This window comes from Haliotis rubra, unplaced genomic scaffold, assembly GCF_003918875.1.
Source record: "Haliotis rubra isolate DU_JTF1 unplaced genomic scaffold, ASM391887v1 Scf527, whole genome shotgun sequence".
NCBI classification, from domain to species: Eukaryota; Metazoa; Mollusca; class Gastropoda; order Lepetellida; family Haliotidae; genus Haliotis; species Haliotis rubra.
In genome coordinates, this window is record NW_025767221.1 from 168,986 (window position 1) to 233,111 (window position 64,126).

Below are 64,126 nucleotides of genomic sequence, written 5' to 3' on the forward strand. Positions count from 1 at the left end.
GGATCAGCCATTAATCACAAACAACAATGGCCCCGGTCTGTCAAGTCTCTCATTGTCCTTGCTGGAAAATATTCTACTATTGTTAAAAGTCACAATCATATGGCAGAACGTTCTTGACAAATTGATAAATATTGCATGAGCTCTCGGGTCCTTTTTTTTATTACAGATCCGGGAGATTGACTGGTGAAAAACAATCATCCATGTTTGTCTTCTGTTGGGGATGCAGAGAATACATTTTTGTATTCTCTCTTTTGTCAAAAGAAGTAGCGATCGGGCTGATTTCTGAACCTTGGTTGCGGAGGGTGGTTGTTTTTTTTGTTTTGACTTTAACTTCAACTTTTTTATTCTCATAAAACCACCATCGGTGGTACAAGAGCAAAGAATATACACTATTTACAAATGTACATAAATATAACTGTACGATGTACTCAGCGATATACAAGCTACATAACGGATGTCATTAATAAACTATATCAAAGCAACGTTAGCAGAGCCACTCGGTTAGGGACACCAGAAAGGTGCTACATATTGTTCACATGTAGAGAATCGAACCAGGACATACGACGTCAAGAGCAAACGGTTTAACCACTGAGATATAATCTGCCCATCAATGCTATTTAATGTTACATCTAGTATGAGCTCGTAACAGTGGGTGAGTATGGTTTTACGCTGCTTCTTACAGTATTCCAGCAATATCACGGCGGGGGACACCAAAATTAGTCTTCACATATTGTACCCATGTGGGGAGTCCAACCTGGGTCTTCAGCGTGACGAACGGACGCTTAACCATTAGCCGACCCAACCGCCAAGCTTGTAGCACAGAAACATGTCTGAAAAACAGTTATAGAAGTGTTGGATATCGTGGTGAACTGATTAAATACTGTTTCAAACAGTTTTATTTCAGTATTTCATTCTGATTTTTGTGACCGAACGAACGCGTGAATGAATAAATGAATGAATACGTTATATATATATGTTTCAGAAAATGTGTCAAATCTGGAAATGTGTAAAATCCTGGAATATTTAGGAATTGTGTACATTTACTGAGTGAATCAGGAAATGTATACATTTCCTAAATATTCCAGGAAATTTACACATTTCCTGATTTGACACATTTACTGTAACATATATATGTGTCACGGGGTACATCACGGACCTAAATCATACCGATTATCTAAAGGGTTTACGGAGAAGAAGTCGACCTTTTGAAATTTCGCTATGGACCAGAAGTCGTCCCGCGGTAAAACATTGATATTCATCCACTGGTAGGTGTTGTTTTGAGATTTTCGATCAACGTGAGCATCGCGTAAGGGTGTGAACATAGTTTACTCACTTAGATCACTCAAAATGTCATCATATGAAGGTGAATTTTACAATGGTGAACATATTTCATTCAATTTGGATATACAGTCAAATCCCGATGAGTCGAATCGCTGGGGACCAAGTAAAAGATTCGGCTTATCGATGTATTCGAGACATAGGGATGTCTATGAGGGTAGAAAAAAAAGATGATTCAATATTCAACAATTCCTTTATTCCGCACATCATATCTAAATATAGCACAACAATACATTAGGTGACATAGATAATGGATAATGGAAACAAACATTATACATATGAGAACACATTTCAATACTAGCACAATAAAATAGAAAATACATTTACCTCTTAAAATCCATGAACAAACTCTATCGGCAATCGATAGATATACTAGTACATGCCGCCATCTTGAATCTTATTAATATACAAAAAGATGAACTCACTTCTGAAAAAAGTCTGACATTAACGTTTGTTTCTGTGAATTTCCTTTACATTTATCCACAAATTCACGGACGCTTGCCAAGTGGGAAAAATGTTCGTTGTTATAAGGAAACTACTCGCGGTAGATTGCATTCAATTTAAAAATTGCAAATGCACAATTAAATCAGCGATTTCTTCCTACTTCTCGTGATGGAAGATACCTGTGTGTTGGTGGATTAATGTGCCTAGTGAATAAGGGGAAGCGAGACTGGATATCCTGGAAGTGCACAGAAAAAAACTGTAACTCCACTGCGTCAACTGTAAATGACATTGTGACGATGGTGACAGGTGACCATACTCATCCCCGTGTCCACGTAGATATAGAGGGGCGGTGGGGTAGCCTAATGGTTAAAGCGTTGGCTCGTCACGCCGATGACCGGGTTCGAATCCCCACATGGGCACAATGTGTGAAGCCCATTTCTGGTGTCCCCCGCCGTGATGTTGCTGGAATATTGCTATAAGCGGCGTAAAAAACCAAACTCAGTCAGTCAGACTCAGTAGATATAGAGGTAAACATCTTGTTAATGCCAGATCAGCACCAGAGAGTTTGCAGATTTTGCATCTCACCTACTTCATGTTGGATGATTTTGCATACGAAACAAAACCAACGAAATATAGTACTTATATAATATAATCCGGATTATCGCCTTGTGAAAACACTGGATTATTTCTTTGTCTTTTTTTTAATCCCCTGTTAATTGGTATAAGGTCAAATGGACAGGACGTCGACCTTTTTTTCTTAAATGAACGTGACATTTCACTCAGGGGTCGACGTCTTGTACAGACACACTCTAGGTTGTCGCCATATATAACGAAATCGGGAAAAAACAGTTTCCACTTAATCCGTTGTCTCCCTGTGAACAGCCTCACTACCTAATGTCTTCGAACAATGCCGAGCTACTTAAGATTACCACTTTGTGTGTTCACCGTGCTGAGAAAAATTCCACTCACAGGACGTAAGTTCATACAACGGGCCTCCGGCCATCTTGGTTAATTGTGTTACGAATTCAAGAGGAGGGAAATCAATAAGACAGGTTCAGAGAAAGAGACTTTCAAAATAATGATAATCATTTTCAGGTAAGATTTTTGTACTTTTTTTTGCAGGACTATACGGGGCACACTTGGCTAGATATTACTATCATAAAAGCATCACTGCTTCTGAAAACTCAGATTATTATATTTGCCTGTCTTCCGTTTGTTTCTGTTGTTGGTCATAAGAACGATGGCGCTTTAAAGAGTATCGACCTCACCTTTACAAGGGAGGCATTTGATAAATTCATAACGTTAAAGCCAGGGAATAATTAGCTTGAATATCTGTTAAGCAGAGTTTACAGCATGTGAAAGGAGAAACGGTAATAGATCACAAAATATTATCAATATGTAATCTTTTTCTTCTCATGTGATGTGTTACATGACACCCTGTGCAGTTTTCACAGCAGTTATGCACGTTGTTGTTCATATAGAATACCAGCCCTTGCAGTTATTACACTGGCAAATATTGGACAAATCACATGCGATTCCTCTGTGTTGCTTTACATAGCTTTACTCGACGTGATGATTGTTCATATTTGGAATGTTCTACGTTCTTTCGCGAATGGATGTTTCATGTTCATTTGAATATTCCATGTTTTGCGATACGATAATGAATCATCGATGTTGTGTCTCATTTCAAATAATCCATGTTGTTCTACATGGAGAATGATCAACGTTGTTTCACATTTCGAATGTTCCTCGTCATTTCACAAAGATAATGTCCCATGTTGTTTGTCATGGTATATATCCCACGTTGTTCTACATGGAGAATGATCAACGTTGTTTCACATTTCGAATACTCCTCATCATTTCACAAAGATAATGTCCCATGTTGTTTGTCATGATAAATATACTACGTTGTTCTACATGGAGAATGATCAACGTTGTTTCACATTTCGAATGTTCCGTGTCATTTCACAAAGATAATGATCCATGTCATTTTACGTAGTGAACATCTTAATATGTTGTTTCACATAGGAAATGTTCCATGTTGTTCACATTGCGTATGCTTCTCGTTGTTTCACATACTGAAGGATCCGTGTTGTTTGTCATAGCATATAAATACCAGATAATCTCCAGGCGCTTTCGTATCCTACATCCATAGATTTTGATTCAAGTTAAAACGGCCAGTTTTGATAGTGTGAGTGAGTGAGTTTAGTTTTACGCCGCTTTTAGTAATATTCCAGCAATATCACGACGGGAGACACCACAAAGGGTGTACCCATGTGATGAATCGAACCCGGGTCTTCGGTGTGACGAGCAAACGCTTTAACCACTAGACTACCCCACCGCCCCAGTTTGATAGACGACTTAGAGGAGCACGTGTGACTTATCGATCGTGACAGGAATTCCTTGAGAAGTTGCACCATTTTTGTGACCAGTAGTTCGAATCTCAGATTAGCCGGATTGTCACCATTGGTTTATCACAACAATAACCTTATGGTTAGACAAGAGAAATGAAATACATAATACATGCATCACTCTCTCCCGTATTACAAATGACACACCGTGACGTCAGACAGATGGTAAACTGATATTCTATATTCAATCATCGGCAGAGTACAAAAAAGTGTTTCTACATAACGCCTTTTCATGATCAAAGCAGAATGTATTGTCACGAAATGATGCAAATATTGGCCTGTTCGACAGCTAATCGCATTGGGGGTTTGGGTTAGTACATGAATTACGTATGTACAATGTAAATATTGTGTTAACAAGACTTTAGTTCGCAGATCATAATCTGGTATTTCCATGTTTTATGCAAAGCGCGATTATATTTCACCTGGATACAAATGTTTGCCTTTGTGCTTTGAGGGAGAGAGTGAGTATGGTGAGTACACCGCTTTTAGCAATATTCCAGCAACATCACGTCTGCGTGACGAGCGAACGCTTTAATCACTAGGCAACCCCACCGTCCCCCTTGTGCTTTGAAACAAACAACAAACTACTACCACTACTACTGCCGCTGCTGCTGCTGGTGGTGCTACTGTTGCTGATGCTGCTGTTGCTACTACTACTAGTGCTAGAACTCACTATGCATTATGACAGCAGCTATAACCACACTACAGTATTATTACCCTTATCAGTGCCCACAGTGAAGATCCGAGTTACAATTGATCTTCAGCGACCCATGCTTGTCGTAAGAGGCGACTAACGGGATCGGGTGGTCAGACTCGCTGACTTGCAATTGGTTGACTCATGTTATCGTATCCCATATGTGGAGATCGATGGTCATCGTGTCAATCACTGGATTGCTAGATCCAGACTCTATTATTTACAGACTGCCGCCATATAGCTGGAATATTGCTGTGTGCGGCATAAAACAAAACTCACTCACTCATTCATTACCAGTACCACAGTTTTTGTCTCCCTCAACCTCAAAACGCTTATCTCCATCCCCGCGGCCAATGTAGCTCCCTCCCTACAACTAGCGGCGAAGCATCCTGTGCAGATGGTCGTGTTAGTCCTTATTACTCATATCCACTCAGATATATGTACATTTCACTTGACCTGAATCACCTAATGGAGACTCGTGTACATTTCACTTGACACATTGAAATGTCAGGCAGTTGGCGACAACTGATAATGTTGTGTAACTAATATTGCGCAAGATTCCATACTCAAGACACATGCTCAAAGCGCTACATCATTAACCTGGACAATGGACCAGTATGTAGTCGATAGTCTTTCTCAGCTCCCTGGGAAATATACATCCCATTAAAGGTTAACAGTGACAAACGCTTCTTATCCTGTCGTCTATAGAGAACCGTGTGACTAATGATGATGATGATGATGATGACGACGGTGACCAGTAACCTATATGCTTTATCACTTGCGCAAAGTATATGTACACAGACGGTCATTAAGCTATCAGGTGAATGAAGTGTGAAGAGCGAGTGAGTGAGCTTGTTTTTACCCCGCTTTTAGCAATATTCCAGAAACATCACGGCGGCGGACACACCAGAAATGGTCTTCACACATTGTACCCATGTGGGACATCGAACCCGGGTCTTCGGTGTGACGAGCCAACGCTTTAATCACTGGGCTACTCCACCGTCCCTAAGTGTGAAGATGTCTGATGAAGCTCAGTTGAGGTCTGAGTCTCTAATTACAGCATCAATGTGACAGCACCACGTCAGATAGTTTGCAATTTTTGGTACTGTTGCAGAATTCATATGGCGTACCAATACCGAATGCTTCGAGAAATCACATCGACAAAAGTTTCCTTATGGGCTCATGATTACGATTCTGAACTCATGGTAATCTAATAAGGTGAGGTCAAGTATTATGTATAGGGTTCACTGTTACTGTATTTAAATAGGTGCGTGGAGGCGGGGTAGCCGAGTGGTTAAAGCGTTCGCTCGCCACGTCAAAGACTCGGTTCGATTCTCCCATGGGTACAACGTGCGGCGCCCATGTTTGGAGTGATAAGGGTGTCACATTGCTGGCCCAGTGCTAAACGTGGCGTTAAACCCTAATTAGATAGCGACTTTCACGAACGTTCTGAGGCCTTGAAATGAATGAGTTGGATTTTAGCAATATTCCAGCAACATCACGGCGGGGGACACCAGGAATGGCCTCACATTGTGTACCCATGAGGGAATCGAACCGGACCTTCGGTCTGACGAGCGGGCGCTTTACCTGCTGGGCTACAACACCGGCCCCTCCGAGGCCTTTGATGTCACAATTTAACACTGATGCTCCCCTCAGACATCATATATTTACTGCCTCCAAGTCGAACAGCCCCGTTAAGCCAACCATCAGGCAACAACAACATCGATTTCACGTATAACGCGTATGGACCCACCAGCTTTAGGCTCACTGATCACCTTCCCGGTCCGCTGGGCTACTAAGGCAGTCGTTGATGTTCGGGGGCTCCTTTCACGAAGCAACCTTTACTAAGGTTAACCTTACCTCCCATTCTTTAAGATTGCATTAAGGTTACCTTAGTGACTTACGATCACCGTGCTTCGTGAAAGGAGGCCCAGGATGCCGGTGTACAACACAGCCCTAGCGCTAAGAGTACCTTGAATCGATGTTAAGGTATGGGAGGTACGGTCACCTTAGCGCTAAGAGTACATGTACCTTAAATCGATGTTAAGGTATGGGAGGTACGGTCACCTTAGCGCTGAGAGTACATGTACCTTAAATCGATGTTAAGGTATGGGAGTTACGGTCACCTTAGCTCTGAGATCGCCTTGTACAACGGCACCCAGATGTCAACATGTATTAAAGTCATGGTTTACTCAAAACGAACTCGTGATAACATAAATACTGATTAGATCATCTGATGGGCGAACGTAATAACTTAATAAAATCATAGAACCCATATTAAAATGTAGGCAAAACATATATGAAAGTCCACATTGGTTGAAATATGTTTGTTTTAAAATGCCAATCGAATAAAATAAATCATATGGAAAAGTTAATTACATTATCAATAATGGTGTGCATTAAAAATCCCATACGACACAAACACCTGCGACAATTTGAAGACTGTGTATAACCTGGCTCCATTGACCTTGTTCCAATACAGCACCTCACATCGCCATAAATAACCAGGCCTATCCCTTATATTACTCTTGGTGATTATGATTTATAGCTACTTGTATGTTCCTTCAGTTTAACAGACCAGTAAAACCAAAAACATATCTGCCCGTTTTGAAAATCAATATCAAACGAGGCTCCCGGTCGCGTCTCTACCCATGGGTAGTACAACAGAGATAGTTTGTACGCTGATCTAGCATTGGGATCAATGACATTAGAGAAACTTCGTTGAATTACTGACTCGTGAAAATACAACAAATTGGCATTGATTAATCTAGTGCTTTTTTATGTATCGGTGATATTTTACAACAGACTAATTTAAGATTTGTTGTAGTTAATCAACATTACTTGTAAAAAGAATATCAAACGGAATTATTAATAGGTTAAACTGGTATCACTCCATTCAGTTCATCACAACTCCGTGTAAACGTTCCTAATTATTATGAATTGTTATTATTGGTAATATTTATTTAACCTAACTTCTATAAATACTTAGGCTGTCATACAGTCAGTGCAGAATGTGAGTATTGTTTCACTAGTAATGATCGCATTGACGATATATCTGCTTTTTATCTGATAAATATTCATAGATGTAGCGAAAGGCATTGAACTATAATAGGGCAGCATTCTTATTTTTGTGTTTCTCATCGCCCGACCCTTCTAATTTTATTGCCCCCCCCCCCAAAAAAAAGGCCAAAAAAAAAAAAACAAAAAACCAAACTTTTTTTTTCATTTCAACAACGCCGACTCGAACCTAAAACGTACCGCCTCGTCATACAAATTTTTTATTAATCTAAAATGTTTTAATCAGTCGCTGACACAAGTCCAAAGAACGCGAGAAATTATAATAAGAATTACAATCAATGGGAATCAAGAACATTACATGTATTCGGATAATTTTCTCTTTATTAAGATTTTATTTTTTATATTTTTCCCCGACCGACCGACGATGTTCCGAACTTGGTGCCTACGTGAAACACATAAAAAGTGATGCCTATATTTGAACTCTGAACGTAGCACCAACACGCTAAACGCATTAACGAATGAGTTGTTCGTGTCATTTAATGTTAAATTGTTTATTGTGAATGGTGGAATATTATTTCAAAAGTTCATGCGAAATGCAAAGCCTTTCTCACTTTATGAAATTCATAAATAAACAAAGGAAGGATGGAAGTGAAAAGATGCTGTAAAAAGGATGAACAGCCAATCCTTAAACCGATTTATCTACACATCCGTCATCAGCTGTGACGCCACAGTATGGAACATCCCTTGATATATGTCACTTGTACATACACAGCTTGATGCCGTGAAGCGTCAGGCAGCCCGGTTAATGTACTGGGCAATGTTGTCCTACCGTGCTGTGATTGGTCGCCTGGTCCGTATCTGGACCAATGAAATCGAAGAATATAACGCATCTTCAGTATATAATCCGCTATCAGTCCCAGGGTAATTTATTCCATGGAGACAATATTCAAGGTTCATCTTTCTCAACAACAATCAGCCCGGACGCGAAGTGCAGGTATTGATGCGTGTTGTCCATTGTGTGTGGAGTTACCGTTTAGAATGTTTTTAGCTCTTTTCGATTTTGTCTTTTGTTTCATGTTAATTCTGAAGGGATTATCTCGATGGAAGCAGGTACTCTTACGTAGTGATGATTTTATGATATGAATGAGAGTGCAGAAAAGGTTTTTTCATTTTCACCTATTTTTTCAGGACACGTAGCATGTCCAGTGGTCGATTGTATGACCAACGTATATTTTCTGCATTGGTTGTAACGTTGGTTGGTTGTTTAACGCCGCACTCAGCAATATTCCAGCTATATGGCGGCGGTCTGTAAATAGTCGAGTCAAACAATCCAGTGATCAACAGCATGCGCATCGATCTACGCAATTCAACCAAGTCAGCGAGCCTGACCACCCGATCCCTTTAGTCGCCTCTTACGACAAGCATGGGTTGCTGAAGACCAATTCTAACCCGGATCTTCACGTGTCCTGTCTGTAACGAACCAAAAATATGTTTTCCTTCTAGAGACAACCACCTCCATCCGAAAAGACAAACACTAAAAACGTCAAAATTGGGAACTGAATTGGACATCATTTTTGTCACATTGTGACATATCCTCGTTTATGTACCATAGAAGCTTTTCAAAGCTGTGCTGAGGGGGAACAGCAGTAGGGGTTTGTAAATGATTGATATTCCGACCTCGAGAATCCGGAACCTCTGCTTTCTGGACACTTGAATTTCAGAACGTCAAAATAATCCCAGGGAGGAGTTGACTCAATAACAAAGATCATTGTTAGTAAAGAAAAGAATTAATCTCAACGATGTCAGGCGGTGGTACAGAAAACTAAACGAAATTTCAGTGTTATTGTGTTTGTCATGGATATAATGTGAGGTAACATGAATTTCCGCAACATATCAGCACATCACGTGACACCAGAAATGTACTTCCCGCACTATACGTATGTGTGGAAACGAACTCGGGTCTTCGGCGTGTCGAGCAAACCCCTTAACCACTAGGCTATACCATTTCCGACATAGCAGGGCCGGTGGGGTAGCCTAGTAGTAGAAGCGTTTGCTCGTCACGCCGAAGGCCCGGGTTCGATTCCCCAGATGGGTAAAATGTGTGAAACCCATTTCTGGTGTCCACCGCCGTAATATTGCTGAAATATTGCTAAAAGCGGCGTAAAACCATACTCACTCACTCACTCACTTCCACATAGCATGTGTGCGACAGGAGTATACTGTAAATTATTAAATGAATTTACAAACAATGACAACGCGTTGTGTTTCAACCCCTTATTGCAACGTGGCAGCCTACATTAATAATCAGGTGACGTTGTCAATATGTTTTCGATCGTCGTCATGAAACCAATTAACAACAAAATGCCATCACAATACCGCACTTCCATCGATATTCTAGAATCTCATTCATGTGTGCAATTGATCAGAACAAACAATGTTTAATAAATGGCTGACATGAACTTATTTCAGGTACCAAGTGTTAAAGGAGGCAAAGGATTGTCCCCGGCGAACTTGACGACGGAAAGTGGAATGGAGGCATTTTCTCTAAGCGTTACATCAACACACTTAACTTGGAACAGCTCCACTTCAGTGGAAGGACACGTGCGGGGGCTTCATTGACAGACCATTAAATAACAGTCAGCAATGTGCGTCATACTCTGATTATACAGCCTCAAGCTGGCACCAAGCTCAAGTGGATTCGTGGACAGTGTTTCGGCTTGTAATATGTAAAGTACGTTGGAGTTAAATCTAAACATTTCATGCTGTACATGCTTAAGAACTCTCTTTATTTTACTTCATGCCGACATAATCTTCCATGGTGTCAACTGTCAGTCAACAGCCTTACGATGTCGTGTGCGTGTTGATTTCAAAACAATACCGCTGAAGAGGCGAAATTGGGATGGTTTATTAATTTATTTGGAATGTATTGGCGTATATAACCTGCAGGGCCTGCTTTTCATCAGTAGAGATTGAGAAGCCTCAAGGAGTTTTGGCATACTGAAAAACGAGAACATAAGGCTTAAACATTGTGCTGGAAGAGTAATTATAGGGAATTCTGGTAGTACAACTATCTTGCGGATTCTGTTCGACTTATTAAGTGTATGAGAGCTCTGTGGGAGTTATTACTCGGGGTCTTCATCTTTCCTAATCAAACAACCGAAATGAACTTACCGGAGCCCGAAAGCGAATATTCTTCTACCCCAGAACCGGAATCTGAAACAACATCGGAACCGGAGTCAGTGTCAGAATATTTAAATTCTTCACCTGAACCCGAGTCTGAATATCTCAGCACGGAAGCTGAATACAGTTCCACATCTGAACCTTTGTCAGAATATCACAGCCCGGAACCAGAATACAGCTCCACATCTGAACCTTTGTCAGAATATCACAGCCCGGAACCAGAATACAGCTCCACATCAGAACCTTTGTCAGAATATCACAACCCGGAACCAGAATACAGCTCCACATCTGAACCTTTGTCAGAATATCTCACCCCGGAACCAGGATACAATGCCACATCTGAACCTTTTTCAGAATATGCCTCGTCTGAACCCTTCTCAGAGGTCTTTCGTCCTGAACCAGAATTTAACTCAACGTCGGAACCGTTTTCAGAATTCTATGCACCTGAATCAGAATATACCAGTCCCGAACCATATACAGAACCAGTGGCCGAACCAGAAGGATGGCCGGAACCGGGCCCAAACTGGCAGCAGTCATACCTGGAATGGCGCGAGGCATGGCCCCTGCATGTGTATATATTCGGACTGATTTACATATTTCTGATGTTTTCGGGATTCTCCTAATCTCGGCCATGTTCGCGGGCAACAAAGGTCAGCGCAGAAGCAAGACCACCATTGCCCTGAATGCAATGATCAGCTTCTTTGGTGGAACTCGTGCGCTGAATCTGTTCTTGGACCCTTATTCTTCTACAAACTCCGTCCCTTTTCTCTTCTCACACATGCTGTGGTCACTAGGATTTCCCGGACTGACGGCGTCATTTAGTATAGTACTCCTCATCCTGTTGGACACCACAAAGATGGACATCGCTCCCCCGAAATTCCAGAAGCTCGGCAATATCATCCTCATCACGACCATCCATTTCATCATCGTCTCTGTCGTTGACGTCCTTGTCATGTTTTTCGGGGCTCAGGTGAAGGCTCTGCTCGTGTTCTGTCAGATCCTGTTCGTCATCTATGGCTTGGTGCTGGCTATAGGATTCTCCTATGCAGGCTACATGATCAAGAGGAACCTCAGCGCATCTGACGGAGTTAAAGGTAAGTGGTTGGTAGTCTGGGGCTGCATTGGGGGACGCGTGGCCCAGTAGTTTGACGCACGCAGCTCGTTCTGTAGTGTTTCGTTTGAAACCAGAAAGCGATTATCGTGGGTTCGAATCCCGGTTCATCCCCGTTACGGCTTTCAGGTTTGTCCCGACCATTCACATGTTCGTCTCTCACACGAAAATGGTAAACGTTTCAGACATGCAGCGTCACCAGTTTCGCCATTAACCCACTTACTCACTCACTGATAGGCCAGAAAACATGAGCCTATTCATAGGCATACACAAAGGTCACGGTAGATCAGGAAAATGAAGGCCAAGCAGATGTGTGATGTTACGTGACGATGTTGTGTTGTGTGGGCGTACATGTGGCATTGTAGGTCTCATATGTAAAGTAAATACAGTTTAACACCGTTGTGTCGAAATTGGATCAGTGTGTATTCCATATTTAGTCATCTCGAGGTATTTATGTAGGTTCCTTTAAATTCGACACAACGACGCTTATACATCCGCATCAATCGCCGAAGAGAAGAGAATAACTGATATAGAAACACCATCATGAAATGAATCAATCCGGATGAGCACTTGTGTTACTGAAATTGAAAGATGAGTCTCATATATTAGGATATAAACTACAACCCAAAGGAAAGTAGAGAAAGGACATTATCCACTCATAATTAGTTTCTGGTTATTTTGTGGGAGCCAGCCGTGGACATGCAAGGGATACATGTTTCAAGTTAACAAGATAAGCTAATTGCAAGTGTTTACGTTCTTGTATATGAACTAGTGTTGGTAATTGGTTAAAATCTTATAATTGATGACTGGTCCATTTCAATCATCGAAAATAATTGGTTAGCGTCATTTATCAAATGTTCCTGTTATTTTTGTTAATGCACACAAAAATAAAGAAAAAAAGTCCATTTGCAAATTTTGCATATTTAAATGATGATTAGTATGTTAGGAACACATATTTCCTGGATTCTTTAAGATCAATTCAATCATGACTTGGAACGAGCTTGTACATGTAGTGCTTATGAAATGTAAATTTAATGACACAGACAAAACCAGCCTTGTGAAAAATATTGTTAATGCAAACAAGTGTTCCAAGATTGGTCGTGTTCGATTATGAGAAAACATGTTCGATTGCTTGGTCGTTTAGTCACTGCGACCAATCTTCGATTATTTCAATTAATCGGACCACCACTAATACACTGTATGTATCCCCGCGTACAAATAGTCAACCCTTGTCACCCTTGTTCTTTTTTCGCTTGACAAACTACTGGTTGATATTAAGAGCAACAAACAAAGCCATCCATGAAATGGAATAACCAAGTCAACGAGCGTTATCACTCGATTGTTTTTAATTTTTTTCTATCTGTTATCCATTCAATTATTTTTCACGGCTCTTTTGCCTTTGGACTTAATGACATTTGTTTGAACAATTAATCCTTAATGCATATTATCGGTTGTTGATGTTTTATATTTAATAGACATTGGGCAAGATTAAATCAGCATTGCGATTTTATCGTGAAACATATTCAAAATAGAGAGAGAAAGAAAATGTTTATTAAAGTGTCAAGTGCTTTTGCAATAAAATACAGTACATTACATTACAAACACAAAAAGCACCCGGCCATTTGGCCTATGATACACTAAAATCACAAGCATTATCACAGTAATACAATAAAATAAGAGAATACAAATAAAACACACCATTACATACATTCCAGATTAATAACATGATTATTTAATCACACAAAAGTTATAAAAACACTTCACCATATTGACGGAAACGTGCACACTCACACGCAAACAAGCAATTATGCACTCACTCAACCCCTCACGCAATCCTGCATTCACACACATCGTACAATCACGCACTCACATACACAATCACAGGCTTACGCTATGACATTCTTGCACAAACATGTACACGTGCATACGCAATAACGTACTCACGCGCACATACATACATACACACACTCACACACAAACACACACACACATGTCAGCATGAAGAAATCATAAACAGAAATGTGTTTCATACAGTTGATCTATGGGGAACCGAACCCGTGTCACACATCTGAGAAAGATGTGTTTGTGTGTGTGTTCGTGCGTGCGTGCGCGCGCGCGCGCGCGCACACACACTTCATTTTCACCCGTTTTCACAAGAGTTTCGACAGTTATTTATTTTATAGTTATTAACTTTCAGGACGGGTGGGGGATGTGGTGGTAGGGGTGCCGTGGTAGGGGCACCTCCTGCACCCCCCACCCCCCTCTCTGGATCGGTCTATGACTTCGCACAATCAAAGTGTAAATGGTGATGCGTTATGTATATCAACAAATACGTGTATCCGTGTATTATGTACATCAATGCCATTGACAGATAACTACATGTAATTACTTATGCAATTACCACGTGACTAATCCATCATGGCTGACACATTCCCACTGGTTTACCAATAAACGAGATCATAGTCACGTCAGCCATACAACCACCCTGACTGCAAGTGGGATGTTTATACAGTTTAACACGCTGTAAACACAATATATGCCCCTAATCTGACCAGTTGGAAGCGCCCGCGGCAACATAAGACGCAACCGTCTTCAAATGTTACGACAATCAACAGCATTATTTCCCTACACTCGAACTGGGTAATAAAGATTATTGTTCCTTCCCACCAGGTGGCGCGTTGTGACATTCTTACTCACTAGGTGGCGTGTTGCTACATCCTTGACCACTAGGGTGCATGCGATATTTTCTATGAAAACTGCGGAAACGAATTAGTGTTATAGTCTAAAAACATTTTAAACATTACATCTATTTTAAACATCTACGCAGATGATACTAACTTCGGCGTTGAGAATACTTTTATCTACGTAGATGATACTTAAATGTTATGACGTTGTAAGCTACTTAGGAAAAGGTATCATCTAGTATTAAATTATCGACTTTGCAACCTTATTTTCCCAATAATTGACAAATTATTGCTGGTCTGTTTTGTGTAACCTATGACTCAATTTATTTTTCATTGTTTAAGGCCGCACACAACAATGTCAGCTGTATGACGGTCTGGTTTAATTGATAATGAGACAATTGCGTGACTTTCAATCTTGATATGCTTTAATAAGGTACAATTAGAGCATAGTAGTAGCAACATAGTAACTCACTCATTCGTTCATTTAGATCTGTCGAAGTTTTGATGAATGAGTTTATTATAAATTTTATTTCACGCTGCTACTTTCAAATGATTAAAGTCGTAAAAATAGAAATATACTATAAAATGATATATTTGAATAAACTATTTTCAACGCTTGTTTACACTATATTAAACTAGGGTCGTAACTTCACAGCACAATATAACGGTCTCACTTACCCAACGATTATAACATCATCCACGCAGATGGAAATATCTGCAACGGAGATTAATGTATCATCTACGTAGCTGATAACAAACTAGCCCTAATAACCCTCCGTAGAAAACACGGTGAGGCTTCCAGCGGTCCGCATATCACATAATGGGGACAATGCCCCCTGTATGACGTTTTAAGTAGCAGTATGTTAACGTTGTCAGGAAAGGTATGTAGATCGCATCAGAGACCATATATATGTATTATATGGTCTCTGATGACATGGATGTCTCTGCGCGATATAAGACGCATTGTGTGGACATAAGTATAGCATATGCCACGTTGTGCTATTAGGTTATATCCCAAAACTTCCACATAATCAGTATGCTAAAGTGCGTGCAGTCAACAAGAAATGTTGTTGATATACGCTGTGAAGGTTTTGGGAGGATACCAGCTGATGAATGAGGATACAGCCTTTTCAAAGAGGGTGTGTTTCGTAATCTGGAAATATGCTTTTAGTAAACGTGTAATTGAGTTTAAAATATATTAGCAAATGGGTCATAGTGTTGTCATTGTTTATTGCTTCAGTATTCCGGCTAACTTATCATATTCCCGAATGTATTAATTTTGCAAACAAACAGATGCGCAACCACGATGTGAGATGAGGTTTGATATTGATGGCCTCCTTGACATCCCAATCAAATGAAATCACAAATCTCATTACCACTCGAGCTGTTTAGCTGTACATGTACTTTCACACACAAGATGAGGGCATTTATAAACTCCGTCAAAAAAGAAACGCAACCCCTGTATTTGAGAGATTTTGATCTGAAGTTTTAGGACGACACGGCATTTTTATTATTGAAGACAGAAGTCTGAAATTTGGCAGAATAATAACCCAGATGGGCATGTTTAAAATTGTCATTTCAAAAGTCATCTCACAGACACCAGTTTGTCACCAGGGGGGGCGTCTTTCTCAGTATCTCGTATGAGCACCACGCGCTGCAATCACTGCACGGCATCTCCTTGGACAAGAACGGATAAGACGCCGGATTCTTTCCTGGGGAATGGCTCTCCACTCCTCCTGCAGTGCAACGGCGAGCTGTTGCAGCGTCTGTGGCGGCGGCTGACGTTGACGTACGCGTCAATCCAGAGTATCCCACAGGTGTTCAATAGGGTTGAGGTCTGGTGATTTAGAGGGTTATGGCAAGACATTGACGTTGGAATTCTGCAGAAAGTTCATTGTTGCACGTGCAGTATGAGGCCGGGCGTTGTCCCGTTGAAAAATCTGTGTCTGTTGGTCAATAATCGGGAGAAGGGTGAAGCTCTAACACGTGGTTGATGTAACGTTGGGCTGTCAGGTTCCCTGGAACGATCACCAAGTCTGATTTCTGGTTGTATGAGATGGTTCCCCAAACCATGACGCTTTCTCCGCCAAATCTGTCCACCTGTCGGACGCAGATGGGCGCAAAACGTTTATGACGTCTCCTATACAGACGCTGTCTTCCGTCGTGACGTTGCAAAGAAAACGTGATTCATCAGAAAACCAGATTCGCCTCCAGTTTTGTAAAGTCCGTATCCTTACGTTGTTGCACCACCTGAGTCGTCGGCGTCGATGTAGGGGGCGTAGTACAGGTCCAACAACTGGTCTACAGGCACGTCAACCCGCTTCTTTCAGACGGTTCCTAATCGTTTGAGCTGACACTCTCCTCAAACCTGGTATTTGTGTGGCAGTCACGGTTGGTAGGGCATGCCGATTACGCAGGTGATGGACCCGGATGTACCGATCTTGAAGGGGGGTCGTGATTCTTGGCCTTCCACTTTTCGGGCGATCGTTGGTCAAATTGAAGTTGTTGTAGCGGCTCCAAAGTCGGGATATCGTTGTTTTGTGAACATTTAGGTGCCGTGCAACAGTTCCAAAACTTTCTCCGGCGAACACGACCAATGGCGATATTTCGGTCGGCAGCACTCAATCGTGGCATTTTTAACACAGCTTTTCGGCGACAAATGAATGAATATAATACGGAAGCACATGGGCTTTTATACACCCCTACATTAACTGCCATTTTCATGATTTGCATGTGTTTTTTTTGTGCGAAGTCACCATGAGGGTCATTTCATGCGTTGTGACGGAATAAGCAATAAAATACACTTATGCGTACAAATGCAGTTGTTTGGATGGTAATCTTCATTAATTACGTGTATCATTTCAATACATTCGAATAAAATTTAGTTTGGAAGCAATCACTTCATTCAAACGAATTTTTCATATCTGAGGACAGGGGTTGCGTTTCTTTTTTGACAGAGTTTATATTTAATAGACCCCAGATGTTCAAGTTCCTGTTTGATGGTGTAGTTACAATTATTTTCAGCTCTAGTTAGCATGGTTAACAAGGCAAACAAACCTTTTCGCTGACATTAGTATCACTGCTTTCAACACAAAGAAACGTTTCTACTTCGGTTCAGACATTTTATCTACATAAGCTAATCCTGAATCGGCTGATGTTTGTCAAAATTTCGAGAGAATGTTTTTGGTAAACATAGATTTATTAATTTAATTTCTCTCGAATATCTGTATCAAATGTTTATAGATCTTGTCCAAGTCGAAGATGGCACCGCAAAATGCTGCGCAGGGTTGAGTCCCTTGAGCACGAAAGCACCCTGTGATCGTGGGTTCCGGTTCGCCCTGATTATGTGTTTAGGTCTTACATTACCATGACCGTGTCTGTTTGGTTCACCAAAGATGTTAAAGTCTCAGGCTTGCATAGCTTTGGCTTTCTTCCCACATTCTGCTGCCACGCTGTGACATACGTGGAATCATTGTTCAGGATGGCGTTCAACCCGATAACTCATAGATACGTTTACTTACATTCCAGACGAGCAAACTCTGCGTCTTCTGCGACTGACCAAGACGATCTACATCTCCGCCTTCGTCTCTTTTTCCATCTGCGTCACCAACCTCTACTCCGCCGTCTCTGACTTTGGCGTGTTCAGCACCAAGGGCTTCGTGGAGTCATGGCCGTGGTGGATATTGCAAACAGTGCTGAGGTTGGAGGAAATAGCCGCGTCCTTGGTAGTACTGACCATCTTCATCAAGACGTCCCCAACGAAGACACTTGTCGGCTACTTCACCCATCTGTGTCCCAGGAGGTCAAACAGCATCAACACTTCTCTCAAAGAAAAGGACATTTCTGAACAGCAGTACACAGAGACGACACAAGTACCGAAAAAGGTGGCATGGATACCGACAACAGACACTGATCGGCATCGGGAAGAGTACTGTTGAGTCCATACTGGCACACCATGTTGGTGAGTTGGACAGCCAGTGGTATCAGAGAGGCAAATAGGTTCCTACTCTGTCTAAAGACGGCAACAGCATCATATTCCCTAATGGGTCCCTGAGTGAGGATGTTTAGAGGTCAGATTGATATCAAAGAAGGTTCTCTTATTTTACCTACTTCAGTTTTAATCTCTTTGTGATATTATCATTTTAGAAAGCTCACATTTGGCCACCTGAAGAACTCAGTTATCCTTCATGTAGATTGAGCGGTCAAATTCCCCTGCAGTATGAGTGAGTGAGTTTAGCTCTACGCCGCACTCAGCAATATTCCAGCTACATGGCGGCGGTCTGTAAATAATCGAGGCTGGACCAGACAGTCCAGTGATCAACAGCATGAGCATAGATCTGCGCTATTGGGAACCGATGACATGTGTCATCCAAGTCAGCGAGCCTGACCACCCGATCCCGCTAGTCGCCTCTTACGACAAGCATGGGTTACTGAAGATCAATATTCTAACCCGGATCTTCACGGGTCCCTGCAGTATAAGAAAAAGGACCACTGATGGAGTTAGAGAATGTGTATTGATATGTATATGAAACAATATACCTCTTCAAAAGCTAATAAATTTGATCCCGCGGGCGGGAGGTATTAGGAAAACAATTTGTTTGTCAAATGGGATCAACAGTTATATTAATATATATCTGAAATAGACTTGTCACGAACTTTGTTATAAATATGCAACACAGATATGTTGCAGAAGTTGCAATTTAGTTTGAGAAGAGATGTAACGATTTTTTACGTATTGTTTTGTCGTCTTTAAACTGCCGTGCGAAAGAAAATATACACCCGTGTTAGCATGAGTGAGTGAGTTTAATGTTACGCCGCTTTTTGGCAATAATGAGCAACATCACGGCGGGGGGACACCAGAAATGGGCTTCACACATCGGGTCTCGTGACGAGCGAACGCTTTAGCCACGAGAATACCCCCACCAACCCCGGCTGAAAAAGAAACAAGAAATGTATATTTGATAGCGATATGCTTGATACGGGTGTGGGAACGTGGGGTTGCCTAGTGGTTAAAGCGCTCATTCGTCACGCCGAAGACCCGGGTTCGATTCCTCACATGGGTACAACTGTCCATCGTCGACAGGTTTTACTCTTCAAAATGATTTCATTTTTTATTGGATAAATTGTTTTCGTCACGACATGGCTGAGATATTGCCGATGTGACGTTAAATATTAACTCACTCACTCACTCACATGGGTACAATGTGTGAAGCCCATTTCTGGTGTCCCCCGCCGTGATATTGCTGGAATATTGCTAAAAGCGACGTAAAACGCAACTCCCTCGCTGATACAGGTATCCCAGTTACGTTTCGACATAGTTTTCAGGCTGTAGCGACAGTTTTCATCCTAAGCAACGTTCTCATAATGTTAGCAATCTTTTGGTCAAATCAATTTTCAATGTATATTTTCTTTTGCCCGGGGAGGTCAAGAATGCACTTGTACATATATAAACACAACAGAAATATCAAATAATGTGACTAAAAGTTGACAGGACTCTCAAAATCTGCCAATACTATGTGCAATTCATAACTGATGTTGACATGTATATAATATTTATTAGTAATACTATGTATTTGTGCGTTCATTCAACATATATGTACGTTTTCATTCATATTATTTACTTACAGGTAATTCAAATGTATCACTAATGTAATTAGATATAAATCCAAGATAATTTTTTTAAAAAAAGGAAGAAAAAGACAAACCGTACAGGCCCCGAGCACAGTATCAAATAGACGATATGAGTGGAACATTCACTTTTAATAAACAACGAATTACCCTACTTCGACTTCCATACTCTACATTTTTGCCAAAATATTAGCTTTCGGGGAGCAGAGTGCACGTGGCTATTGTGTATGATAAATATAGTTTCATTTTTCAAAATATTTCTTAGAAGTATCTTTTATAAGATTTTAAACGCTAGGCCACTCAGCCATAAAGACAAAATGCATTTGTTATATTGCATGACGTATTTGTTATATTGCATGATGTATTTGTTATATTGCTGGATGTATTCATTTTGCTATATTGCATGATGTACTTGTTATATTGCTTGATGTATTTGTTATATAGCAAGATGTATTTGTTATATAACTTGATGTATTTGTCGATTAACACAAAACCTTCTTCGAGACGATTGTAGCGCTGCAATCACTTTTTCGATAGCGGGTGGCACGTTCGCGCTTTCAGAGTTGCGTTCCCTTTATCACCTTGTTTAATGGTGCGAAGTTAAAAAACATGCAAATGGATACCGCTGGGAAATATCTTTTCTCAAACTCACCCTCACAAATACTCATGAAACGGATGACACGTGATTCAAAGACACCAATGTTTAAGGAAAAATCACAAACTCCCCCAAACATAATATGTTTTTGTAGTTTTGACCCAAACCTTTTCCCTCCTTGAAATAACTAGTTTTCATGGTTGTATTCTCATGAAGTGAGGTGAGGTCGTTATGTGAGGTTGGGTTTAATGTCGTTTACGAGGTTATTTCCCTTAAGACGTGCATGCGCATGTGTGTGCGCCTGTGTATGTGCTAACACTCGTCGGGAATTTTGCGGTGTTATAGTGCTAGTTCATTGTTAGCACATTTGTGTCACATTTGCCATGAATTCTCCATTCGCATTCCAGGCACGTGTATTATTATGTAGGAAGGAAGGGTAAAAACAAATACCTCCTTTAAGAGTCTTTCCGCACGAAACGGCCAGGGGATCGAACCCCGACCTTCTTTTCTCTTGTTAGACGCTCTATCCACGGAGTCAGTAAGTGCCATACATTAACATCAACTTACGACTATCTTAGCGCTAAGAGAGCTTCCAAAATCTAGGCCCAGATCAGGACCCCAATCCACAAAGCGTTCGTAACGATACGACCTGTCGTAACTCTATAGTTTATCATAGGCTTACAAATGCCTTTGTGGATCGGGACCCAGGAGAATAACATATTTTTCCGTATTGCAAATCAATATTCCCATAATATTTCCCATAATTCAAAGATGTTCTTTGCAAACTAATTGGTTTCATGATACTCTTCGTACAATAAAGCACTGGCGATATTGACTGTTTACTTGTTTTGGTCATTTGCATGTAACAGTATCTCACATGATTCATGGTAGTTATGTTGTTTTTCCGGGTCCTCGATAGTTCTTGTTAATATTGGGAGTGGTCGTGTAGTATCACTTACCAAAATATGATATGGCTGTTGGTATAGCCTTTTCACAAAAACAAATAATACACGTATGTCGTTAAAATACATGAAGATTTATAACGCATATAAATAAAGCATAAATATTCATTATGTTTTTGTCAGCATTGAATTAACCTTCCAAATATGTTGCTAATGTACGGAAACTGTAAAATCGCTATTTGTAATGTGACAGAGGTATTTTTCCACCCATCTATTTTCAACGAATATTGTTGAAAGAAACATTAGGTTATTAATTACGTTATGCTTTGTGTATTTTTTAAAACTATTTTCTTGATAAATCATTTAAAAAACTATTTTCTTGATAAATTATTTTCCTAGTTAACACTACATGCAGTGATATAGTAATTTCATATTAAAATATGAAACTGTGTAAGAAAGAACTTCGGTCTGATTCTATATAATTAATATCTTTCCATCCAGAATGGAATATTGTTTTTGAATAATTCGTTACATCATTATTGAATAATGTTAGGTGTGGCTGTCATTGACGATGCGGTTCAGAAAGGTTATTACTTATAAAGTTTTTATGTGTATGTGCGGCATTATAATAATGCACTTTTGTATGCTTGTATTGGTTATTGTACTGAACTGTCGGTGGATAACGTCACAAGGAACACAATAATATAATTGGCCACTTGTATAGCGCTGAACGCCACTCTGCAGGGACTTGCACTAAGGGCACACAACATCATGGACATTACTTCCCTGCACAGCCCAAGCTGCCCGTGAGGCGCTAGATGGTTATTAATAGTCATATGACTTAGACCACCGGGTACCCATTTTCTGCTGGGTGGCAATTTTGAACAAACTTAGCATACAGCTTAATGTATGCGCAATGCAAGACAAGTAATTTTCAGGAAACATTTTTGCCAATGTTACCAATATTGATAAATTATATAAACAAATACATTATATTGTTTATTAGACTGGAAAGGTACATGCACAACAATAGTTGTATAGTTTGATTGTATAATGTGTATAGGCATGACGCTTTCGAATGTTGTTGTTTAACGCCGCACTCGGCAATATTCCAATATGGCGACGGCCTGTACATTATCGAGGTGAGGTGAGGTGAAATTGGGTTTTAACGTCGTGCTTGAGAATATTTCGCTCATATGACGACGTGCATGCGTGTGTATGTGTAGGTGCGGCTGCTTGTACTAGCCCAGACTTAAGCTGGTTTTATAGTGCTAGCCCACTGAGATACCATGCCGCAGAGAAGCATGAGTACCCCAGTCAGACACATTATACTGACTCCAGAGCCGACCAGTCCTTGTTTGCACCCATTAATGCCGAGCGCCAGGCAGGGACCAACAAATTACCATATTTTAACGTCTTTTGGTATGACGCGGTCGGGGATCGGAACCACGCGACCTTCCGCTCTCCGGGAGGACGCTCTTACCACGCACACACCACGGAGGCGGTTGTACATTATCGAGTCTGGACAAGGCAATCCAGTGATCAACAGTATGAGCATTGATCCACATGCTTGTGGATCAATGTGCATGGTTCGAATATCATGTATTGGAACTACGAGTATTTTTTAAGGGGATATTCAAACTTCGTTTAGACAAAGATTTATTGCAATTCTACCTAGATTTTTTTTATTTATAATATTTCGAAATAATGCCTGACTTTGAAACTGTGGTGTAATTCTTCTACAAAAGAGCAAAACAATATTCAGCTATTTTATTGCGATATTATTTATTATATTATCTTTTGAAATTGTTGAACATTTTGTAAATGAAATAATAAACTGTTTTCCTGTTTGATGTTATAACGTTTGTGCTGGTCACGTTTTTCAAATATTTCCATCATGGAATTGATCATGGACGGATACTGGGGTTTGTTTATTTGGTAATGAAGTACAGCCAAGTGATATGTGAGAAAATACGACAGACTAATGGTGCCAATTTTGTAGCATCATATATGTTTTTCAGCGAAATGTCTCCTTATTGTATTTCATTTGTGAATATTTCTCGTAATTTCAGCTATATTTTGGTTAGTTCTGGTTTCTTAAAACTAAATTTCGAGAAAATACTCGAATTACGAGAAAATAATAGGAGTCAGAGAAAGACCAGAAAGAATACCTGACTTGCTGACCATAAGGAGGATGACTGACTGACTGACGCCATGGATCGATGTCCACATCCCTAATTACTGGTTTATTCACCATGATCACGGTTCAGTGTGGTTTTTTGTTTAATGTTGCACTCAACAATATACCAGCTATATGACAGCGGTCTGAAAATAATCGAGTCTGGACCTGGCGATCCAGTGATTGCACCATGACCATCGATCTCCACATTTGGGATACGATGACATGTGTCAACCAATTCAGCGAGCCTGACCTCCCGATCCGTTAGTCGTCTCTGACGACATGCATGAGGTTGCTGAAACCAATTCCAACCCCAATCTTCATGGGTAGTTTTCAGTGTGTCACACGGAAGAATTTAGAAAAGTATTTCATCTCGAGTTACCTAATCTCGGGGTTCATTTGCGGACTAAAGACGTAAGTTGAACTAACACGGTAGTTTGTTGTACATCAACAGTACAATATCAGGGCGTTTAGCGTGTTTTGTTTGTTTGTTTGTTTAACGCCGCACTCAGCAATATTCCAGCTATAATGAATGAATGAATGAATGAATGAATAGATATGTGCTTTATTTCCTCCATTAAGACGGAGAGTACACATATAAGAAAACATCTCAGGATGGCGGTCTGTAAATAATCGACTCTGGACCAGACAATCCAGTGATGCAAAAGCATCGATCTACGCAACAGGGATGGGATCACATGTGTCAACCAAGTCAGCGAGCCTGACCACCCAATCCCGTTAGTTGCCTCTTACGACATGCTTGGGTTGCTGAAGACCAATTCTAACCCGGATCTTCTAGGGTCAACTGGCACGAAGACTGACCTGTTTAATCCGATCAATGCAATTTTAAATGAACTATGTTTGATCTGTTTTACAGGAGATCGCATACGTCATTAAAATACGTATACAAGTAGAAAACAGTTATTTGCAATAGTATCACTTGTTAGCATCTACACCGAAACGTCGCATCTACTCCACTAAAGTTGTCTATGCATAAAATTGTTCCTCTTCAGTATTTCAATAGTTAAAATCCTCTGTCGCGAAAACACGATCAAGCAGAAAGAAAGTCATTGGCAATAATACTTTCAATCATGTGACGTGGTGCTCAAGATCATGAGATTGACCGAGCGCTTCACGAACCTACTGATGTTTTGTTGGCCAAAGAACGTCAATTATGTTGAATTATGATGAGCTTGAAGACGAATCAACTAATACATAGATATAAACAGACTTGGGTATCACGGTATTTAGAGTCTAGATGAAATTGAATTGAATTTAGATTTAATATATATTATTATTTAGAGAGTCTCCTCCATCGACTATACGAGTGCATGAATGTTCACAAGGTTATGTTCGTTTCAGATCGGTGTAATCTACGCCAAATTTAGGTACACGCTATTTCACACATTGAACCCGCGTGGGGAATCGAACCCGGGTCTTCAGCGAGACGAGCGGACGCTTTAACGATTAGGCTACCCCACCGACCCTTATTTTTCATGTAAATTACCAAGAAATGAAAAACACACATCACGCAGCTATCGTGGGAGATAATGAAGAGGGTTCACACGTGCACGGGTACCAAGACGTCAGACTTCAGTCACAGTCAGTGCCGTACTCAAGATGCATAATGTGGACCCGTGGTGAAGTGAGTGAGTGAGTGATGCTTTACGCCGCTTTTAGCAATATTTCCAGCAATATCACGGCAGGGGTACTCCAGAAATGGACTTCACACATTGTATCTTGAGTGATGGAGTCCTCCCATGTCATTTTCTAATGCATGTGTGTGCGTGCGTGCATGTTCATTCGAATGTGCATGTGTGTGTTGGTGACATTGGTCACGCCAAAGACCCGGGATTGATTCCCAACATGGGTACAATATGTGAAGCCCATTTCTGGTATCCCACCGCCGTGATGTTGCTGGAATAAACCAAAAGTCAGGCTCATAACGTTTAGTTCTCGCACGAGTTAATGACTCTATTCTTACAATGAAAACATTATATATTTTTGTCGTTAAGGGAGTCTCCCTGTTTTAGTGATGCATGTGATCGTATCCCAATTGTGTAGATCGATGGTTGGTCACTGGATCGTCTGGACCACACTCAAACACACAACAAACAAACAAACATATATTTGGACATGCATCAAATCAGAAACAGAACTACACATAGAAGCAGGATATCAAGAATGTGGAATGTTTATTGATTAATTACATTTCAATCACAGCAAGTTGATAAGTGTCGTTGTACAAATGAGAGTTGGATTAACTAAAAAATAGAATCATTAAAAAAGGCTACTTGTCTGAAAACAGTGGCCGAAAACACTGCACACCTAAGACCAAAATAGAACTATGACATCCGAACCAAATATGCTTTTTAACGAACAAATTATGTCTCGTTTCATTTCACACTTTAGCCACTATAAAGCATGGATGTATACCTTTCTTGCCTGGTAATTTAGTATAAAATTAGTAATATAAATATAATACAATAATGGATTTCGACGGCGCCTGGAATCCTACTCGAAGCTGTTTCAACGGCGCATCACAAAGTCAACCCTGGATAACCCAAGCTGCCTGTTAGGCGCCTAGAAGGTTATAGTCATGACATATCCCACCGGGTACCCATTTTTCTGCTAGGTGAACAGTGGCAATTTTGAATAAACTCACTTGCCTAAGGTGAGACCATATGTACCACATTTGGTTCGTTGTGGGGCAGGACCGATGTCCTAGAAACTCTCAGGAGTCAAGCTGCTAAATATGGTCACTCCATCCAAAGGACTCTCCGCGCCCCAACGTTGCTTAAGTTCAACTGATGTGTGACCTGAGCTCTATGCACAGGACCGGAACACCACCACAAAATCCAATACTATTGAAATCAAATTATCAAACAACAATATATAAAGCGCAAGCTACAGATTGCTATGAGTAACAAATAACTTTGGGGAATTTGTTTACCACTGCCAATTCAATGACCCAAGTGAAACGTGGGTTGTGTTTGAGCTCAGTTGTGTTAAAAACAAAGAATAATCAATAATTATGATAACAATGACACATCTACGGCTTAGTTTTACGGCTAATAGTTATCACTGCTGACGGATCAGTGTACGTTTTGTTTATATTTTAAGCTCCCGGTGTGGCATTCAGTATTTGAATTTGAATGCCAGAGAACAATAATACAAGTCTCTATTATTTAGAACAGCCAGGGATATATTTTCCATCTAATTCTGTGAAAGCACGTTTCCCTCACAGAGAGGTGCAGATGCTTAAAACCACCACTGAATATTCGGGAAATTAAACTAAACTGACGTACAAAGGAAAGTTCACATTTGATGCTTTGGTATCATTAAAAAACAACAACGTAAATGTGTTGAAAATACACTCCAAAATATGTAATTGGTTTACTTTGGGAAATAGTATCAAAACACCAGATGTGTACTTTCTTTTGGGGAGTCGGTTTAGTTTTCATTTTGAAATTATAGCACTAATATACAAATGGAAAATATGTAACTGTTTCATATAAATGTAATTGCATCGAAAATATGAACATAATGTTTCGCATTTGTTAGCAACTGGTAACCTGGGACAGAGCAACGCACAAGAAAAGACAAGGGGTTAATTGCTCATTTAACGTTATCAATATCGGTTCTAACCTTCACCTTATTTAACACAGGCAAATACTAGCGGCGATGTGTTAAGAGAAGCGCTTTGTTTGAAAATTGTTTGGTGAAGTCTGATCCGAATGACGATCGAAGAATGGCTCAAATAAGCTACCATTACAAACTAATTCTGGTCCTGTCACAGGCGTCGTACCATTTCATTTCCCATCGGCGCATCAAAAGAACACACACACACACACACACACACACACACACACACACACACACACACACACACACACACACACACATCTTATGTCATGAAAGTTGATTAAATGACCACTAAATCTCTCGTGAAAACAGGTGAAAATGAACTCCTACCTAAAGGCTGTACCCGCCCCTGATTCCTGACATACACTAAACGCCAAAAGAAACGTTAGCCTCCTTCCTTAATGACGGAGGAGCCTATCTTCAGCTGGCGTGGTGATGCGTGGACGTCCACTTCTTGGTCTGTCTACGGTGATCCCAGTCTTTCTGAAGCCCTGAATAAGTCTTATAGCCGTGATACAGTGGCACCCGAGGGCGTTGGCAACAGCATTGTATGTCGATCATGTCTTCTGGGCTCTCTTTATACCCTATAGAATCATTCTACTTGTGAAACGGATGTAAATACTGCTTGAATATTGTTGCGTTTTGGCGATTGATATTACTATGTGTAAACAGAAAATGGAAAAATGTTACTTTGCAAGGAAAAATGATAATTTTAGATGTTCCTAAACACTTTTTTACAATATCAAAGACACGTTTCACTTGTTTTCACTCATGCAAATCAGCAAAAAATGTTTTAAAAGACTGAAACCATAGCAATGATTAGCTTACAATTTTACACACTCTACAACAGTAAGTCATGCAAATCAGCAAAAATGTTTTAAAGACTGGAAACCATAGCAATGATTGAAAACACAATTTTGCACCTCTACAACAATTAAGTCATGTTGTGAAGCTAGTTGAAAATGGTGACTTAAATGGTTTATCATTGTCCCAAAGCAGAATTTTATTTCAACCTTTCTTTTGGACATAAAATCCACTATTACTAGTTTATTTCGGCATGGAGGAATATCATTCTCTTCCCACAGAGGTTACTCCTGTCATATCTTCCAATGCAACCTCTGTTCTAATACGACACTTTCAGTGGTTGCGAGTGTTCTGGATTCGTTGATTGGTTTGCAATCAGATTTGGTTTTGTGCAATCAGCGACGTTGCTTCAAAACTGATCATTCGCAAAGCCTCGGTAATTTCCGTATGCCTCTGTAAAACTAGAACCTCTTCCCCACGATGCGCAAACGATTCTTATAGAAAGAACCCGCGTCATGATGGTAATGGCGAATCAAAGGCGTCTCCATCGTCAATATCGTTGACAACGGACATGTTGGCCATTAAATGTCTTGTATGTCCAGATCAACAAAAACATCTTGTCGATTGATGGGAGCAATATAGGACAATTTAACTCTTCTGAAAAAGATGCATTTCACCAAAATATGAATGCATTTGAGAATTTTGTTCGTGATTTGCAAAAAGCTGTGTTGTTAAGCTTTCTTGTCAACTAAAACCTTCTAAAATATCTTTGATAGTTTTTCAGTAATTCATAAAGGTACGAGGGTAACGTATCATTTGGCGTCTAGTGTATAATGGGGTGCGATCTGGATAAGCAGCCGGCTATGGTATGAGGGAATATATTATGTATTTAAGGAACATGGTAAACTTGCTACAGCCAAATAGATCTCGTATTTAAACATTACATAAAATAATACTTGAGCTACTAACTCGACATGAACAAAATTTCACTATTTTAAACAAAAATGTAGAATCGACATAACTAGCGTATCCATTACAGCGTCCGCGGTGACCGGATTCAAACCCATTGAACAGACCCATCCCAGGTGTCATGGGATAATTGGGGAGTCGGTATCGGTGGGATCATAAGTAATGAAGTTTCAGCTTCATTACACAGTTGTGTCTGACGAGAATATGTTCAACACAGACAAAGTTTACGAAACATAAGCACTGAATCAGATGAGCAAAGAAATGTGTACGCTGGTGGCGTACTTTGGTCCCAAATAATTACAATACATACATTTTTACCTCGATCTTTTCAGCGCCAATCATGAACTGAATTCATATTCATATACGTAGGTATCTCAGTGGGCTAGCACTATAAAACCAGCTTCAGTCTGGGCTAGTACAAGCAGCCGCACCTACACATACACACGCATGCACATCGTCATATGAGCGAAATATTTTCAAGCACGACGTTAAACCCAATTTCACTTCACCTCACCTCATTTACGTAGACGGTTCGATCTCACGGCAGATGAATGGCAGGAGGCAACTTTACTAATGATATTTCTACTTCAATACCAAAGTCATTTTAGTCTCATCAGCCCTTGTGCAAAACATCAAGTTGACATTAATTAAGTACATTACAGAGTAAAACACGTCTATAAAGTATATCTAAAAATATGTTCTTGATCCTTGACAACCGTCTTGTAGACGCTTTTAACGGGTCATCTTACGAGTAAAGGAACTCAATGACGTGAAAATATCCGTCATGATCAACGTGTATAGTTGCCGGTTGAGCTCCAGCAACTCGCTCGGTGAAGTTGTACATGCTTGTTCCATCGAGTGCAACCTGAAGGAAGCCCAGATAAAATGCTCACATTATTCAGGCAGACATATTGTGTAAGCGCATACATAAAACTGTTTCAGCTGCAGTAATTCATTACATACTCCACACAATGGTTCTCCAGTTTCAATACCCGTAGAGATCCGGGTTAGAATTGATCTTCAGGAACCCATGCTTGTCGTATGAGGCAACTAACGGGATCGGGTGGTCAGGCTGGCTGACGTGGTTGACACATGTCATCATATCCCAATTGCGTAGATCGATGCTCATGCTGTCGATCACACGATTGTCTGGTCCAGACTCGATTATTTAGAGACCTCTGCCATATAGCTGGACTATTGCTGAGTGCGGCGTAAAACTAAACTCACTCACTCCAAAGTAAAACGTAAACGTAAACCTTGCTCACATTAGAATAGATATTATTGACATACTTACATTGTATATTCCATTGTCCAGAGTGACTTGGACCTCATATTCCTGCCCCAGATTCGTACGGACATCTCGAATGAAGACCGTTGATTGCCAAACGCCATTAAACCTAGAGCTCATAGTCAATGTGTCCACATGACCAAATATGTTAATACGGAACTCTACAGCTATGAGGATATCGTCTTCCGCCATCAGGGAAAAGCTCCATCTACAAATGAAAATGTGTATTAAGAATTGTATAAGTCCCATAGGAAACACATTGTCAATGCATCTTGATACAAGGGTGGTGGGGTAGCCTAGCGGTTAAAGCGTTCTCTCGTCACACCGGATACCCAGGTTCGAATCCTGACATGGTGCCGCATTCACTCTTGATACATGGATAGCGCTCGGAAAAAGGTCAGTGGGCTAAGCAGATGGTCAAGTTCAAGGAATTTGCAATGTACGTTAGCTGCTTTAAACTGCCGTGTGTAATCGTGTTCTTGACATGTGACACTGATCTACATCCCTTGAAATTTGCAAGTATAACATAACAACGACTTGAACACGCCACTTGGCGATGAAACATGTCTGACAAAGTCATTACTACAATATATAATAGTTGATTCACGACGTATATGTTTAGGGCAAATATGCTACCGAAAAGTAGAACAGAACCAAGAACATTTAAAACATTCTAAAACCATAAAGTTGGTCAGAAATTACAGTCAGGACACATGTCCGTCATAATCTGATCTCAGGTCATCACCATGGAGTAGCCAATCCCAGTTATCTGACATGGGTTTAATACCCACAGCCATGCAAGATAAACTAGTGCCCAAAAGAAACTATACAACGGAACATATTGCATATAAATTCACAAAAATATAAATGAAGTGATGAAACCGAGCCATGTCACACACGTACAGGCCCATCCTTTCCGGGGAAAAACGGCGAAACAAGCTAACGAGTTTTTCTGATGTAACTCGAAAAGCACACGCATACTGACTGTATAAAACAGCCCATGCGACACGTGTGCAAAACAGTAATAAACAGAACACCAAAAATATGCCACGTTTGAGGCACACCGAAAGAGAGAGCTGTCGGAATGGCCCAACAAGGAGCTAACCACACCGTCATTGCCAGAACCTTCAGCTGCACCCGAAGAACTGTCATCAGACTGATCGATGAAACGACTAAGACAAACAGGCACTACGTCAGACAGGCCTAACAGTTCTCAACCACGTGTGACAACGGCCGGTGATGATCGTCACATCCGGACAATCTGTCCGAGAAACTGTAGCATCGAATACTCTATTGAAATTAAACAGATGCACATTTATATGCTGACCCAAAAACGTTTAGCACGTTATCTTTTGAATGAAGATTTGTAGTGAAGATTTGCTTGTGCCAAAAGTCCAGGATGATGTCAAACAATGAGGAAATGTTAACTCTACCAAATACGGTCAATGGTTGGGCGATAGTTGTAGCGTGTTGACAACCCGGATGTTGCATGTGCAAATCACGTTGTCGTGAATTCACGACCATTGAGTGCGTTCTGAGGAGCATAAAAGGGTGGATGTCGCACACTGACATCACTGTTGCAAGAAACCGAACAGTGATAAACGCAGTTGACCATGGGGCGTCGGCCAGGATTGAATGGAAATCAACGCCGTGAAGCCATGGGGCTATTACATGCGGGACAGAGTGTGAGGGTCCTCGCCAGACAGTACCAGGTCCATGAAAGCACGATTCGGCAACAGGTGCAACAGACTGGTGAATTTGGGGATCGACCCAGGTCAGGAAGGCCTCGTGCACCTACCCCACGTGGAGATCGTCATCTTGTGAGGTCATCGAGACGTCACAGGACGATGAGTGCAGCACGTCAAGCCAACGAGCTACGACAAGCAACGCATTCATGCCCAGACAGTCGGAAATCGCCTTCATGCCGCAGGTTTACATGCGCATCGACCGGTAGTGGCGTGCCGTTGACACAACGTTATATAAACGAAAGGCTGAGATGGGCGCAATTGATCAACGTTGACGACGGCAGCAGTAGAACCAGACATTATTATTTACTGACGAATCTCGTTCTGTGTGGAGTTTGCGGATGGCAGAGTTCGTGTGTAGCGACGAAGGGGTGAACGGTTCGACGCCGCCAACGTCATTCAACGTGACCGCTACGGTGGAGGGAGCATGATGGTGCGGGCTGGAACGGGAAAACGGACTTGCTCAGCTTTACTGCGACCAAATCATCATTCTATTCGTCATGCCATTCATGCAGCATCATCCACAGTTCCTGTTCCAACATGACAACGCAAGAGCCCATACAGCGAAACTAAACATGCAGCTGTTGCAGTCATCCAACATCAGGGTACTACCCTGGCCGGCAAGGTCACCAGACCTGTCTCCGATCGAGTATGTGTGGGGCATCCTTGGAAGAAGGGTACGTGAACACCACCCCAACATGCTGAACATCCGTGACCTGGAGCATGCCCTGATGCAGGAACAATATCACCGTCGTTACATGGTCAACAATCTCATTGGCAGTATGCGACGAAGTTGTGCAACCGTTGTAAACGCACGTGGAGCCCACACAAGAGTGGTCTGTGTCAATTTGGTGGTTGCGCCCCGTCCCAACATTCTGTGACGTCAGCGTGCCATCATGGCTTGGTCAGTTCATCGGACATTTTCAGTTTGTGGACATATGGTTCCTCTATACCGAAACATAATCCTTCATAGCATGCCTGTTCTTGGTTCGGTATAAGAGCAGTTTTCCAACATGACATGATTATATACAGACTGTCACAATACAGCTTGAATATTGCTGAGTGTGGCGTTATTCAACAAACAAACATTTTTAACGTCTCGTATATATAACCATGTACATTGCAAATTATTTGTTACAATTTATCCCTAGTGAGTGAGATTAGTTTTACGCCGCACTCAGCAATATTCCAGCTATATGGCAGAGGTCTCTAAATAATCGAGCCTGGACCAGAAAATCCAGTGATCAACAGCATGAGCATCGATCTGCGCAATTGGGAACCGATGACATGTGTCAACCAAGTCAGCGGGCCTGACCACCCGATCCCGTTAGTCGCCTTTTACGACAAGCATGGGTTACTGAAGGTTCATTCTAACCCAGACCTTCACGGGTCAGTTGATCCCTAAATACACTGAGTACACTGGTTCGCTTACCTTGTATCTTTAGTCGGTTCTCCTACAACACGAACACTGAAATTGCTTGACGGCCGACATGGAACTGAATATGGTTTAAGCAAAACCTGTAAAATATATGCATCGTTTGTTACTATGCGAGCATTCTTTGAGACCCGATGAAAAAGAAAATATTAACAAAAATACGAAGTGCACTTTTAGGGAATCTTTTGAATACTGATAGAAACATTAACGTTTCCATTGTAAACTAATAAATGCTCAGATGCAAAATAAACGCAAAGAATGGTAAATGGTATAATTAAAATCATCATATTATACAAATGGCGATACATTTCACGGTGTTTCATCCAAATTGCTCAACATCACTAGGTGATAGCTGGCATTTCCTCAACCGTCCATGATGTCCAATACATCAGACAGTCATTTGACAAGTTTGAGGTACAATCAAGCATGCTCTTTCGATGAAACTTCCAAAATGAGCGATACGATTCCTGCTCCATTTTGTATCGGGATATTAAAGACCTTGATAAAGCTCTAAAAATGTTTTAAGGTAGACATGTGTTGGGTTAAAATAACACGTCAGTGCCAAGAATGACGCAGATGCATGTTCATTTATATTCTTGCGACCTATGTTCCATATGTTCTTCAGCAACCCTTGTCTGCCGTAATAGGACAAAACCTTGGTGGTAAACTTGGTAACTTGGTGCTAACCATTTGTGTAGATCGATGCTCATGATGTCAATCACTATTATCGGAGTGAGTGAGTGAGTGAGTGAGTTTAGTTTTACGCCGCTTTTAGCAATATTCCAGCAATATCACGGCGGGGGACACCAGAAATGGGCTTCACACATTGTACCCATGTAAGGAATCGAACCCGGGTCTTCGGCGAGACGAGCGAACGCTTTAACCACTAGGCTACCCCACCGCCCCACTATCATCGGAACCATACAATAGAGACTGTTGTTAAAAGTGGATTCGAAGCCCCTTCAGAATTCAGCCATATTCTCGCGAGAACGGCGAGGACCCAATTAGAACTCACAGTCTTTGAATAGTTAACCCGTCAAGCTAACCGACTGAGATGAACGTGCACGGACACTCACGGAAAGGATCAAAGGTCAAGGACAAAGTTTACGGACAGCAATTATGCTTCGTCTAGAGCCGTTTACAAATAACAGCGCTAACTGAAGACGGTCTCTGGCGTCAGACGTTGAATGTACAATTGCGCTTGAATGACATGTACATATATAAATTGGTCGTGTGGTTTTGTTTGGGAGGAAACACTGAAAGGACACTAAAGAACAAGGTTGGTTGGTTGGTTGGTTTGTTGATTGGTTTGTTTGTTGTTTAACGTCGCACTCAGCAATATTTCAGCTATATGGTGGCAATCTGTAAATAATCGCATCTGGACCAGACAATCCAGTGATGAACATCATGAGCATCGTTTTAAGCAATTGGGATACGATGACGTGTCAACCAAAAGCGAGCCTGACCACCCGATCCCGCTAGGCACCTTTTACAAGAAGCATTGTCACTAAGGTGACATAATCCCCCACCGCAAATTATCAAATCAAACATAAAAAGTTATGAACATGAAGGTTGTAGTTTAAGATGAAGTTAAATGTCAACAAAAGCATGAACAGTTAACCTGCACCTTCCCATGATGGTGCTTTGTGTCAAATATGAAGACAATACAGTGACTCGTTTGTGAGATGTCTCGCTGACAAGGTGAACATATACGTTAACAAACTGAAATCTGCAAAGTGTCGCCGTGACTTTGAAAACTATGTGAAGGTCACCAAAATCAATTGGGCAATGCGCCTTCTATAGATGAAGCTTGGTGTCACATATGAAGAAAATCCAGACAATGGTTCTTAAGATATCTCGTTGACAAGCTTAACAAGCAGGTTAACAAAGTGTCGCTGTGACCTTGAAAATTATGTGAAGGTAACCAAAATCAACTGGGCCCTTCGCTCTGAAATATGGGGCTATCAAACATAGTCGTGAGATTGAGAGAGTTCAGCTTTAAACGTTTTCTAAATATATTGGCAACACTAGTCCCACTGCTATGGTTTTGGGGTATGTATATACCCTATATATCATAATTTCTTACTTTTCCAGTGTTAGGCAAGGGTAGAAGAATTATACATACGCTTAAGCTTAGCAAATGTGCTCCTAAAAGGTTTTGGTATAGCCATGCTTGTTGAAAGAGGCGAGTTATAATTGGGAGATAAACATACAGTGTTGGAAGATCAGCGTAGCGTTCGGTCTTAAAACAAATTTAGAGCTATTATGATTTCGTTTTAAACCTCTGAGTTACCAACTTACAGCATGTTTATCTTCATTCTACCATAGCTACCATTATTAAGACTTTAAAAAGATACATACTGTTTTTGGAGAATCAAGGGTATATAACGTGGTTATATACCTCGCAATGACCTCACCAATCCACTGAATCAATGATATTTACTTAAGTCGTGGTAGGATGGGAACATTATCATGTGATGGTGAAAAAAAACAAATCCGAAACTTATTTGGTTCGCTCTAATATTTCAAAGAATTAAAAGAAACAATTTTGGATCTTAACTTCCGGGTTCGTCCTTTCCATATGAATACAATTTGGCTGGGTGTTATGGAACAATATTTAAAGAGACTGTCTCCGATTTTTGTTTCGAGAAATTCTGTTGTCTTTACTATTTGTACGCATATATTTCTCCTCAAAGGAATGTTAAGATCTTCCATAAGCCGGTATCTATTGAATCATGTAAAACATTGACAAACATGTTAAACATATGCAATGTTACAGACAGTGTAATGCCTTGGAGACGCCCTATTATGGTCGTAATGTGGATGGAATCACACAAAATTGAATTATTCAAACAATCTGAGAACCAACATCAGACAAAAGAACCACAAACTAAAACCATATACGACTATGAATTCAGAGTTCGTCGTCTGGGTGGGATATGATGCAGCGGCTGTTTAGACATCGTCGTGCTCGTCTCCAGTGGGCCACACATCATCGGAATTGGCGTCACCGGGAGTGACGAACTGTAGTCTTTTCCGACGAAAGCCGATATTGCGTCTCGACGGCTGATGGCAGCGTTTTGCAGATGATTGTGTCCTGGAAAGAGACTCGTGGGGAGGTCCGAGCATAATGGTGTGGGGTGCTATCGCTCTCAATCACAAACGAGACCCTATGGTGTTCCAGAATATTGGTCCCGGTAGAGGAAATGGTGTAACATCTGCCTGCTACGTTGGTCAAGCACTAAAAACCCTTCGTCGTGCCACATTTTGGTCGTCATGGAAACCACGTCTTCCAGCATGACAAGGCGCGTGCCCATACTGCCAGAGCAACTAGAGACTTTCTCCGTCAACACGGCATACCAACTCATCAGTGGCCTGCCCTCAGTCCAGACTTAAACCCGATAGAACATTTGTGGGACGAGATTCAGAGGAGGCTCCATGATGTGCGACCAAGGCCGACAACTGCAGCTGAACTCTCTCAGGCGTATCACCGAGTATGGGCGCAAGTTCATATGGCCTTCATCAACCGTCTCATCCACTTTATGTACAGACGATGCAACGCTGTTGTCAACGCCCAAGGAGGCCATACACGTTATTGACTTTCGGATCGCACTTTCGCGCCACCTGTCGTCATTTTGACTTGTCATTGTCTGAAATTCGTCTTTAAGTATTGATTATCAAACATGTCAGTTTTGAAATCTTTCCGACAATTATTATGTTATTTACATGTGTTTGTATTAAACTGATTACCAATTTCAAAAAGGAGTGACGTTTCTTTTGCCGTTCAGTATATTATTAATGTTAGATTAACGTTGCGTTTCTGTTTTCCTTGCGTATATGTCAGCTTGCCTGATACTGCAGAAACGATGTGAGCCACGAAAATCATACATGTATCTGCTAAGAACAGAGTTAGCAATATATTGCTTATGGTAAGTTAAATTAATTTTGCGTTTCTATTTCGTTTGAGTATATGTCAGCCTGACTGCAGAAATGATGTGAGCCAAGACAAAACTGCTACCAACCGGATTGACCACCTTCATCTGGCCACAGAGACCAGTTATATTCTCCCACTGTCCGGAGGACTGACATGTACTGGTGGACACGTCATGGCAGACCTTGAAGTTCTGACCGCATGTGTAAGATGCCACGTCCCCCTCGGACTGGCCGTCGAAGTTCACGCTGGCCCCAGTGACCTCTGGAGGTTGACCACATCCTTGAAACTCTGGAAAGTAACGTAAAGTTTTAATTAGTGTTACTTTTAAATTAACCATACAAGTGTACACGTGTCGGCGACAATCAAATCACATTTTTCTAAAATTATTTAAATAATTGTAAAGGACAAGTGTTGATCAGTTTTCTTTAAGATTTTGTATTTTAAATTAATGTCCCCTTTACTCTGAAATATATTAGTCCTTAATTGAGAGAGTTCATTATACAGCTTTAAACGTTTTCTCAATATTTTAACACTAATCCCACTGCTATGGTTTTGGGGTATGTATACTCCCTCACAAAAAATTAAGCAACAAGCATTTTCAGTGTAATATTCTTATCAACTTCGATAGCGATTTTTGCCGACATGTTACTGAAAGGTAAATATTGAAAGAATATACATAACATTAAGTGACTGTCAAATTGTTTTATCTCCTCATAACATTGACAACATCACCTCGAACACAACCACCCTCAGAAACAACATGCAAAATGTGGCATGAATGTGCTCCCTCTTCACACATGCACCCTGATTGGTGTAAACCTACCTGTAATCTTTCCTCTGGCACAACAAGCGGGTCCTAACTTCATTTTCTATGGATGAAAATGCCCGTCTATGGATGAGTAATGCCTTCGAGGAAAGAGTTGTTAACGATGCTGTTTAGATCAACAACATCACACATATGGACTGGCCTGCAAGGTCACTCTGATCTCGAATCCAATTGAACATGCTTGGGACATTATTGGTAGTCGTGTTTTGACGGTCTCCATGTTCACCCTCAGACTCTGGATGACCTTGAGCAGGCGTTACAGAGAGAATGGCAGAACATTCCACAACAGCAACTTTAAAGGCTCATTTGGTCAATGCAAAGACCTGTGGAGGCTTTTGCATTTGTGCTCATGGTAGTCATACTCGTTACTGAACACCGCTTCACTGTCCAAAGCTGACTTGAACCTTAATCGTTAACATTTTGCTCCATCAATGCAGCAGCACATTTTGCACGACTGTTTCATGGGTACGTGCTTTGATGATTTGTAAGTCTATTATTGCTCAAAACTATTTCATTTCATTTTGCTAATCGTGTGTACATAGGTTTCAATTCCTTCTATTGCATCATTCAGTGATTTGCAATTTCAATAAATGAAATTGTAATGAGACTACAAATTTGTGTTGCTTTCTAACATTTTGTGAGGAGTATATATACCCTATATATCATAATTTCTTACTTTTCAGTGTTTTAGGTAAGAATTATACATACGCCAAGCAACAAAATGTACTCCTAAAGGATTCAAATCTGCTTATGCTTTGTTGAAAGAGGCGAGCTATAATTAGGAGATAAACATACTGTGTTGGAAAATAAGCGAAGCGTTCGGTTTTAAATCAAATTTAGAGCTATATATAATGTCGTTATATACCTCTAATTTTCCAACACAGCATGGTTATCTTCATTCTGCCATAACCGCGTTATTAAGATTTTAAAAAGATACAAACTGCGTTGGAAAATCAGAGATATATAACGTGGTTATATACCTCATAATGACTCGCAATCCAGTATTTACTTAAGTCATGGTAGGATGGGGCTTAATTATCATATGATGGTGAAAAAACAAATCCGAAACATTTGGTTCGCTCTAATATTTCAAAGAATTAAAAAGAAACAATTTTGGATCTTAACTGGGTTCATCCTTTCCACATGAATACAATTTATCTTGGTGTTATGAACAATATATAAAAGAGACTGTCTCCGAATTTTGTTTCGAAATTCAGTTGTCTTTTATTTGTACGCATATATTTCTACCTCCAAGGAATGTTAAGATCTTCCATAAATAATTACCCGTCTATTGAATCATGTAAAAATATTGACAAACACGTTAATGATAAGCAATGTTACAGACATTTGTCTTGGAGAACGCCCCTATTATGGTCGTAATGTGGATGGAATCCACACGAAATTGAATTGTCAAACAATCTGAGAACCAATATCAGGCAAAAGAACCCACAAACTAAAACCATATACGACTATAATTCAAGTTCGTCGTCTGGTGGGATATGATGCAGCGGCTGTTTACTTTACATTGACGCTTGAATCAATAGACTCAACATTACGGTCGATCATCACTGACCATCACTTCACGAAACTGATCTATTATTGATCACATGGTTTGAAAGAGAATGTTTTATTATTTATGATATTTGTCGATAACGTAAAGGTGAATGATCCCTGCCTGCTTTTTGTTCACATAGTACATTTATACATTGTACACATGATTCGGTGTAGAGTTTCAGGAATTGATCTTGAATGGTTCCATCATGGGCTGTTTAGGGACTGGGTATTTCATGAAGGAAAAATAGTGGATGCTAGTGTGTAAGAACGTTTCGGTCATCATTTGAATGGCACAAAAACGTTTGGTCATCATTCGAAGTGTGTAAAAACGTTTTGGCCATCATTCGAATGGTGCAAGAACGTACGTTTTGATCATCATTCGAAGGGTGCAAGAACGTGTTGGTCATCATTTCAAGGGTGCAAGAACGTTTCGGTCATCATTCAAAGGGTGCAAGAACGTTTTGGTCATCAATCGAAGTGTGTAAACGCGTTTTGGCCATCATTCGAATGGTACAAGAAGGGTTTGGTCATCATTCGAAGTGTGTAAAAACGTTTTGGCCATTATTTAAATGGTGCAAGAAGGTTTCGATCATCATTCGAAGGGTGCAAGAACGTTTCGGTCATCATTTATAAGGTGTAAGAACGTTTCGGTCATCTTTTAAAGGGTGTAAGAACGTTCTGGTCATCATTCAAAGGGTGGAAAACATTTTAGCCATCATTCGAAGTGTGCAAGAACCTTTTGATCATTCGAATGATGAAACAACCTTTTGATCATCTTTCGAAGGATGTAAGAACGTTTTGATCATTCGAAGGGTGACGAAAAAAGTTTAGATCATTCGAAGGATGTAAGGGCATTTTGATCATCGTTCGAATTGTGTTAGAACGTTTTGATCCTCATCCGAAGGGTGTAAGAATGTTTTGATCATCCTTTGATGGGTGTAAAAACGTTTCGGTCATCAATCGAAGGGTGTAAGAACGTTTTGATCATCATTCGAATGGTGCAAGAACGTTTTGATCATCATTCGAAGGGTGTGAGAACGTTTTAATCATCATTCGAAATGTGTAAGACCGTTTGGCCATCATTCGAAGGGTGTAAGAACGTTTTGATCCTCATTCGAAGGGTGTAAGAATGTTTTGATCATCCTTTGATGGGTGTAAAACGTTTCGGTCATCAATCGAAGGGTAAGAACGTTTTGATCATCATTCGAAGGGTGTGAGAACGTTTTAATCATCATTCGAATGTGTAAGACCGTTTGGCCATCATTCAAAGGGTGTAAGAACATTTTAGCTATAATTTCAAACATGTAATTATCAGTGATAAAATATTCAGTGGCCTTCTCGTCTTCTATATTAGTAGGACACACCAATGTAGAGGTCGGAACATATAAGCAGAAAGTGAACGTAATGTACAGTGAAAGTCGGACTGCAACATCTTGCAGATTGACACAATTGATTGAGTGGAATCATGGATGCTCGTCCATGCGTTTACATGCCTTCATATGTCGGCATTCCGTTTTGTACCTTTCTTACCATACTCATAGAAACGAATAAGGGAACACATGAAAGTACAAGTGTTCCTTTATTTATTTCCAGATTTTCATCCACAGTGCAATACATACCTTGTGAAGAAACTTGAAAAGAATAAAGGAGCACTTGTACTTTCATGTGTTCCCTTATTTGTTTCCATGAGTATACATTGAATACAATTGGCGTTGGCCTGATATATATCTTATTTCAATCTCTCCATCTTACCTTATATTGCATATGACGGCAATAATTATTCTTAACATCATGAAGCGTCATAGATATGACCCCGTGAAGATCTGGGTTAGAATCGGTCTTCAACAACCCATGCTTATCGTAAGAGGCGACTAACGGGATCGGGTGACACATGCCATCGTATCCCCATACCGTAAAATGATGATCGTGTTCTTGATCACTGGATTAACTGGTCCAGACCAGACTATTTACAGACCGCCGCCATATAGCTGGAATATTGCTGAGTGCGGCTTTAAACAACAAACAAATCATCAATATGACTTACCTGGAACACACGTGGCACTGCCAAGTCGATCTACTTCGCACCTAGATGCCAATGGGCAGGACAAGACAGCACATCCCCCAGACAGAGACTACAAACCAATATGAACTAAGTGAGTAAACATTTGACGTAGCGTCAGTTTTTCAAGGCAAATAGTCCTGAGAGAGTATGTAAGTCTCAATACTTTCAAAGTTTATTTAACTCTTCCAAGCCTTTTAATCGTAGAATATTTGTCTTTGTTTTTTTTTAAATAATGGATAAATGTTAGTATTATCGCCAGTGGCTGAAGGGATAGTGTAAATCCAGCTAGGGTCCATGCAGGTAGCAAAAATAATGTAAGTCACCATGGTCCGTAGTATGGTGAGTATGGTTTTACGCCGCTTTTAGTAATATTCCCGCAATATCACGGCAGGAGACACCACAAATGGACTTCACACAATGTACCCATGTGGGGAATCGAACCCGGGTCTTCGGCGTGACGAGCGAACGCTTTAACCACTAGGCTACCCCACCGCCCCCGTGGTATGGTGAGTCAACCTTTAGTTTCTGGCGAATTCAGTCTGGTTTTTTATATATTGTGTTGTCCTGACTTAAGTCCAGTTTTAGAGAGTTTAAGATGCTAATTTTATTCTTGTTTCTGTGACATTCTAGTTTTTGTAATGTCCTTTGGTGACAGATTTTATAGATAACATTAAAGTTTAAGTATGACTTGTTTAAGTCACGATATGGCTGAAATATTGTCAAAGAGACTTTAAATTTTAACTCACTCACTCACCCAAGGCAAATAGCAATGAGACCGAGTTCACACCTATACACAAGTCCATACAAACTCAAAAGTCAAGAAATTTTATATAAAAACACTTTCATATTCCAGTATTATGTACAATTTAAAACATGGGATGCAAGTCCACATACAAAAACAAGCAATTAGTTAGACGCATACATATTTATAGATTATTGTATAGATCAATTTCTTTCAATTCATTATCATGAGATGCCAGTCTACAAGGGTAAACAATGGTTATCGCTTATAAGATCGATAATGGGAGCTCAGTAATAGATTGCAATCGAAAACCTTACCGCAAAACAAATGTGGGCAACAACGGGACACAACCTTAGCACTGTGCAAACTCAACAGGGCCAGATTAGTACTATGATCAAGTCGATTGATGTTACTTGGGGTGCATCCCTGTGTTGTGGTTTCGGAGACCCGTGAAGATCCGGGGTAGAAAAGGTCTTCAGCAAACCATGCTTGCCACAAAAAGGCGACTATGCTTGTCGTAAGAGGCGACTAACTAGAGGATCGGGTGGTCCGGCTCGCTGACTTGGTTTACACATGTCATCGGTTCCCAAATGCGCAGATCGATGCTCATGCTGTTGATCACTGGATTGTCTGGTCCAAACTCGATTATTTACAGACCGCCGCCATATAACTGGAATATTGCTGAGTGCGGCGTAAAACTAAACTCACTCACTGGTTTCGGACGTTAAAGAACAATTGTCAGTGACATAATCAATTATAAAACACGTGACTAACTTATACATGTAAATGGCAATTTAATCTGAACAACAAAACAACCCCTAATTCGAATATTGACAGTGTCTGTGTGAAGCAACATACCTCACGATAGCACGAGTAAACACTGTCGCCGAAAACATAATAATGTTCTAAAATATAGTCCGACTATCATATCCTGTATTAATATAATCTGGAATCGATAGCAAGTTTTTATGAATGTACACAAAGCATTCCTTCATTCCACCTTCGTTCAACAACACATATATAACAATATCCCATATTGAAGTCACTGTTTCATTACTCATCCCGCAGTGAGGTAACCTTGTGGTTAAATTGGTCGATCGTCACAACGAAGACCCGGGTTCGATTCCCCACAGGTGTACAATTCGCGTCTGGTGTCCACTGCCGTCATATTGCTGCTACAAGCGGCGTATGACTCAACTAACTCACTCACTCACTGCGTGCTCTACGATCTACTGAATATTTACGAGGTATTACATTGCTCGTATATACACGTCACGTTATGATTCCTTATTGCTGACAATAAGGAAGCAACAATACAGACACACCAAACATTCAGCCAGGTAACACGACCTAGAAACCTCCAGGACGGCAGCGTCGAGATATACTGGACAATAATAGTTAGGGATATATGTAGATTTTTGAAATTATGAATAATGATGTATCTATTCATTGACACATTGATAAAATATCAATCATAAAATACCAATATCCCTAACTTATTTTGTCCAGTATATTTTGAAAAACGATACGAAGTGGCTGTTGTGATTGATCTATGTAATATTCATGTTTCATAACACTATAAAATGCTATAAAATTCAACCCAGAGTGACGGCAATACCAAATGTACACTACTTAATAAAAGACATGATATATATAATACTCTTCAAGAAAAAGAAGAAAAAAGAAACGCATAGGTAATTTTCAGAATATTGGACTCATGGAGCAATACAAACAATAAATAAAACAATACAAACATTCTATTTCTTTCCAAATACTTCATCTTTGTGTGGTTGTTAACAGTTTCACCGCTAAAACGCGGCAATTTTTATTTTTTCTCTTGTATTAGAAGCGTTTGAAGATATTTCTGCCAAAACGTCACCAAGAAAACATGCAAAGCAAAATGCACGTGTAAGTAAACGCACAAATATGCGGTATCGCTCGCTATAAAAGAGAAAACGTTGTGTTTAATTTTGCTATTCCTTTTTGCCCCGAAAAGAGGACATCATCATGCCACGACTGAGTGCCGCCAATCGAAACATCGCCATAGGGCGCCTTGAAGCTGGGGAGTCGCAGTCTGCAGTTGCCCGACATTTCAAGGTTCATCAGAGCACCACATCTCGCCTTTGGGATCGTTTCCTGCAGAACAATTCCGCCAAAGATCGCCCGAGAAGCGGCAGTCTAAGAGCTACCACCCAAGCCCAGGACCGCTACATCATGGTTGTTCACTTGCGTAATCGTCTTGCTACAGCCATGGAGACTGCACAACGCATCCCTGGTTTGAGAAGAATTTTCGACAAAACTGTCATTAATCGATTGGAGTGGGGATTCGACCAAGAAGGCCAGTTGTCGCCCCTGTTTTGAGAAACTTCCATCCGCGCAATCGTTTGCGGTGTCTCGTAGAGTCCGGAACTGGAACCTTAGAGACTGAAGGCGAGTCTGGATCAGTGATGAATCACGATGTCTTCTTCATCGGCGAGATGGAAGACATCGTGTTTACCGTCAGAGAAATGTACGTTTTGCCCCTTATTCCACAGGTCGACAGGTCGACATGTTCGTTGGAGGACATGTCATGGTGAGGGGTACCATATCAAGCACACACAGATCTGATTTAGGGGTGGTTCAGGGGATATTTCACAGCAAATCGGTACACCATCCTTGCACGTCACATGATTCCGATTTTGGACCTGCAGAGGGAGTTGTTCCAGCATGACAATGCTATTTCACATACAGCACGCGTAACGGTCTTGTCATGACCTTCCCCATCACAAGATCCAAACCCAATAGATAACCTATGGGATGAACTCGATCGACAGGTACGTCAACGTCAAAACACTCCTGAGTGTGTGGGTTTTTACGCCGCTTAAGCAATATGCCCTGTTTTAGCAATATTTAATAAATATCACGGTGGGGGACACCAGAAAAGGGCTTCACACATTGTGCCCATGTGGGCAATCGAACCCGGGTCTTCAGCGTGACGAACGAAAGCCTAAACCGCAAGGCTACCCCACCACCCCTGTTTACAAGACTAGCAGTCAAACATTGTTTCAGTACAGAGTTGTTCTGTTTATGAATCAATTCTTCACTGCAATAGTGACGACAGTGATAACTGTCATGAAATGGCTTCTTTGTGTGTATTAGAACACTGATGAAAAGGGAAAATGAAAATTGACTGTTTGGCAGATGAATGAATAAGGTATATTAAGCTATATCATGAAATATACAATTTAAATCTAGAAGACATCTTCTTACCTTAGGCCAGCGTTCAATGTCGCTAAAGATTAAGCTTGGATGAGGAACAACGTCGACATCTGCACTGCTGTTTCGATTCAGGAGACACATTTGTGTCAGAGGTTCGAAAGCAAAGGACAGACAGGCGGATGACATGATACATTCAGAGGCACAGGCGTATAATGAAATACTTCTGAGTCGCCTGAACACCTGGTGTTCCATGTACTTGTTATTCTGCACAGCTGAAGTATCGTTAAAGCAGCTGTCTGACTTCTTCAAAACCATCAAAATAAGAATAACCATATGGCTGATTGATACTTCCATCCTATTTAGTTTCTCACGTTCATGTACCAGTTCTAAGGATGGGTAGACCGAGTGTATGAAAAGCAGCGTGCGAACCTTGGCAAATGGCCAGATCAGCCGTCACATGATCCGCACTATAGAGTCGTGTGCAACATAACACCCCAACGTCCGTGTTTCAGTTAGGAAGCAACCATTTCATTCCCGGGTGGGTCGGGTAGTGACTCTTACATATTATTCTATTCAGAACCCCAGTTTTACTAATACAAAGTATATATGCCTCTCACTTTACAAAAACAAACACTTTAACCTTGCTTGATTACATACAAGTGCCCACGAACAGAGTTTGTTATTTATATATTTCAATAACAAATTTGAACTCAACTCCTGTTTATGTCAACAAACACCTGTACTTATTAACTGCGTTTTGTTGACACAACACGGAAGACAAGCCTCGCTGTTATCAGAAGACGTGGTCCCAGCCATTAACACAAGTGCCAAAAATCATTATCTCTTCTTCGTCGTCACGGTGTATGTGTATATATGTACACAAAGACGCCAAAAATGAACGTTGTCGCTGTTATGTGTTGATGCAGTCGTGACGAAGATGCCACCGTTTCGAGACTATTTGATCATAATTAAAAGCGAACGTTTATGTCCACAAGATCACATACTGTGAACAAATAATGTGTTTTCAAATGTCGTTTAACAAATACTGGGACATTTTTCGATTTCGGATTAAAAGTCTCCAGGTAGAATGATCTTTAAATAGCAAAGATCTCAAAGTTGTTTGTGTTCTGTTACAATGCACCCTTGGCAACAGATGCATTTCACCAGATGTAATGCTGGAATATACTCCTTTTCGACTCTTACAAGAAGAATAGGCTGCTGAAGAGTGAGTGAGGTTAGTTTTACGCCGCACTCAGCAATATTCAAGCTATACGGTGGCGGTCTGTAAATAACCGAGTCTGGACCAGACAATACAGTGATCAACAGCATGAGCATCGATCTGCGCAATAGGGAACCGATGACATAAGGTCAGCCAAGCCCGCGAGGCCTGACAACCCGATCCCGTTATTCGCCTCTTACGACAAGCATTGGTTACTGAAGACCAATCCTAACCCTTATCTTCAAGGGTCGTTGGCCTTTAACAAGCGGTGATAACACACCTTGTGTAATGGGAAACTCCTCACATCTTCGTCTGTTGTATGATAAAAAAGTCCATCTGTCCTTGTGGGTATGGGTTTCATCGTTATCCGTTAACACCAAGACATGCAATTTTAGAAATAGACCACCATACCAAATACAAACAAAATGTTAGTTTTATCTAACATGTAACAAACACTTGTGATTCTCTTTATTGGATGGGTATAGGAGGAATCAGCGCCATGACCTCATCCATTACGGAGTAACTTAAGACAACAGTACAATCGTCAGCTTCGATGTTTTATCGGTGAGCTGTATGTGATAATTATACAGCCCCTTATAGTCGTTTTGGGTATTATTATAAACCAATACAGACCAGATATATCAATCTCTTAAACATTCAGTCTTCCACATATGCGTTGTATCTGGTTGTCTGTGAGATAATTTACATAACTTCCGACGGACCCGCTGGCGATGTGTCTGTCTATCTGTGAGATAATTAAGAGAACTTCCGACGGACCTACTGGCTATGTGTCTGTCTATCTGTGATATAATTAAGAGAACTTCCGGCTGAACCGCGGGCGATGTGTCTATCTATCTGTGAGATAATTAAGAGAACTTCTGGCTGAACCGCTGGCGATGTGTCTATCTATCTGTGAGATAATTAAGAGAACTTCTGGCTGAACCGCTGGCGATGTGTCTGTCTATCTGTGAGATAATTAAGAGAACTTCCGACGGTCCTACTAATGATCAATACTAACGGGATCGGGTGGTCAGGCTCTCTGAATTGGTTGACACATGTCATCGATTCCCAATTGCGCAGATCGATGCTCATCCTGTTGATCACTGGATTGTCTGGCCCAGACTCGATTATTTTAAGACCGCCGCCATATAGCTGAAATATTTCTGAGTGCGGCGTAAAACTACTCCACATTCGACCGACTTGGCTGGAATATTTCAGATGCAAAATCAGGAAACAAACAAATCGACAAAAGACAAAGTACACTTTCTACATATTTACTTTTGCTAAAGTAATGTTGAACATTAAACTGTCAGCTTCATGTCTGGTTTTCTGTCCTAGAGTGGAAAGATTCTAACTGAGCCTTCCCGATGGCGCAAGGTTCGTGTCGTCGTCTGTCAGCTGGAAAAACAACAATACATATGGATTCCTCCTTTGTCACATCTGTTGAAACACTGCTAATACGTAGGGTACATCACGACGTTAAGAATATAGATTAATGGTAGAAATTGTTATTGATAAAAGGGGTGAACTGTATTGACACTATCGTTTGTCATTATCAATGTTCTTTTGGAATATGAAATCTATATTTCGGGAAATAGGTTCATGGTCAATGCATTGTGATTACTTAAGGGCACTGGTGCCATTCTTTGTGATGAGAGATGTGGTCATCTGATACTTCAAAGTCAACATTTCCTCGAAATGGTCGAAAACTACTCTTTTCGTATGCGAGTCCCAGAAGAAAATGCAGAGCTCACAGTAGTACGCCTGTTCACATTTCCCTGGACAATGCAAAGACAACCAATATTTGCAGTGAATCCAAGCTAGTTGTTTCAGTGCAATAATGAAGAGAAGGGATTTATATAGTTTTTCATACTGACTAAAATCCTGTACAATTTTTCGCACTTTTTGGTGTCCATCCCACTTATTGGCCGAAAAAATATTAACTCACGAAATTGCTTGCATGATTACATTTAATACCATCTCTACCTTATTGTGCTATTCAAACACTAAATCCTACTTGAGGAAAATGTCCTCTTTTGCATGACCCAGTGGTTTTACTCTACCATTGATCATATTCGCTTTATGTACTATCTCGGTCAAAAATCTACTTTTACTGTTTGTTCATTTACTGTTTTGACAGCTGTTACTTGCAGATTCGGTAAGGGTGAGTGGTGTGCTAAGCTTCATTGGACATAGTTCCAAAGGCTTCCTGATCCGCAGAATAATACAGAATGATCTTGAAACGGCTAGAAGGGGCTTATTCTAGAATAAACATGCCTCAGTGATTATTGAGGAATTTAAGTTTCCCATCATCCTTTTCTCACGTACTAAAGGAGAGATAGTTGCTGCCTCTCATCGTACATTACATCTCAAGCAACAAGAAGACCAACATATGTGATGATCTAACACCTTGGGAACTCTTCTTAAATGGATTACTGTTTCCGGGTGCCGGTGAATATAAGCGTCATTGTCTTTTGTGGTATAACCCAGCTCTTGTATTGTACCTGTATTACCATTGAATTTGTACTGGAATTCTAATCTGTACTGCCAAAGTGATGCGTTTGTATTGGCTGTGAACTAAATTAATTGTATACTACAATTGATAATTACAGCGTCTTAGCGTCTTTGTTTGTTGTTTATCGGTTTCACCCCAAATTCTTTCAGGGACTTATTCTTGGTTAACTTTTTACTTTCATCTTTGGAATCAAATGTAAGTCCCCATGGTTCCTAGTATGGTGATCTACCTTCAGATGCTGGCGATCTATAGCCCGTGTTTTATATTGTATTGTCTTCTTTAATTACACTGTTTTAGTTTTACATGCTAGTTTTATGTTCATATCTGTGATACTCTGATCTGTATTTTTACTGTCCATCGTCGACAGCTTTAACTCTTCACAATGTTTTCATTTTTTGCATTATATAAATTGTCTTCGCCCGAAATGGCTGAGATATTGCCGATGTGACGTTAAATATCAACTCACTCACTCACTGTTTGGAATCAACAAGTGCATTTATTGTTATTGCTGCTTCTAAAACTGATAGAGAACAATCCCAAGACACACTACCTTTGTTTGAATCCACCTTCTCACTGGTCCTCCATACGGGCAGCCCCGTCCACATCCATTGACTTCAAAGCCTTTATCGTGATCATGAGGACGAGCATGACTAGGATGGCGACCATTGTACTGACTTGCTACAGAATTACTATACAGTGCCCAGCAGCCAAGTGTACAGGTCTCGCTAGTGTGTTAATGTAACAACTGTGTCGCTTTATATGACATTTGATGAAGTATTTACATGGTGTTTATTGTCCAATGCTAATGTTTTCCAGAACAGTAATCCAGTCGTAAATACAATTGCTTGAAGGCTTGTAACTATCGGAAGTGATTCCATGCAAATGATGTTAGAGAACAATCAGTCCACGTCAGTTATCAGTATCAATCATAAGCCTATAGTAAAAGAAACAAATAGCAATTACAATGAAAACAAAAGTGTCTTTTGAAGTTTGTCTGGTGTTTAGACAATAAAACTAGTGAAATAGTCACTCGATGAGGAAAAATTCAATAGTTTTTGAGCTGCCATAAGACATTGTGGTTCCGATACTTTGAACGAGCATGATTTCAATGAACAGCGGCGTACTCAATTTCATATTCAACAAAGAAGGCAAACAGTGTTTCCATGGATATGAGAGGTAACTGGAATAGCGTCATGATTCCATCATTAATAAAGTCACTTAAAGAAGTTCATTTTATAAACAATTTTAGAGAGTTAAGGGCCATTTGCTGTTTTATGTGATGATGAGTGAGTGAATGAGTTAAGATTTTAAGTCACATCGGCAATATTTCAGCCATATCGTGACTAAATTAAGTTATAGATATTAATAACTAAAGGTAACTTATAAAATTCTGTCAACGAAGGACAGTGGAACAACTAGATTATCACAGATATAAATGTAAAACTAGTAATTAAATCTAACATATTTTAACTATACATGACAATACAATATATAAACAGGCTATAGATTGCCAACAACTGAAGGTAGATCGACATACTAGGGTCCATGCAGGAAGCAAATGGTCCCTAGCTGGATTTACACCATCCCTGCAGTCGTTAGCAATTCAGACAAATCTAGCCATACATTAAAAAGACACATATTTACGATTAAAAAAGTGGAAAATTTAAATTACTTTGAATGTTTTGGGACGTACGTACCTTATGTGATGATGAGGAGGAGAAAGCATGAGTGAATTACGTTTTATTTACGATCAAATAGCCTTAAAATTCCTAATAAGCTTGGTATCCAGTGCACTCAAAGGCCTTGAAAATGTTTACCAAGTCACTTACATGTTAAATCTACCAGCATGTCTACCTCAACGTGGTACTGAAAAACTAAAAGAAGTGAGGATCACGTCAACTGTCTTCACTGTCAGTACTACTTCTAAAACTCTGTGGAGAAGAAACACAAACACTACCTTGGATTCAATGGATTATCCCATAATTCTCCTATTTCTGTGGCCCCTCACTATTTGCACCAACGTCAGTATATATATTATTTTCAGTTGTAACATCCATGGAACTGATGAAGACGAAGACGGCCAGGATGGCGATCATATGATGAAGTATTGAAAATTTGAAACAGAAGGACGAAAAGATTTTTGGAAAATTAGTGCTTGGACAATTATGAAGACGACAACACGGCAGGTTATTACGAAGCATATGAATACAGCATTCGTGGTTGAGAAGTGCTGTTATCCCCATTATCAAAGACAACCAAAATTTAACTTCAAATCCTCTAGCTTCAATGACTCAGGACAGACCAGGGTTCGGCAGCAAGAGCCATGCACGTATATTTCACACAATCCAGCAGATAATTTGAAATTTATGGCACGTTGATGCTACTACTGGTTGTCAACATTATTAATGAAATACCAGAGATACATGACACAGTAATAGGACCAACACTTTTAAAGATTGCCTACTTGCTCCAATTGATGCTAGTCTCGTTATTTGGTAACCGAGTTCACGGTCGTATCGGACACGATGAATTCTGCAATGATGATACTATGACAATATAAAGCACAATGCTTGCATTACTATGTTAGAAGATTGCACTCGGGAGCTTCCAAATGCCCTTCAATGGATTTAGAAAGTCTGTATGTAGTGTTCATTGTATGTATTTATTCAAGCTCTAAGGGAACATAAAAAGATTTAGGAGGACTACAGATTTCGTCCCGTAAGTCCGAAATATTTTAATATGCAGCGACACACACAGAGATGAGTAATACAACAGTTTCCTGGATTCTAACCGTCTTAGTCCCACTACACCTTTCACTTTCCTCACACACAAGTCCACCATGGCTTGGTAAAACTGAAGTGCTGCTAAAAGGAGGTCCCTCGTCGATCGCTACTCACTCACTTGATATGGACATGGGCATACTGGACATTGACAGGGGATCCTTTGTGAGGTAGCTATTCAATCGCGACTTGTAAATTATCTGTACAATGTGGAAGAACACAATTATATATGTGGGAGTTTACAGCTTTCCTTTTCTCTTGAATTAGATCATGATTTGCTGAATAAAAATAGCAACCTCTGAACAACAGCTGCTGTTTGTTTGGTTCTTTTGTATAGAATCCCAGGAATAAGAAGCCTGTAAATACATGTATATACTGTTCACAAAAAAAATAAGGAACAAGTATTTTCAGAGTGTAATATCTTTATCAATCTCGATAGCGATTTTTGCCGACATGTTACTGAAAGGTAAATATTAAATGAATACATAACCTTTAGTGACTGTCAAATTGATTTATCTGATGACATTGATAACATCACCCGAACACAACCACCCTCAGAAACAACATGCAAAATGTGTATCAAGAATGTGCTCCACGCTCCACACATGCACCCTGATCGATTGAAACCTACCAGTAAACCTACCAGTAATCATTCCGCTGGTACAACAAGCGGGTGCTGACTTAAATCAACAACATGACACATATGGAATGCAAGGTCACCTGATCTTAATCCAATTGAACATGCTTGGGACATTACTGTAAGTCGTGTTTACGGTCTCCATCATGTTCGCCCCCAGACACTGGATGAACTTGAGCAGGCGTTACAGAGAGAATGGCAGGACATTCCAGAAGAGCAACTTTAACGGTTCATTTGGTCAATGCAAACCCGTGCAGAAACTTGCATTTGTGCCCATGGTTGTCATACGCGTCACTGAACACAGCTTCACTGTCCAAAACTGACTTGAACTTTAATGTTAACATTTTGCTCCATCAATCCTGAACATTTTGCACGACTGTTTCATGGGTACATGCTTTTGATGATTTGTAAGTCTATTATTGTTCAATACCAGTTCATATTATTTTGTCAATCGTGTGTACATACGTTTCACCTTTCTATTGCATCATTCCATGATTTGCAATTTCAATAAATGAAAATAGAATGAGACTAAAAAATGGTGTTGCTTAACTTTTTGTGAGGAGTATTTAATAGATTCTGGACCAAGCAATACAGTGCCCGATTTGGGTTCAGTTTGAGGTTCAAGTATATACACAGACGCACCTTGTCTGAATATGAGATTCCATATTTTTCAGATATAATGAAAATGGGTTTTTTCGGAATGATATTGATACAAACGTAATGTCATAATTATGTGTGAATCGGATTTCCATCTGTGTTTAATGATGAAAGGTAGTTGTATTACATAGACTAACGGCATAACTAACGACAATAAAACAACTAAATAGCTGTGCCGTTACCGATAACGTTTGATGAACAGTGTATAAATATATGTTTAGATGTTCAGTTATTATCTGTTTCATGATCAAAAAGCTTAACATATTAGATATCGGTAGTGATAGGTCCATTTGATACTTCTCCAAATGAAACTTTTAGATAAATATCAGTACCAGTAACATGGCATACACTGCAAATAAGAACAAAAATATAATTGAAAATGAAAGTATCGCTTTGAAGTATTTACTCATAGTTATTTTTCCATAACACGTGAATTATTTACATGCACGCTGACATACACACGAGGAGTTCTCTTTGTGGATGTCAGTAAACAAAACGACCAGTTTGTACTCAGACTGCATTGGTTGTTTTCTTGCATCATGAAAGTGAGTGATCTGATATAAGGAATATTACCCATACCTTGTTAATAGAAACGAAACCCGTGAAGATCGAGGTTAGAATTAGTCTTCAGCAACCAATGTTTGTCGTAAGAGGCGACGAACTGGATGGGGTGATAAGACCTAGGTGACTTGGTTGGCATGCCAAATGTCATCGTATTCCAATTGCTTAGATCACTGGATTTTCTGGTCCAGACTCGATTATTTACAGACCGTCGCCATATAGCTGGAATATTGCTGAGTACGGAGTTAAACAACAACCAAACCAAACTAATAGAAGCGATAAACCCTTTTCACATCCATAAGAAATCTTTACTAATAGCAGAGTCGTTTGTTAAATTCGGACTATATCATGAGTGTGTGTTTATTTGTTGTCGCATTCATCAGCATTACAGGTGTACGACGCGCTCTGTAACCAATCGAGTCTGGACTAGACAGTCCAGTTATTGACAACATGAGATACGATGACAGAGCATGTGTTTATTTTTATTATTCTTGGATATTTATATAGCGCACATATCCACGCACTAGTGCATGCTCAAGGCGCTGGTAGTTTTTCCCCTCGATCATTGGATGTGAATCTCAACGGCACATCTTAATATCGATCTCAACTCCCTGGGGATCAGACAACTCTTGCAGCCACTAGGCTTTCCCATCCGTACGAGGTACCCATTCACAGCTGGGTGGGCTGGGACTGCACGTTGCTGTACCGGCAACTAAGGTGTTTGCACGTATTCATGTGACCACCATCTGGTCATATACCAACGGATTCGTGGGTTCTTTTAAGTGCACAGGGTTGTGTACTGTGCACTAGGGGTTGTGACAACACTGAAAGAGTCTGCACACAATGTTGACTCCAAAGGTTTTTACACCTGGTCACAGCTGGGCGCGATCCCGGCACCTCATGCTCGCTGGATCACTAGCCTGGCGCCTTAGCCCACCATCAGTTTGTGTTTATGAATCACTATCATAACTGAATTGACACATGACAGATGTGACCTAACCTCTAACAGGAATGACAAGTCTTTACGGATGATCAACTTCTTCAGATTGTTGATGCTTTTTGACACCTTGCACTGTAAAAACGTTAACGTGCTTTACCACGCACCCATTATTACAGTTTTACTTGTACTACAGGCCTCTGGCCTACAGTTCAGAAAATAGAGAATGAATTCAAGATAACTGTTGTCAAAGGTTTGTGCTACATTTGACAGTCCAAGAGTTAGGTAAGTATTGTCAGTTTGTGTCTGCTGCTATATGCCTTTCTCTGTTAATCGTTGATCTAGTCCTGAAATAAATTGATGATAACACTGTGCGGTTGCTCTCCACGTGTGCCTATTTGGTTTAAAACGGGACACAAAACAAACGTTCAAAATACAGTTTCAGTGTATTTAATTTTGCCATATAATGTTGAACATTACACGGTCAGTTATATGTCTGGTTGATTGTCCCACTGTGGAGAAATATCTAGTCGAGCCTTCCCGGTGGTGGTGTATTCCTGTCATCTGATATCAGCTGAAACATAATAATCCATAAACGTTCGGATTTTTCTTTCGTGGCATCTTTTGAACCAGTGCTAGTAATTCGGTACATGACAACACTGAAAAGTTAAGGAGTATTTTAATGTAATGATAATCATTAAGTTCATTTGATTAAGGAACATTAATGTTTCACCACCGAGTCGCCCTTCTGATGTCCTCCACATTCATTCATAGAAAATATGTGGAGAAGTACAACCAATATTTTTATCCAATCATGTCTGGCACGACTGCATGACGTTTGGTTTTGGATAATAAAGCCTTTACAACGCCTTGCAACTTTGGTATCCGGTCCACTCAGTGGACTTATTCGCTAAGTCAATTGCACCGGCATCTCTACCTCAATGCGGCATTTAGATACTAAAAGAGTGAGTGAGTGAGTTAAGATTTTAAGTCACATTGGCAATATTACAGCCATATCGTGACTACGAACAAGTTATAATTTTACGATAGATAAAGGTAAATTATAAACACCTGTCACCGAAGGACAGTAAAACAACTAGTTTATCACATATTTCATTTAAAACTAGTAATTAACACTAAAATACACTAACTATAGAGCACGATACAATGTAAAAAGAGGCTATAGATCGCCAACAACTGAAGGTAGATCACCATGCTAGGTGAGTGAGTGAGTGAGTTATTATTTAACGTCACATCGGCAATATTTCAGCCATATCGTGACGAGAACACTTGACACGGAAATAGAATATATAGAGAGATTATAAAACCTGCCAACAAAGGACAGTAAAGCAACTAGAGTATCACAGATATATATGTAAAACTAGTAATTGAATCTAAAACATTTTAACTATAGGGGACAACACAATATAAAAATGGGCTATAGATCGCTAACAACTGAAGGTAGATCACAATGCTAGGGACCATGGGGACCTACAGTACTCTTGCTTGCTGCATGGACAGAGACTAAAAGAAATGGCTGGCTCTCTTCATTGTCAGCAAACAGAAACAAAATACTACCTTTGATTCAATCGATTTTCTGATAATTCCTCCATTTCTTGGTCCCTCCACACGGCTATCTGTATCAACACCAGTATAGCCACTGTCTTTGGCTGTAACATTCATGGCACTGATAAGGACGAAGACGACTAGGATGGTGATCATTTTCCTGAAGTAAAGAAACTTTGATACAGAACTATGAAAGAACTATTGGCAAACTGTGTGATGTGACAAGTAAATATGAAGCATATGCATACTACATTCGTCTTTGAGAAGTGACCATACATTCTTTTTCTCTCATAATGCTAGATACGTGTCTTTCTCGAGTATCAAAGACATCTATAATGCATTTGAAACCTTCAAATCTTCTACCTCTCTGACTCAGGGCAAAACAGGTGTCGGGAGCAAGAGCCACATACTGATATAATGCATCGAATATGATTTCACAAAATCCAGCAGATAATTTGAGAGTTGTGGCATGTTGATGCTATTACAGGTTGTCAACATCAATAATGAAACACCAGGGATACATGACACAGTAATTGGACCAACTACTTGCTCCAATTGATGCTGCTCTCATTTGGTACCTTGAGTTCAGGGTCGTGTCTGAGACGATAGATGTTGTAATGATGATAATACGACACTATGAAGGACAATGCTTGCATTACTATTTCAGAAGTTTTGGCAAGGGAGTTCCAAATGCCGTCAAATGTCGTTCAATGGATAAGGAGAACTTAGCAGGTCTGTATGTTGTGTACATTGTATATATTCTTTTCTGGCCCAGGGTGAACATAAGTAAATATAGTCCCGTCAGCTCATAATATTTTTTTTATATTCAGTGGCACACTCGGCAGATGTGTAATACAGTGATTTCTTGGATTCTGACCGTGCTGCTGCATTTTCAATTTTCCTCACGCATCAGTCCTACGAGGCATGGTGAAACAGAAATGCTGCTCCGTGAAACGTTCCACTCTCATTGGATGTGGATGTTGACATAATGGGCATTGGGAGGGGATCAAATTTGATGTCTTACCGGGAAGTAGACATTCGTTATTACAGTAAAACTCCTTTAATGTTGGGGGGCTGACGGTGCATGTTGTTTTAAGGGATTAAATTTCTGGGTTATACTAAATTCTGAACTACCTAACGAAATAGGTGATATGAACTCACCCCGTTTTCACTTACATGATTGAAATCAATAAAGTTGATATGAACTCGCTAAGTTTGTTTTGACAATCATTGACTGACATTGCTTGACGCTGATTTACAGTTACAGTATACGTTCCGACTTCATGAGGTGGCAGATATCTCGAGCTCTGTATTGATGGGTACATGTTCAGAACGAACCGTAAGAGAAATGCTGGATCCTGGATGTCCTGGAAATGTGTAGAGAAGACCTGCAACACGACTGTCTCCACTGTCGATGCTATAGTCACCAAACATCATGGCGTACATAACATGTCATTAATAAAGTAAAATATTCTCTAAACTCTGGTTCATTTTATGTATATTACTTCGTTGTACAATTTCTGCTATTTTCCATTTGCGAATTTAGAGTTACCCGCATGCTTATCATCACAGATTATGTCCATTGTTCTGCAAGTGCGGTCAACCTGAAATTCCCTGCGTGCCACCCTTATTTGTTGTTGCAAACATCACAGATAAACCTCAAATTTAAGCTCTTCCACTGAGGCCGATCATATTGTGTGCATAAATTGGGCATTCTGTGGAACGGGTTTTAGGGCAAAATATTAAATGTGAGAGCTTACTGTTTTCCCTCACTCTTGAAAGAGATCATGATGCTGGATACAAATAGCAAACTCTACACACCAGCTGTTTGTTTGGTTGCTTTTGTGTAATGCCTAACTCAACTCATCAAGATGCATGAAGTCGGCTTGTACACATGAAGTCTGGACCAAACAATCCTGTGATTGACATCGGCATTGAAACAGGCCGTCATGGAGCCCAAACAACTGGCATAGCTAGTTACTGTAATATGTACAGAGACATACCTTGGCTGGATATGAGCTCCCTCTTCTTCAAATGTAATAAACAGTTGTTCTGAGTCGTATTTATTCAAACATAATGACATAATTACACATTGAATGGATTGACGGATGTGTTTCATGATGAATTAAAGTTATTCCGTCATTATTTGATTCATGATCATACAGCTAGAAAGATATCGTACAAACGTATGTTACATATCATTATCATAAATCTTGAAAGCCTTTACATATCGGTGGTAATAAGTCCGTGTTATACTTGTCCAAGTGAAACTTTCCAGATAAATATGAATACCAATAATACGGCTGATAATAAGAGTAAAGTACAAAAATACAATTGGAAATGAAAGTAACGTTTGAAGTATTTACCCAGATAGCCACAAATCAAATAGTTTCGCTTACTATATATGAATAACTTTCTCATGCATATTTGTAATCCGATTGCATTGGAGTTTTTTCTCTTTTATGATCAAAGGGAGTGTTCATATGTAAAGTATATTGCCCATACCTGGTTAAAACCAGATGTGACGTTTGATAGCGTTATTAAAAATGCTATTAGGTTACTGTGATGTTTTGATTCATAATTAAAAACCTTTGCTCAATAGAAGAATACCAACACTCGCATTAGCATATATTAGTAGTGAGATCAGTTTTTAACAAACGTTCACTTGCCTGATGCACCGAATGAAATACATGTAGATTTTTGTCAGATAACTGAGACTGATTTTACATATGAGATGATGATTGCACAGAATGATCTCAATCTGAATGTTAAATAGTACTTATCAAGGGTTTGTGATACAGTTTATACATTTTGTCAGGTAAGCATTGTCAGTTTGTGTTTGCTGTTTTATGGCTTTTGCTGTCTGAACCTGTACTGAAATAATTGATGGTTACACTAAGTGGAGTGTTCAAGAGGACGAACGTGACATGTCGGCTTGTTAACAATGCTGATCTAAATTTAACTGCAGTATTTCTATATTTTACTTTCTTTTTGACAGTGAGGTTTTAACAGACTTTTATATTAACACTCAAGGTATAGGTGGAACTACTATTATGTGTTTTTTTATGAAACTTTGATAAATCACATTTTCGAAAATATTTTGTTTATAGAAATAAATTTACATAGATTTCGTAAAATTCATAATAACCTTGCCATTCCAAGACCAAGTGAAAGCAGCAAATACCTCCTTTTAGATGCCAACGTGTTACATCCCCAGCTGTCCAGCTGAAGCCATCAGCCTGTTATATGCGTTCTCCAGAACTTCGTCCACAAATTATTCGATGCTTCGCAATAATGTCATGGCAGACCCGACAATATTCATCATCTACAGGGCCCCTATTCTCGAAACGTTCGTAGCCCTAAGAATCCTTAACTTTGATCGTAGCCAATGTGTTAAGAATGGGCTTAAGAAGTTCGTAGGGCTACGAACGTTTCGAGAATAGCTAGCCTGATTATTTCGTTGTGTGCGGTCTACATTAATTCTACAAGCAAATAAATACACGTTGTCTTTACAATACAATCATTTTGCACCCCATACCCAGTACAAAGTAAGGAAGATTCTGTTTAACCATGACATATAAAATCATTCTATGGGATATAAACCGTTATCTCCACTGCTGATCCCGTATAGTGACTTCAAACCCACCATAAAAAGTTATACTCGGTGGGACACCAAAGTAAGAAGAAATAGACTTAATGAATTGAAACCAGTAATTGATTGTACCTACTTGGGTTGTCAGGCAAGACGTGATGAGTTAATTTTATGACGATGTCGTATTGGCCACAGTCGGTTTACTCAAATGTTCACCATCAAGCATATTCTGCTTGACTGTGCGGTCTTTTCAGATGCAAGGGATTCACATTACGAAGCGACAAATCCCACGCGAGCAAACATCTCATTGTTGACTGCCCTAAGACGGGAAGGAAGACGACCTGTAAAATAAATTGTAGCTATGTAATGGGAATGACGAATTGCTTGTTTTTGAATTTGGTGCTGTGACAATTTCTGTTTGTAAATAAAAAAGTAATGAATATATATGTTGTTTGTTTGTTTTTAAAAAAGATAACTCATTTCGACTTTGTAATTTAATATGTTTATGAATGCAGACTTGATCTCGTCACTAAATGGCTTGAATAATGCCGATATGACGCAAATCCCAACTCAACTCAACTATATACATAGCTAACATAATGGCAAATTTAAGTCCTCAACACCAAACAGCCCTCCTGAGCGACTCTGAGTGTACCCTCACCTTGTTCAATCACAAATATATCACGTCCTTAATCTCTGAGAGAAATCGTCCACTGGGACACAGTAACGGCCAAAAGCTTGTCGAGTGTCACCTTGGAACCACCGGTTCTCCAGGCCTTTACAATTTGCTATATGCTTCACCGCTCACCCTACTTATTAAATACACAGGTTGAACTATCCAAATCTATCAATCTTCTTATTGTAATAAGACACAAATGCGTCGATGGTATGCGGTCACACTTGTCGTTAACAGAACTAAACACAGAAGTCGATACTTCATATCCAGTCATCGGGATCATACAGTTTACTCACATAGATAGTCTGCATTCTAATTTTCACTACAGGGGATCCACTGAACTTCAAGCTGTATAGTATGACTAACACACAAATGGAAAATCTCTAATGCCAACGACTGGAGATGTGATTCGATGCTTCCTTTCTGCACGATGGAAACCACATTCTGGTTATCGGTAAACCTCGTCACTGTATGAGATGTCAAGAAACCAACGAAACAACGAAGTACCATTGTCACTGCCCTAAGCTCCCGTCATGTAGAACTCATTCCGATTTCATCCACTGAACAGTGACCATGTGAAGATCTAACTCCAACCTGCACACAATACCCTCCAAAGCCCATAGTACTAGCATCGATATATACAACCCTATAGTTGCTGAACACAACGATCGTGAGTTATACACAGTGATGTTTGACAACCAGAAACATAACTATTCTAAGCTACTGCCAGACATTCGAATCCTGTCACTCCAAGACCTTGCAGCTACAATGGCACATTTGCGAGGAAGTTTGAGCTGATACATTCTGAAATCTCAAAGACTGATCGTAGATTGAGTAGGTGATCTTCAACATTTGTGCCCTTCACCAAATATCATCCAAGAAGGCCAGACTAATAGTCCAGGTCAATACCCTCACCACGAGGTTCATTATTCGTGAATATGTCGCTGGAGCATTAACAGAGGCCAAATCCCACCAGAACGTGTTTGAAGAGACCATACTTGGTGATGAAAGCTGTTTTTCACGATCCTTTGCTGAAATGTACAAGCAACACGGTCCAGGAATAACACGCACGAAGTTCTCAACATCCACACTCAGATCAATCAAGACCCAATGTTATGGTACTATCAAACGTAAGTATTACAGATCAGCTCTGAGACTTCATCAGTCGCTGTAGCGCAGTTGGTAAAGCAGAGGTCTCAAGTCACAAAAGACATCAGGTTTGAATCCCGTCAGAATCTGCGAAAAAGGTGAGGACATATACATAACGTTGTAAGGCACTTAGTATCCAATCACAATCTGAAGCGGGAGTAATAGAGTAGATGACCACTGTAGATGATACGGAATTTTTTTTTTCCAATAATAATAACAAAAAGATAAAATAAAATAAATAAAAATGTGGAGAGAAAAAATTAATAAATAAAATTAAATAAAATAAATAAAAATTACAGCGCCCTTTTGCTTCTACAGAATGAAATTCTACCTTTGAAAAAGAAATTTTCGGATTGGTACGGGCGGAATTCTTTCCAATATGCTGACAGACACTTGATTAAATTGATTAAATACAAAACACGCAAAGCCAATGAACGTTGCTACAGTGTTACAGCATGTATAATGTATCCATGTGCCTCGATCACACCCGGAAACATACGAGACAGCATCGGATGGCCAATCCAATGTCACCCGATGTATGAGTGCGGGAGCATGGATCACTACATTGCTAAATTCCATAGAAAAGAATTCGATAATGAAAAGAAAGGCACCCTGTAACATCATTTTCTATAACGTCCAATCCAAAGTCATTAGCATTAATCTAATTGTGGCACAAGAAAAGCAGAAATTTGTTTACAAGTATGTATTGTCCTACTTTAGAACTGATAACTCTTACAGTATCTCTTAACAAAAATAATTAAATGAACTGTTAGAGATAGAGAGAGTGCGTGTGTGTGTCAGGGGGTTCGACACACGTATACGTATACGTATACCCCGCGCTATGACGTCACTATATAGTCTCAAAAAGCGCCCTCTGTAATACTAGTTACCTTCCCTTTGTACATGGTTCGCACCAAAGAGAAATCAATTTCATCCTAATTCACTCTGTTTAAACGATTGAAATTTCATTTCACAGGATAGTCTTCCTCTGACGACCCAGTGGCTCAGCACTCTATTATTGAATATTTTCGTACGTCACAGGCTTTATGTTCCATAATCTGTGTTTACTTGTTCGTTCATTTAGTCTTGACGGGTGTTATGAGGCAGTGTTATACGTTCACCTTGTTATACATTGTACCTAAATACTCAGTAAGGCGCATTGGTGTGGTACACTTACATTTGGGGCGGTGGGCTAGCCTAGTGGCTAAAGTTCCGAAGTCCCGGGTTCGATTCCCCACATGGGTACAATGTGTGAAGCCCATTTCTGGTCCCCCCCGCCGTGATATTGCTGGAATATTGGCGGCGTAAAACCATACTCACTCACTATATTTAGATTTGTCCTATGATTACATATTGTTCTATAGGCTTCCACTGTGTTCTGACCCACAGACAGAAAGGATCTGGAAAGAATTAAAACTTAAGTCAACATGGTAAAGGATGGCTATAGTGTG

At 40.1% G+C, this 64,126-nt stretch overlaps 2 protein-coding genes across 2 annotated transcripts; one reads left to right on the forward strand and one right to left on the reverse strand.

The window, feature by feature from the left end:
- The first annotated feature begins 10,378 nt into the window (after nt 1-10,378).
- Nucleotides 10,379-19,167, forward strand: LOC124252860. The gene is given in 3 exon segments (XM_046686533.1): nt 10,379-11,676; nt 11,679-12,179; nt 18,409-19,167. Coding segments are annotated over 3 exon segments (1,581 nt in total). The 5' UTR covers nt 10,379-11,006; the 3' UTR covers nt 18,819-19,167.
- A 10,894-nt stretch (nt 19,168-30,061) lies between these two features.
- Nucleotides 30,062-46,798, reverse strand: LOC124252861. Its single transcript, XM_046686534.1, has 6 exons — nt 46,438-46,798; nt 42,429-42,516; nt 38,093-38,292; nt 34,068-34,153; nt 30,897-31,098; nt 30,062-30,467 (listed from the first exon to the last, which is right to left on the reverse strand). Exons 1-6 carry the CDS (start codon nt 46,738-46,740, stop codon nt 30,348-30,350), a joined length of 999 nt encoding a protein of 332 aa, XP_046542490.1. The 5' UTR covers nt 46,741-46,798; the 3' UTR covers nt 30,062-30,347.
- Between the last annotated feature and the right edge of the window lie 17,328 nt (nt 46,799-64,126).

Excerpts from the sequence above, each read along its gene's own strand:
- LOC124252861 (XM_046686534.1), bottom strand. The coding sequence starts at position 46,740 with ATGGAAGTATCAATCAGCCATATGGTTATTCTTATTTTGATGGTTTTG. Across the intron at positions 42,517-46,437 it reads ACATTGAACGCTGGCCTAAG|TCTCTGTCTGGGGGATGTGC; the intron begins GTAAGAAGATGT and ends ATTGGTTTGTAG. Across the intron at positions 38,293-42,428 it reads CAGTGCCACGTGTGTTCCAG|AGTTTCAAGGATGTGGTCAA; the intron begins GTAAGTCATATT and ends GTTACTTTCCAG.